The 72,089-nt window shown below is 40.5% G+C and overlaps 2 protein-coding genes and 1 long non-coding RNA gene across 3 annotated transcripts; 2 read left to right on the top strand and 1 right to left on the bottom strand.

Moving 5' to 3' along the window:
* Positions 1-45,258: 45,258 nt before the first annotated feature.
* SSTR1 (somatostatin receptor 1) lies at positions 45,259-49,282 on the top strand. The gene is made up of 2 exons (XM_063160342.1): positions 45,259-45,341; positions 45,717-49,282. Exon 2 carries the CDS (start codon positions 45,897-45,899, stop codon positions 47,097-47,099), a length of 1,203 nt encoding a protein of 400 aa, XP_063016412.1. The 5' UTR covers positions 45,259-45,341; positions 45,717-45,896; the 3' UTR covers positions 47,100-49,282.
* Positions 49,283-58,304: 9,022 nt separating this feature from the next.
* On the bottom strand, positions 58,305-59,718 carry CLEC14A (C-type lectin domain containing 14A). The gene is given in 3 exon segments (XM_063159388.1): positions 58,305-59,570; positions 59,573-59,673; positions 59,676-59,718. Coding segments are annotated over 3 exon segments (1,410 nt in total).
* Positions 59,719-66,381: 6,663 nt separating this feature from the next.
* LOC134419769 (uncharacterized) lies at positions 66,382-68,466 on the top strand. The gene is made up of 3 exons (XR_010028150.1): positions 66,382-66,702; positions 67,832-67,906; positions 68,055-68,466. It is a non-coding gene; the product is annotated as an uncharacterized LOC134419769 (long non-coding RNA).
* Positions 68,467-72,089: the final 3,623 nt, after the last annotated feature.

Raw genomic sequence — 72,089 nt, 5'->3', positions numbered from 1 at the left:
AAAAACTCACACACCTTTCCAGCACAGTAAATTAGTCACTGTTATTATACAAGTCCTTTCTTTAGGGCATTTTAACCCTCAGGCAATTTTACAGTGTTATCATTGAAGCTGAGTGTTTTTTCTTTCAGCTAAGACTAAGCTTGTGACAAAATTTAAACTTTGATATTTAGTAACCCTAATATCACGATCATTTACTATGTAAGTTGGAATACATTTTCTGGGCTAGAATTACAAAAATGGTGGAGATGTTCTCATCTTCCTTTTGTCTAGCAGAAAATGCAATTCATGATTCAGTGCAAGATCTAAACCTTACCTGTGGTTCCCCTTCAGGGAACAACAGCTGAGCCACAAGTGTTCTGGTGTTATTTCCAGATGAAATACATGGCTTCTCACTGTCGCTTGTTTGAGCTGTTTTATTTAGTAAATACAATTAAACATTCTCTATATTATTTGGCTGTTTTGCCTCCTTGTTGAGTGGCAGATCTTTCAGACTTTTGATCTATCTTAGAGACAAACTCAGTATTTGGTACCAATCAGAAAATATAGCAGTGATAGCAGCTGAGGCTGACTGGTTGCCACCACTTTCTGCCCAGTTGCTCAGCAGTTAGGTCTGTCATTTGGGCAGTAAGAATTGTGTCTGGATCTCCTCAGGCTGTGACCAGCTCAAAATTTCTCCTCTCTGGTTAACCTTGCTCAGCCTTGAATGATTGTTACCTGCAAACTATAGCGTTTCTTTCAACAGGTTTGTGAATGTTATGCATAATTTCATTTGCTTATGAAATATCTTTGGTCTGTTTTTATCGAAAAGCAAAATAAGGTTTTGAACAAACCTTTCCAGTATTTTTGGTTAATTTGATGAATTATAAAATCAGTTATGAGTATATTGTTTATTACTTTTTGGTGTAGTTCTGCACAGTGGTGATGGTCCTACCATTTACCATGGGACTAGTAGAACACTCCTCATTCCTTTACAGGTTAGATATATTTCTCTTTGCGGAATATATTTGAATTTCCAGGACCGGATACCACAGTAGAGTGAAGAAAAAGCCTATTAAATACCAAGGGATAAATCCAAGTCTTTTCACTGTCTCCATGAATTTGAGGAGGCTTTCAGAAAAGGAACTCACCCTCATGGATCTGTTTGATCCCCTCACCAGGATGTCTAAAGGCTGCGTGGAAATGGGCCATGGAAAAGCAAAGTGACAATTGCAGCAGAGCCACTGTTTTACCCACTCTGTGGCTTCCTTGGAGAAATGGAAAATGCAAGGCCATGCTGGAATAAAAGCATTGTCAGTTTGCACACCACTGTCTCTGAATCATGCCTGAGTTCCTGAAGTTGATCAGAGGGTTGGCACCAAGCAGCTAGAGTATTTGTTTTCCATCGATAAATTATCATCTTGCAACACCCTAGATTTTGCATTTATTTAACCAAGGACAAAACTGTTTAACTGTTCCACAGAATCATCAGAGGTTTGTTTGTGTTTTTGCCATGTTGTATGTGTCAAAATGTCATATTGTAGTGTAAAATGGTTGCCAGAGAGAAAGGGAAATAGTTTATAAGCACAGTGCTTCCCATTTTAACAGCCAAGCGTAACCTCAACTGAATATGCTAGAAAACAGGAGAAAGATGATCATAGTTTCAGAAGACTAAATCACCATTCATCATCAAAAGGCAGGAACAGTGTTTTAGACAACGAGTTTTTCTAATTTTGTGATACTATAGAGACTGTTTTGGGGGACTTATAAATAGGAAAGTAAATTAACTGCAATACACCTTTCACTGGCTGAGCTCTTACATGTATAAATTGAAACCTGAAATTTTCTTCACAAGGAGTTTGGCTAATGGTGCACTGTACGGATGTTCTCAAAAGGTAAGCAGGTGGCTGCCCACTTTTACTCTCAGCCAGGGAGTGGAAAATCCTTCTTGGCTTGTCTGCTCTTTAAAAAGATAAGCAGGTTTTTTTAATCTTTCACATAAAGTTGCTGTTTGAATGCCACACAGCCCAGGAAATCCACACCATGCAGGTCTCAAGAAAAGGTCTAAGACAAACCTTCTACCACCAATGAGCCAGGAAATTGCTTACAATCTAAGCCAGGCTCTCTGAGGCTTTTTTCGTTTATTCATTTTCCTGCTGTACTCCGGGGTCTTGTAAGGCACAGGTGGTGATTTTTCTTTGGCTCCTACAGGAATGCTTTCCTCAGGAAAGTGCAAAGCAAAAAAGGGAGCAATAGATTTGCTGCCTTCTCCTGCTTGATGTGTCTTGGCCTCTCTTCTCTTCTGGGGTCCTTTTCCCTCCCTTTCTCGTACGCAGACTGGGGTGAGGGGTGGCTGCCCATGTCATGGACCTCTCCTGTCCACCTCCCCCTGATACTTAGGTATCTGAGAGGGGAATGGAAGGGAAAAGGGCTGTAACAGAGGTCGGAAGGGGAATCAAGAGTGGGACAGCCAGATGTGATAAAATGATACATTAGCAAGATTAATCTGCCAAGGTTAGAGTAGGATGAGTATTTATGTGGCAGATACACTGAGACATTCTTCTCTCTTGTGTGTGACCCACATACTTCCTCCTACATTTTTGGGTCTTTTCAGTGTTGGGGTAGAATGTTCAGAAACCAAATTGCACCCACATCTCCAGCTGTAGCTCAAAGGGTGTGGTTCTGTTGCCCATCTCTTCACCTGGAATTCTGGTTCACAGAGTTCTCTCCCCTCTCCTACCTGTCTGCCAGCTGGAACATTTTTTTGCTCTCTTTTCCTATACTGCTTTTCACTACTGCATTATTTGGATCAATACAGCTATAAACTAGGCTAGGAGGATAAACCAAGATAAAAGAGATAAAACTCATGGTTTGTGCAAGCAATGGAAAAGACTTTGCTTCCTTTATGCTGTCCAAGTCCTGTGACAATGTAGCTGAAAAACTGTTACATTTCTTTTGAGATTTATTAAAGGTTTTTTCTCCCTTCCGTGTAACTGCTTCATTGGCTTGCTGTAATCCTTCAAAGACATTAAAAAGTTACTGACAACCAGTTCACAGATAACCAGAAAAGCTATTTTAAAATTATTTTTCTTTTGGAGTCTTGGCCTGCCATTGCATCAAGTGGCTGATGGGTAACATGTAAATGATATAGATAATTCTGAAATATAATGAGGGACTATATTTAACATTTTCAAGAGGTAGACGGTAAGAGATGGAGATCCTTGATTTATCAGTTTTGAATGTAATAGGGAATTCACTTGCTCCACCCATACTGCCATTTCACAAAGCTGAGGCAAAGATAAAGATTACCAGTCAAACCTGTAAAGAAATACATCAAAACCCAGAAAGTAGTGTTTTTTGAACATCATGAATTTTTAGTCAAGGAGCATAAGCTTCTCTAAATACAAAGTGCAGCAAACCTCAGCACATATGCCAGAGCCTTTTGAAATAACTAGCTAAAGTTGGATGTTGCTGTTCCAAGTTATGACTGCAACCTAGGCAAACATGTTTTTATTTTAATTATAGTCCATTGTATTTTAAAGATTCTTCTTTTTTACTACTGATTATACCCAGATGGTATTTGCACATTCTACAGTTTCCAATATTAACATTTATATCCTTATTCAGGTTTGGAATATAAACACCATAACTTTGGTTTCATACATTTCAGTGGCACGCTTTGAGAAAATACTTCCAGTATTATTATGAAAATAAATTATGAATCCAAACTCTTCACTGTTTACAAAGGGAAACCCTGCTTAAAGAACTTGATATTACACTATCTCCCAATGCAGGAACAACTTGGTCTTTCTCATCCTATTAACCATGTTCATATGTTTAACCTGATGAACACAAATTGGTCCATTGGGATTACTCTACCACTTGAAAATGTTTGCAGTGCAAGTACTTGTATTGAGGTTAATATATAATGTAAAGGAGAAAGAAAAATATGTGACTAAGCCACTGAACTAGAGACAGGCTTTCTTTCTGCTCTTTGATTAGGGTACTGAACTAATTTATGCTAGTTTTATTTTTGGAGCATTCAGCAAGGCTGTGTTACTGCAGCAGTAATTCTCATCTGTGCAGAGTACATGCTAACTAAGATTGTTCTGTGCAAGTAGAGCCTTGTACTCTTTATATACTTTGCATGTAGTGTAAGTAATGACCCAAAGACAGCACAGAGTCACAGTTTCTGAGTAGAAGCAACCTCGGCAGTGTTTTGAAGCATACAAAATCAATATTGTTGAAGTCCTCCAAGAATCTTGGAACAAAGTCCCACTACTCTGAATGATGATCATACTGATTATTTATCTTAAAGACTATTTTCTTAGCACCTCAGTTAAAAATACTCTCTGATGTAAGTATTTGCAACCTGAATAAAATCCAATTTCTTTATTCAACAGAACATATTCAACTGAACATAATTATGCATTTCATCCTTACCATTACCTGTCCAATAGAATTAATATTCTTTCAGAAGCTGGAAGAGATGGGCAGTCAGCATGATATAATCTTCAATGGTACTATGTTTTTTGATGCTAATGAAACTGTAGCCAAGCATTCAGCATATCCTAAAAGACCAGTTGAAGTCCATGAGTTCTTTATTAGCTATAGTGGGTTTGGGGTTTTTTTTGGTTTGGGTGGATTTTTTCTCTGCTTTTTATTACCACTGAACACATCTGGGCAGATTGCTGATGCACAGAAACCTGCATGGAGATGGAGGCTAGAGCAGCTGTTAAAGAAAGCTGTATTCCTCAGCACTCCAGAAGCTGTTCTTTGAGACACATGGGGACTTGGAGCCCAAAATGGACCATAAGACATGCAGTCTGAAGTGTTATCACATATTTAATTCATTCCCCTACAAACCACTTTATTGAGAACTCCTAATATCCTCCTTGATTCTTCAATCACTTCGAAGTCTCTTCTATTATGCCCACCTAACAACTTCTGCATAATTCCAGTATCAGCCACATCAATGTTTTGTTAGCACTAGTTAGCTGTCTTTCTCTCCTTTCTAGTCAAATAGAATCCATATTACCTGCCTATGGATATCTGCTATAAAAGCACAGATTTCTAGGCTAGTCCTCTCAGCCACTTTTACAGTCATTGAAACAAGATACAGAGCTGTTCAAGTGCTGCAGTTTTCTTTTAACATCTGAATCCGAATCACGGGAATTTTCATCCCTTCTGGACTTACACAAAATTGGAAATGTTCAACTATTCCCAGGTCAGCGAAAAACACATTATCTGAAGTCTAGGAAATGTGTGAAAGAAACACCAAGATGGTTTTACCATATGAATAGCACACTGCTCACAAAATGATTGCAGAATTGACTGCCAGACTTATAGGATAATATTTGGAGGCTAAATTGTCAAATTTTGCTTGGCTTGACTGAAAGCATTCCATCTCCAAGCACAGGTACTCTATACCTAATTGATTCACCATAAATTTTAAGTAAAAGATAGAAAATTCAGTGAAAACTATATTGGTGTCTCTTTTGTATTTAGTGCTCTGGGAGTTCATTATGGTTGAAAAAATACCCCAAATCTATGATTAAAAAACTTAAAGAAGTATCATCTTTTCAGGTCCAAAATGCTTACCATATTTACAGGAAATTATCTCAGGTACTTACAGAACAAAAGACAGCTAGCAAATTATAGCAACACCCTGGAATTAAGCTTCAGTCTTTAAAGTTCATTTTCAGGCAAGACGCAATTACAAGAAATGGTGCAATTTGAAATGTGTGTTTCAAAGCACTGGGTTGTAAAACCAGAAAACTGTCAGGCATTCACCTCTTTTGAGTCACAACAAGAATAGAAGAATAATTATCATTAAGAACTCTCACAGTTATTTGGATGCATTAAATGGTTCAGAATAACTGAGAATATTTCCTATTGCATGCTGAAACAGTGCAGTAGACTTTATCAAACCTTCTTTTCACACACAAGGGGTTAAACTTGGCGTAACCCCAGAGCTTCCTGCTGTGAATGGGTTTGCTGAGACATAATGCAGGAGCTATAGTGCTGCTCAAGTGCCAGCAGGTAGCCTAGGTAAGATGTTATGACTAAAGGTGCTTCACAAAGCTGAGGTGCCAATCAGCCTTTTAAAGACACTGTTAGCAGCTGGAGGGTTACTCTGAAAAAATACTCTAAAAAAAAATTGTTGCCCTGAGTACTGCCACAATTCACCTAGATTTGTTCACCTGTAGCCAAAGGCAGGAGAAAAATCAAACTTGCTTTATGTGTATTTTTCGCTTTAAGGCAGAAATTATGTGCACATTCTGTATCTAGAAAACTGCACAAGAGGAAAATCCATGTAGTCTGATGGCTTCAATATGGCTTTGGTATTTGTAGCAAGAATTCAAACAAAGTTTTAAATACTGCCAGTAGGATATATATTTTAATACACAGTATTTGACATTGCTGTATTCTCTGTGCTAAATTCAGTAAGGTCTACACTGTAAATAAGATAGAAATAAAATAAATTGCTGTGCCATTATTCCTGATTTTGTGTGGTTAGTGCTCTAAATATTAGAGAATGCCAGTCTTTCTTTTTCATCTGAAAATGAGTGGGGATTTTTGTTGTTTTGAATTTTTTAAATCTATTAAAAAACCTGATTAAGTAATGGTCCTGCAGTTCAGGAAGACTTCTCGTTATTCAGTTGTTCTGCTCATATTGTGATTAAATAATATACAGACAGATGTAATCTGTGCCATTTGATTATTTTTCAGAATAAAATAATAAAAAAACAGATAAATAAATAAATAAACCCACAAAAACCAGATCTTACTTGTTTCTCTCAATTTAATGTAAATGTGAAGAAATTTGAAGATTTTAATTAAAAGATGATGATACGTTTTCAGCTGCAATACTTGGTTTAATTTTACACTGTTTTTTTCTTTTACACTGTCGATTAATAGGCAGTCTATGATTAACTTGCAGCAGGACCTAGAGCAGGATATACAAAACCAGGGCAGTAAGGAAATTAAAGTTATGTGAACTGTAGAACCAAAATTTCTGCTCTCTGTAGTTATATCATTATTTTCCTTTGATATGAGGACTTCCAGCTATGTTGAATATTTATGCACCAGTGTTTCATGGCAAAACTATCAGAGGTGATGTGAGGTCATTTTACAGTATTGTTCTCAAGATCAACATTTGGAGTAGAGTACAGGACTGCACCAGCTGTCAGTGTGGTAATGTGCTGGGAGCAATCAAATTCCTCTGAAATCAGAATAACTGTCAGTGCTAATTAGCAGAGGTGTGAAATAATGATGTCTTTTTAATCAAGAGGTCTCTCTAGGAGCCAAGCTTATGCACATATTTTGTAGTATTTACATTGTGTTTAATTGGGACACCTCTAAGGCTTCTCACTGGATAACTGGGACAGTTGGAATTGGCTCTGGTGGCTGATTAACTCCCAGTTAGAGGTAATTATGAGAATAAGGCCCAAGTGTTCAAATGAGCACTGCAGCCCACTCTGCTGTGATGCACTCTGCCACACACCTCTCAGAACACACTGCATGCTCCTCAGCCAGCAGTGATGAACTGGAAGCTGAGGGAGCTCTCCTGCCCTGGCTGCAGCTGCCAGCACTTGTGATGTTTTAAGTGGAGTGGTAAAGTGGAAATATTTCACCTTCTTCACACATCTTACCCCTTCAGAAAGATATTTTGTTGTGTAATGTATTTATTTTTGCTCTCAGAGTCCTAATTGGTGCTCTGTTAGATGTTGGTCATGGCTGTCTACAGGAAGCTTTGGTGACCAAGGAAAACCAGGAGCAGAGCAGCCAGGCTGGCAGTTGGCAGTGGGAGATGGCAGGAGATACAAGCAGCTAACAGAAAATGTGAGTGTTTGTGAAATTAGAAACCTGCAACCCCGTGTGGGCATAGCAGCAGGTGGAGAGAGGGCAGTACAGCAAGATGTGCTCATGCTCAGCTGGGAGGTGGCCACAAAATGTACCTAGGGATTGTGACTGGGGGAGAAAATCAGAGCTGGTAAAGTGACCCAGGGCTGATTGTTTTAAAGACTGGGGCTATTCCATCATAAAAGACTGAAACAGGAAACTTGGGGAACACATGAAAGAGGTCTTAGTGAGAAGTGTGGACTACTCTTGGGAGACCCAGAAATTGGATTTGGGAGAGTTGCAGGGCTTTAAGGAAGTCTGAGGAGCTCTGTGTGAGTTGGGAGGCACTGAAGATGTTTGTGGCTGTGGAATAGCTTGGTAAGAAGGTAAGAGAGTGCAGAGATAAATCAGTGGGAAAAGAGAAATCCAAACATCAGGAGTTAGGAGTACCTGAAGAATCACCATAGGACACCCACCCACCAATTTATCTGTGAGCGAAGAGCTGCAACAAGTCCCTTTACTGCTTTAATTTAATAGGCACCTGAATTTCTATGAACATGTGGTTCATAGAAAGGGAGAAAGAAGGTTAAGGTAGACAAATGATGGAGAGTATAACTGTGCCATTCCAACTACAAAATAGTCACTTAGAAGAGTTTTTTAACAAGAGACTTTAAAGTGTTTCTAACTGGCTAAAATAATTCAGAGAAGTAGAGTTTGAGCAGCCAAACAATGCAGGGAAAACAACAATGAATGTGAATGATAGAAAGTGCCTCTATTTCAGTGGCAAAAGTATTCCTACACAGCTCACTGGCATGTCTAGTAGAAACGTAAAATGTTAGACAAAGTATGTGTGCCAAAACTGCAGGAGGAACTGAGAACTGTTCAATGTACTTACCTCAAAATAGAAAGTCTTTCTGGAGCCTGACATGAAGAAGTCCTGCTATACCACTGCACTGCTGTCTTCATAAAAAGCAACAGGAATGGTAACATTTTACCTCACAAAAAGGGACGAGAAGCAGATTTCCTGTGGGGTAAGGCTTTTTGTTTGTGTTATGTATGGAGTTAACATAAGAAATATCAACAAATTACCTTTGGCATCATCTGCTTATGGATGATATATTAAGCCTATGGTTTTCATTTATGTATATTAATTTCTATCTTTACAAAATACGTGTCTCAATTCCTCAAAGTTTTGGTTTATAGATGAATCAGTTCTCCATTTTAAACTAGCCCTTTTTTTTCCTTTTGGTTTCCTTTTTCTGTTTTTTCAAGGCTTCTCTGTGTTTTGCATATTTTGATTCTAATTAAGTGTTATTATTACCAAGAATTGTGTACTCCTTGACTTTGGAGAGTAGTGATAATGTTAGTTACTGTCAGTCTTGTAAGTCAGATTCCTCTATGTCATGAACTTAGCCATGATTCCTATTCTTTCTTAAATTTTGAAATATTTTATGTTGGAATAACACTGAATTCCTTGAGGCTTAATCTGTTTGTATATATCTTCATTCTTACAACCATGTAGAGTGTTGTGCAGAGAATATTTCTATACAATTTTTAAAGGATGTGCTCTCCTGACCCCCAGTCATCTCAGAAGAAGGGAGGTTAACTGCTGAGCTGCTGGCCTGACAGGAAGGTCAGGCTGAGACACAAACCCTCACTTGGGTATTGCAGATTTGGACTAAGCACATAACCAGTACAAATGAGCAGGAAAACAAGAACAAGTGCATGTCGTTGCTTTGCTTTGTTTTTTTTCCCTTGAAATTCAACTGTTGAAAAGCTTTTCTACTTGTCCCATAGTCTGTTGTTTATTGTCATTGTATGTGGTTTTATGTTCCATACCCTCTTTAATAGACAAGTGAGCAATAGATGATGCAGAAACTAAAGCAGTAAATACATGTCCTCTAAATTTCTGAGGCTTTAGCTTTATCAAGGTGTCCCAGACTGCAGCAGTAGCTCTAAATAAGAAAGACAGTGCAGGAGTGAGGTTGGGAAAGGTAAAAAGAAAAATGGAACCAAACCTCAGTTCAGTTTTTTTTATTCTGTTATTAAGCCACAATTGTTTGTAGTTAAAACATAACAGCAGAAAACTGTTAGTGGAACTGGCTACATAACCCAGCTTAGGTCTATTTCCAAAGGACAAGATGGAGTTCTGTTCACACCTGAATTGTTTCACAAAATAACTCCTGAGAGCTGCCCTGGAAAAGACATTCCATTCCAAACTTTGCTGCAGCCATGCAGTAGAGTCATACAACCCTTCCACACAGCAGGTCCATCATAATGTGCACAGCAGAAAAACCTCTCCTTCCACTCCTCCCTGCCTCAGTCTTGTTGAAACTGTGACCCCATCTCACTGCCCTGTACCAGGGATTCTATTGAATGCTGGTGTTGTATGACAGTGTTTCCAAAACAAATCAGTGGGGGCTGGATCCAGATCTCTCAGGTTTTCATGGCTTCTCTGCAAACTCTCTCTGCATGAGCCTCACAGCCTATGTACAAGGGACAAAGAGCATCTACTCCTAAAACACAAAGCTAATACTCAAACAACTTTCTCTCAATCGCTCCTTAAGGCTCAACAGCATGATGGCATGTTGTGCTTCACCTGTGCCAACCTGTTTTCCACAGAAAGGGAGCTGATATACTCTAGCTGGACATCAAGGGGATAGCCCTCTCCTCTCCTCTCCTCTCCTCTCCTCTCCTCTCCTCTCCTCTCCTCTCCTCTCCTCTCCTCTCCTCTCCTCTCCTCTCCTCTCCTCTCCTCTCCTCTCCTCTCCTCTCCTCTCCTCTCCTCTCCTCTCCTCTCCTCTCCTCTCCTCTCCTCTCCTCTCCTCTCCTCTCCTCTCCTCTCCTCTCCTCTCCTCTCCTCTCCTCTCCTCTCCTCTCCTCTCCTCTCCTCTCCTCTCCTCTCCTCTCCTCTCCTCTCCTCTCCTCTCCTCTCCTCTCCTCTCCTCTCCTCTCCTCTCCTCTCCTCTCCTCTCCTCTCCTCTCCTCTCCTCTCCTCCCCTCTCTCCTCTCTCCTCTCCTCTCTCCCAGATTTACCTTGGCTGTGCACTCTGTTTTTAAACAGGTCCCACTTCAGCCCATTGTTGATCTGCAAACAAATGTTTGTTGAGGTAAAAATAAGAAAAGTTCTTTTTACTGTATCATACATCTCCTTTTCTTTTTCAACCCTGTTTTTGGTCAAACTGAGCACTAAACAAAAACCTGTTTTGCATTCTTTGGCTGTGTTTTAGCCTGTGTATGTAGCATGGTGAAGCATAGCTGACCCAGATTTCCATAGGTATTTAGCCAACTTGGATTCTGTGATGGCACCACTGCCTTGCCTCTGGGCAGTAAACAAATCCAGGCACCCTAAGTTACACAGAGGTGTTAGACAGACCCATGTTTGCTTTCTGAAGACCACTACTTGGAGGAAATGGATTTCTTTAAAAGCATTTTTTAAGGTTTAATTTTCAAAGTATAACCTGTTGTCTTTTTGTATTTAATGTTTAATATTGCTAAGTAGAATTGTAGCCATTTTTACACTATTTGTTTACTAATGCCTATGAGATTAGTATCTCAACAGGAAAAATCAATAGCACTTCAGTATAGACGTGTAAAGACAATATAATGCCTCCCAGTCTTTTCACATCAAACCAAAACACCTCAAAAGTACACCTTTGCTTCTAATACAATGCTTTCCAGCCTTTTTAATAACCATATTTTCTGTGCTGGGAATGTTTTAGCAAACATTTTAGGATCAATTTAATAGATGAAAAAGTAATAACAACAATTTTTCTATGTCAAAACATTTTGAAAAATGTGAAGAACTAAGGAGCAAGTGCTGTTTTACATCAAACCAAGTCCAAATTTTAAACCCCCCTTTCTGTTGTATTGACATTTAAAATGGGCTAGAAATAGAACTGAGGGTGAAAACACTTCCATAATGCAAGCCCAGTCAAAGAGATATTGCGTTGTAATCTTGTGATGAAGGCAGTTTGGTCTGAGGGTTTGCTGATGTACTTGAACCATTTGGAAATGTTATTCTCTATTTTGAGCATTCTGAACATTTTTGAAAGCCTGGGCTGAAGTTAGTATTTCTCTCAAGTGATTGTTTAGAAGGCAAAACTTCCCTAAGTAGACAAAAATTACTCGTTAGGAACAATGAGTTTGCCTATATCAAATGAAAGCAATATTTGAAAATCTCCCCAAAACAAAACAATACTTAGTACAATGACCCTCTGCAGAGGCTTTAATGATCACTTGAACAATGGAATGTGATCTTTATTTCACTTGCACTATCCTTTCATCACTTTGCTGATAGAACTATGCTGTCTGAAAATTTTTCATGTTTCTGACAGTGATCACTATAATTTTATTTCCAGTGCCATGTGTCCTTTCTGCTGTGCCTTTTGGTATGACAATAGGACAGTGCTACCTGCCTTTGCTTGGATCTGAGTCAGTCTCTCATGCAGTCTCTCTGGCTGTGTGGAGCTCCATTATACACTTCCATAATCTGATTTTGCTTGTAAATTTGGATGCAGCAAAAACTTGTTGTTCACTTACAGTACTTGGAATTGTACACATCAATTATCTGAAGGGATTTATTGCTTGAATTGCCATCATCTTGAGCTATTCAGTAGGTCCAAGATACAGACAGATTTTTCTGAGAGAGATGAAAAACGCATGTCTGACATAAAAGCAACCCACTGCTAAATTGCACGTCTCTGCTTCAACACAAAGGAAAAGCTGAGCCCTTCAAAGAAAAAGCAGACAGAATTTGGAGTGCTGAGCACTTTATTTTCACTATCACTAGGCTCAAAGATCGTATAATAAGGGAAAGATTCTATCACCTCATTTTCTCTTTGCAATTCCTGGTATGTCATTTTCTTGTAGGTAATTTTTTCTTTCTGGGAATAATTAGAAAGAAAGTTAGGCTGGGTCTGTGAAAATGCATTTTCCTTTGCATTGAGAGACTCATTCAAAACTATGAAGAGCCAGAAAGCCTTTTGCTTTTAAAGTATGGGAGAAAAGGAAATAACACTGGGAGTCTGAGAGCTGCTCCTTCCTGCAAGCTCTTTCTTTGACTTTGCCATGTTGTGCAATCTGAGATCTTGGCTAGCACCTTCATTTCAATGCTCCCTCTAGATCCATACATGTCTGCATACAAAAAAATGCAAACAGTTTATTATTATTACCACACACAATTCAAATATTCAAGATGAGAATGAGCTCCCAGCTTAGCACCGCTTCTCCACACTCTTAAAAGATGGTCTGTGCTCAGGCACAAGATCATGAGTTGGCCTCAGTTCTAGTAATTATTGACCTGACCTAATGTTATTAAGTCAATGGGAACTTCTAATGAGTCTCAAAGGGCTTTGGGTCAGGATTTTTGTGCATAGTAAATCCAATGATGCATTAAGACACCCCTTAAATTTTGCTTTAAAACACTGACATTTGGAAAGGTCAGTACAAAAAAACCTTTGAACTCATGATTTAGAGTAAGCAGGGCTAAAATAAGAAATTATTATCTCACAAGGATCTTGCTGTGTGCTTTACCATATTCAAAGTAAGATATTTACCTTCTTCAAGGATGGTAAGTGGAGAAATAAAATATCTCATATTGCTTATGTTGTGCTATGAATGTTTCCAGAGTGTTATTTCAGTTGTTGAGTTTTCCAGGCACAATGCCTTAATAGGTTTTAACCTCAGTGATTGTTGGAAAAGAATGGTTCAGTCCTTCAGCTGGTACTTTTCTCTGGCACATTTAAGGAGTTAGTACAGCCAAGAAAATTAGAAAACAAAATAGCTCAACTAGGACACTTACTAGTCATTGCTCAATGAGAACAGCAGGCAAAGACAGAGCAGCTGTCACTACCTGTGCTAAGATTTTCTAAAATTTACAATTCACTACAGCACTTGCTGTTCAGTCAAGACCTCTCATTTTAAGTTTCAGCACTTAGTACACTAATGTATCATGATTAATTTTGTAAACTCCAGAAATAAGCTGATTTTGTTGTTGTTGTTGTTGTGATACTGGGACATGCAGTTACTGTGCCCTGAGCTAAACAGCATGTAAAAGCATGCTCAGCTGGATGAAAAAAATCAGTTTGTCTTAGGACACTAAAAAGCACAAGAAAAGTGATAAAATTCAGCCCCTGGAAGAATGAAAACTCCTGCAGCATTTGTACTGAATAAAGTTGGCTTTGTTATATAAATAAAAAAAATCAAAGGTGATAGACTCCACATTTGTGAACATCACTGTCCAAGACAAACCTGATAAAGTAAAACCCATGTTTGAGTTGATGTTACTGTACAAAGAACAGTAAAATGACAAGTTTTTTGCAACTTGCACATGGTGTGATTCTTGAGCTGTCCCATGCAGGGCTGAGAGTTGGGCTCATTGATACTTTTGTATCCCTTCCAATTCAGGATTATGTGATTTCATTTTATACTCATTAGTTATTCCTTCAATTCCATCTGTAACCAGAGTTTGCTGTTAGGGAGAACACTTAGTCTCACCTTCAGCCTCGTGGCTGATGGATGCAAGTGAAGGTATAATGAAGACATGAATGGAGACTTAAACCTTCTGGGTAGCCACTAAAATCATATTCAGTTAACTTTTAACTTTCTGTAACTTAGTGTCCAGGTTTCAGCTGGGATAAACTAATTTTCTTTTTAGTAGCTGGTACAGTGGTACAGTGCTGTGGTTTGGATTCAGTATGAGAATAATGTTGGTAACACACTGATTTTTTGGTTATTGCTAAGCAGCCTTTATTCTCTGTCAAGGATTTTTCAGTGGCTCAAGTTCTGCCAGTGATGAGCTGCACAAAAGGCTGGGAGGGAGCCTGGCTAGGACAGGTGTCCAAACTGGCCAAAATGATGTTCCATACCACAGAACGTCATGCTCAGAATATAAACTGGGGGCAGTTGGCCAGGAGCAGGATGGTGATTGTGGTTCAGGGACAGGCTGGTCATCAGTCAGCAGGTGGTGAACAGTTGCACTGTGCATCACTTGTTCTTTGGTTTTATCTCCCTCTCTCCCTCTCATTTTTATTACAATTATTGTTATGTTCATTTCAGCAATAAAACTGTCCTTATCTCAGTCCATGAACTCTATTTTCTTCTCCTTCCTGATTGTCCTCCCCATCTTTGGTGGGGGTGAGCAGGGTAAGGGGCGTGAGTGGGCAGCTGCAAGGTACTTAAGGTACTTATTTGGCATCTGAAATTGAACCATGACACTTAATTGCCTATATCACTGTAGAAAAGGTGACCTTCTAGAGCAATAAACTGGATGCATTCCTACTGGTAAGGTCTGCCTGGTAATAAGCCTGGCCTCTCAGTCAGGCTGAAGATTGCTGCGTTGCTGTGGGAACAGTGGATTGCCGCTGCTGGCTCGGGGAGGAGCGATTACCCAAAATGTGTGACAGGGCTGTAAACAGCTGAGATGTATATTTGTCATGGCGCTGCAAGAACCACTTCAAGGACTGATGATGCCAAATGCTGCAGATGTGGAAGAAAATTTCCTTTATCAGACGCAATCCAGTGACTTTTGACAAGTGGAAACAAGGGTGAGATACAAATAGTGTTCTGACACACCCTTACCAGTCACATTCCAAAACATTGCTGTGGTGAAGTAGAAACTACTATTAAGTTGGAGCAGACTTTCTAATAGTTAAGGTATAGAAGACGGAACATCCTGCCACCAAATGAGACTTGAAATCTTAAGCAACTGCACAATGGAAACAAATGTTTAAAATTATCAAGGACAAAGTTATTAAATAAATAGACGGTAAAACTTGCGGGATCTCTGAATTTAAATAGCTACTCAGAGCTGACCAAAAATGAAAAAACGCAAACACAGATGCAAGAAAACTGGTAAATATCGATTGTACCTCAGAGCACTAATTGCACCTGAATCTGGGTACAGCACTGCAGAGTTATTCACCTGTTCTAAAGTTTATTTTCTGCTGTTCCCTTTCATGTAAGCTCTGTTCATCCCTCATGTATCATCTGACAAAGGAGGTTTCTACTTAAGAAGGTGCTGCATCTTATGCTAAAAAATCTTGAATTGGTCCCTGTTGACCACTGGAAAATATGCCTGTCATCTACTGAGTACACTTCTACTCACTTTCACAAATACTTCTTCTTGGAACACCTAAGGTCACCATAACTGATGGTCCCTGGCATATCTCTTCCAAAGTTAGTACTGTCAGATGAGTTATTTAATTGGGTAAAAAAGTGTCTTTTTGGATCTCCACTGGCTTATGGCTCATGAAATGCCACCTTACTCACTGACCTATAAGAACCAAATTCAGAACTATAATTATTGACAGTGTAAAAATGCATTTTGGTAGAGCTGGTCCAGGGAAACTTGGCATCTAGTGAGAATTTTTATTATGGAGACAGCATCACTTGAAATGAGCATAGCTGAGAGAAGTGTTGGCCTTTACCTCTTAACCAGTGCAACAGTAAAATGAAATATTTACCATAAGGGCTAATTCAAGTAAAAAACATCGGCTTGCTGCATATTTGCCCTACTGCTATTGTAATTTTGTGGGTCCATCAAGTATACTGACAGTTGTGCAATACTGGAGGGAGATATTCATAACAATCGTTTTGTACCGCCATCAGATAAAACTCGGGTAAAGCTGCAGCTTCAGTGAATGCACGATGGATCACAGATGGCTTATGGAAGTGCCCAAAAACACATTCTGAGGGTTTGTCCTGTCAGATGATCACCCATCCTGCAAGGAAGCTGACATCCACCCAGGGCAGGTAGCTGGATGCTCGCATGTGTCACATCTCACCAAGAGGCGCCCACCACGTGTCACACACCTCACACAGCTGCTCTTCCCCATGGTGGTGATGCACTGGTGGGACTGCATGATCTGGGAGCAATTAAGTATCTGGTCAGATGAGATGTCTTCCAGTGCCAGAATAAATCCATATGTTGGGTTAATACAGGAAAGGCCCAAGTCAAAGGAGAGAATAGGCACATACCATCCTTCCATTTACATTACTGAACATATTTCATACAACCCGTAAGATCATATTCTTAGAGAGCCTAAACCTTTGAAGACCCTTCCCACTTCCAACTGCAGTTCATTTCTAATCTCTCTTCACTAACCAGTTCAGGCTAGTGTGGGTTGAGTTGGATTCATGAAGATTAATAGCAGAGAACCTTGCTTTTGACATACAGTTTTGATGTTAGAATCAGCCAGGCAAATGTAGTTCTTTGGTTCCTACTAAAGCTACCACAGCTGCCCAGCAAGACCTGGAAGCACAATTGAGACCATTATCTCGTGTTCTGTTGAACAAAAAAGCAATGCACTCCAGCCTAAACCATGTCTGTTCTGCTGTCTCAGAGCCAGCATTGTTACCCAAATATCTGCCTGTCCAGCTGGGCACAGAACCCAGTTCTAGAGTGTTGTGACTACTTTAGCTCAGTCATACAGAAATAGGGCACAGGTGACTTCACCATTTCTGCTTACATAAATCTGTGGGCATTTCTAGTGAGTTTATGCTCCAGCTGGTCTGTAAACTAAGTCACACAAGGCCAAGCAAATTGTCACAACGTCAGACTATATTTGATCCCACAGCATACAAGGGGATCAGACAGACTTTAATTTTAAGTCCTGGCACAGAGTCCAGTAAAACATTTAAATGGTTATAATGTATTAATTGTCTAATTCCTTTGAAAGGGAGCCTGTACAAAAAGGCAATTAAAGGCTAAAACAAACCCAAAAGTCAAAATTATGATGATGCTGAAATTAACACTCTAGTTCAGAAAAACATCTCAATGCTTTGAGGACTGTCACAGAGCCATTGTGAGGGGCCACGGAATCATGCTTGCATGTTCTTTCAACAGCCTACAAACATCAAGGGAGTGATGTATTTTCTCTAGCCAGAAAATACAGAAAAATTTTAACTTCATCCTTCTTGGTTTTGTCCTTCAGATAGAAATGATAAAGTAGACAGTATTCTGAAGTTACAACAAGCAGTGAGGCTGAAATTCATTCTGCTAAAAGAAAGATTTTTAAGGAAGCAGGACCTAATCTAGAAGAGTCACTTTATAAAAAGAGATTCTGAATAAAAATTATTAAACAAATATAATTTTCTACACACAAGCTTGTCATACCTGGAAACTTTATTGTGCAGGCAGGCTGAACAATCACACATGCATCTGTTTGCTTTGAGCTCAGATGTCTCTTTGCACATGTAAATGATCATAAAATATGTGTCCTAGGAGATACTATTGAACAGAGAAACTCTTTATATCAAAATGCCAAAAATGAAAACTGAAATTCTTGTTGCAGTAAAATCACTGATGTTTCCCCCACTGGCTTCTATCCTGTTAGAATTTAATTTTTAGATCTTCTTTTTCAAATCACAATATCAGAAAGGATGCTTAGAATATTCTCCTGGAAGAATCTGTACCATGCGACTCTTAACTGGGTTGCTAAGAATCAGCTCAATTTTTGCTTTTTTCAAATGGCTGATCAGAGCATTTGTACCTAAAGGAGAGACTGATGATTGTGGTCTGAAGAGAAATGGGATATTTTTTCACAGGCAACAAGCTCTGCACCATGTATTTTAAAAGACCAATGTGTACATTTCCCTGGAAAGTGACGTGCACAGCCTTGCACAAGGAACTAAAGAATAAAAATGCCTCTTTTCTTTATGTTTGTTATTCTGATTTCCACCTTCTAACAACGCATTTCATTCCTACTGTGTGAGCAAACCATCATTTACAGGTGACCTCTAACCAACTAAACATAATACACTACTGAATTTCAGATACCTGAAACCATTAAAGGTATACTCACAAGAGCTTATTTCTGAAGAATTTGTACCTATATCCACACAAGATTTTAGCAGTGATAATACATCGGCTTTTACATGGCTGGCTGCCTAGTACAATCTCTAGCCCTGTAGGAATGGGGCTCACTACACATCAGAGAACCTGAAGAGAGGGATCAGCAAATTCAGCGTCCTGGAGGGGTGACCACTGATAGGAAATACTGAAGACACAAATAAGCTTATCTTTTCACACCATTTTCAGTGATAGCAGTTCCTTAGGCAGTGAAAAGGCACTCTTTCTGACATTAACCAGCTATGTTAGGTATGTTTTACCTCTCCAGTTACTTATTATGGCTGGCAAGGTCCCTGTAGACTGCCTGGGAACAAAGGACACACTCATCTCCTTTGAGAAATCAGCTGGGTTCATTTAGATCATCTTCACTGTCTTCATAATTACATTCCTGGCTGCATGAAGCAAATATAGGAGTCTTCCCACAGCTGGTTCAGGTGGCACAGCTGTGAAGACAAGTTTATCCCCTGGAGAGGGAGTACTGGGGGGCTCCTACTTCCATTAGCAGAGCTATTGAAGGGGCTGTTGATTGTACAGTCATGCATCAAATATTATGTGCACTCAGGAAATTACCTACTGCTTCTGGTCACATTCTGTCTCAGAATTTGTTGCTTCACACTCCCCTTTTGATGTGGGTTTGGGATTCTCTATAGGCTGACCCAGCAGGGCTCTCTGCACCTGCAGTGTACAAGTGTCCCTACAGGTAAGAGGTGATGGATTGCCTGAAAATTAAGAGAGTCATAAAATCAGCAATTTTGGCATTCCCTTCAGATAAGCCTTCATAATTGGATTTGTCCCAAAAAGGATGGTTTGACAGTCTATGGAATCCTGAGTTAATGGGCAAGTCCTTGGTGTCTGTTGAACATTTTTGCACACAGCTTGAGAGGAAAACTCAGGTGTATCTTAAATTTTCCTGCAGGTTTTTAAAAAGTGGATGATCTTAATTATATTATTTTGTGATGCATGTTTTGATCAGAGTGAATTCTTTTATAAAACACTTTTCATTAGGAATTTAAGGAGGATATGTTTTTGACATAAAGTGCAAGCTGTTGTTTATCAAAAATACTCAGAAAGATGTTTGTGTGGGATAGAATTAAATGCTCTTTGTCTCTCAGCCTACTATTTCAGGTCTCTATTTCCTTCAAAAGCAGGTGGGAGATGAAAGAATTTTTTCTTCATTTTGAAAAGCAAAAGAACAAAGTTATAATGTACCATTTACCTAAATGTTATGACTAATGGTATTTATAAATTTATGTTGTGCCAATGTCACAATTTTTTATCATGAAGATAATTGTTCTGAGACAGTCTTTCAGTCCTGAATAATTTTATATTTGGCTGACTCGTTTTGTCTTGCAATTAAATGTGTGTATGTTTTGATCTTTAAAGATGAATACTGGATATTATGCCAAGAAGTAATTGAATTGTTTTGCATGCATTATTTTTTGCAGTTCAGACATGTTTAGCTAAACAGACAGTCTTGTTCTCTAATGGACATAATTTTATTTGGTTTTTAATGATTCTGCTACCTCCTTGATAGTGTGAAATGTCTCCTTTCAGGAGGTTAAGCACTGAGATAAAAATATATTCTTGTTCTTCAGAAATAATCACCTATTGGATTGAGAAACATGTAGCTGAACTTCATTTTGAAGGTTGTTTTAAACACTTTTAATCACTTGTAACTGCTTCTACTTAAAGCTTCAGCCAGTGTCTGTCAATGCACTCCCAGCCAGGTCACCTGTTGCAGTAACTTGGCGCTGCTGTATCAGACCAATAAATCTGCTCTTTTTCCCCAGCCTCTCACCTGCATCATATCTTGTCTGTTTGTCAGACTGAATTTTTGCTGCAGCTCAGGCATTATTTCAATTGAAGTCAACTGCTTAACATTCAAGTTTTATGTTCTAACCATCCTTCATCTGGATCAATTATCTAAGCTTTCAGGTGTATTGTGTATCTGTAGCACCTCTTGATCACTTCCTCTATTTGATGCATGTTGTAACATCCCACAGTGCAGCTGAGTCCAAATCATGACTCATGTGTCCATATCTTGTACAAAAGCAATCATGTTAGAGTGATCTTTTTCACATTCTTTCTCATTTGTTTCCCAATCCTTTCTTTCCTTTACACTTAGCCACTCATTAATGGGCACAAATGTATAAATCCACACATGGTATTTATGATTTCATGGGGAAATCTTGCTAGACCTTGTTGGTTTCTGAAAGAGCCTGACCACGAGCTAACACCAAGTCAGAACCTCAGAAAGGTAAGCAAATGGTTTAGACCCTCCAGATACCTTCCACATAGAAAAAAGAAGTGGAGTTCAGGGTTTCTAAGGAAATTGGGAAGAAATCTAAAATATTTAGGCACCTCAAATGAAAGGAAGCCTGCTGAAGGTCCACTGCAAACTTAAATCCTACAGTTCCCAAAGGATTTTCTTTTACTTTTTTTTTTTTTTTTTCACTGCAAGTGAAAAAACCATATTTACCTGCTGCAAGTGTTAAATATGGTTATAACTGCATCATCTTCCATTTATGGTTATAAATGGAACAATTTGTGCACTGTTGCACGAGACTTACCTGAAATGTCTTTCTTCCCTGTTACTGCAGAGGGAGCATGGAAGAAGATGTTACTGAGCTTGAATGTTTTTTCTTTTGCTTCAACTTCTGCCTGGCCATCCAGGAATACAGAAATCACTGGACTACATGCTTAACTAACTCTTACACCCTTCGTCAGTTCTTCCATTTAGCTCCACCTTTTACAGGTTCCAGTGCATGGGCACCCATCTGGGCCATGGAAAGATGAATATCTTGCTGTCCATTAATACCCAAACCACTGAGGCTGTTTTAGCCCAAGCATGTTTCCAGTCTGTCTGTAACATTATGAAATGAATTTCATTTAAAGACAAAGTCAATCATTACTGTTTGAGAAATATTGCTTTATGTTGTCAACTGGATCTCACCAATGTTATAAAATGGAGTAAATAAATAAATGGAACCAAGAAACCAAGGAAAAGCTTAATTTATAAACTCTGCATTTACAGTATTCCTTTGCATTTACAGAGATCCCCCTGGAACATGAAGAACTTTTCACAGCCTTTGAAAATCATCAATTAATGCATGGCACATCAGTATGAGAGGAAGAAAAGGCCAGAATGCCTGTGGCCATTGTGGGTACAGAATGTTATGCGGCTGTTTTTCATCATTAATATAGAATTCCGACAGGTGAAAGAAAATGGTTGAAAACCAAGGCATTTCCTCAGAAGTGTGCATGTCCACATGCACACACACACACACACACACACTGCTCTTTTATCTTTTCTGGTTTGCTATGGGTTTTGTGCTGCTCCAAACTTCTGAGGAAGTACTTCTAAGGCAGTTGCATTCTTTTGTTCTTTCTCTTTCATTACTGATGTCAGCAGTTTTTAAATCCCACATTATCAAAATGATATTAGAGATTAGGTCTGGTATAATTAAATGCTGGATAACAAGTTTGCTCATTCTCATTTCACTTGAAAAGGCTGCTTTTGAGAACTATTCACTGTAACAGAGAGAGAAAAAACAAACTGCAGGGAAAAAAAGACCAGATACATCCTCTTTCTTCAGAGATGGACAGAGTAATCATCCACTTTGAAGTAATGTAGGTGAAAAAAGCCAAAACTGCTTAAATATGCATATCAGTTTTGATTAGTTAATAACTTCTTTCTTTGGACAATATATTTTATCCTAAATATACATCACGTCTGTGCTATAAGTTTGAGGGCAACAAAACACTAATGAAGTATGGATCTTGAAAGAGGCAGCCGTCTTTTGAATTTGCTGATGAAATATTTTAGAAAATACCAGGGAAAAGTCTTGGCAATTTTCCCTGTTACTTTGTACTTGCACATTTGGAAACCAACTAGAATCCAAGATCTCCCAGTGTCCCACACCCATGAGAGCTTTCAATTCAGTGTCTCATACCCTGAAAATGTTAGTAAAGGCTCACAAGGACTAGTGATTTTTTCCAAGATATACTTGTTTTAAATGCTCTGACTTTTCTTTTGGGACTTTTACTTTGGAATAGCTTTGTCTGTACTATAAATAAGGTGGAATCTACTCCAGTTACCTGAATAACTTTGGTGAAAGATCTTACTGAATTTAGAGACTGTGAGTTTTCTCAGAGCATTTCATATTTATCTGGAGTAGAAAAAAAAAGGAAATAAGAACAACTCTAGGTTGTGTTATCTTCTGAGAAGAAACAGACATGATTGTGAAGAATTTAGAGTACTTCAGATTCATATTCATGGCAATATGTAGGCACAGATGAGATAACAGTCCCATTTTCAGGGCCTTCAGAATACCATGAAAACTACTTTTTGGATGCTCTGGAATAGTTTGTGCTTTTTCTTGCTTTGAAGGGCTCCTTGTTAGATTTTTATAAAGTTGAGCTAACTCAGACAGCCACACTAAAACTATGATTTTCTGTGATTGAGATTGCCTAAGTGTTTCTTTCAACTGAAACCCTAACAAACTGTTTGTGGTTGAAAGTTCTAAAGCAATTGAAAATGTGGCCTAAAAAGAAAGCCATTGTTTTATGTAGGAGCAGCAGACTCCATTTGATCAGCCAAAACCTCAAAATGGCAAAGCAAGAAAAGTTTTAGGATGTATATCTACCACTCTGTTCCACTGGGCCAGTTCATGTGGATTTTTCACTTTTTCCCCTTTTTTAGGATTGTCTGTAGTAAACAGAAGCCTTGGGTACAGGTTGTTTGAGGTCTGGGTGGTGAAACAGAACTGTGGAAGAAAACACACTCTGCAAGCCATTAAGATTGGCTCAGGAAAATGGATAATATAAGAATGGCACCACTGCTTTTTGTTTTCCTTGACCTCAGGGATTACATAACTTCTCAGGCTGTATCTGGGAATATGCAGCAATAAATGACAAAGAGCCACATCAGACTCTTGTTAGTTCTGCTAGTGTGTCCATGAACCCTTTGGAAGCCTTTGAACAAGTTACAGAGATTTCCCCTCTTTGCTCTCCATTATAAATAGGTGGAAGCATGAGAAGCTCTGCAGTGCTGGTTCTGTCCCAGGCCTGTGTGAACGATGGGCAAAAGATGTACAGCACGGGCAGATTGGAGAGGGGGGAGATAATTTATCTTCATTGCTGGCACGGGAGGAGGGGTGATCAGCTTGTAGAGGCTGAGTACAGCATTTGGGCGAGTTGCTGCCTTAGCTCCATGGAGGGGCTGAGACATCTGACCCTCCATCCCATGGAGCCCAACATTGCTCCTTTCCATGCAAAGCAGAGAGGGAACATGGAGAGAAGATTCCTATGTCCTGCGCACATGCATGTCCTGTCAGAGGCCACCTTGGGGGCTGCTCCCTGTTTGTAGTGTCTAAACCACCATCACTTCTCAAAATGAGCTTCAGCTTCCTCACTTAACAATTTTGAGCAATGTTTATAAAATGCACATTCTTGCATTTAATATTCATTAGTTTCACTTAATTTCTCTAGATAAAATCCCACATGATAAATCATATAATCTCTGCTCAAGGATTCAAATTATTTCTGCAATAATTTGTGCTTGCTGATACGTGAATTTGGGGGCGTTGGATCTGCTGGCTCCTTTAGAGAAAAGGATTCAGCATGGGAGTCTGGGATGCAATCTGTGCTGGGGCTCTTGCTAAGTTTCTTAATTCCTGTATAGTGGGCTCTAAAACTCAAATTAAGTGTTAATTTAATGCAAGCTGAATTTCTTAAAGGGTTTGCAACGCTAATTTAGCATTTTATAAGCTGTATTTTTGTTACATTTTATAAGCTGTATTTTTGTCCTGCAAAATCACTGATATTTTTGTGGAGGAAGGGAGATATCTGCTCTACGTTTATGTTTAATATAGAGAATGCATCCTCCTCAGGCCAAGATATTTCGGTCTGTTTTTTAAACTTCAACCTTGTGACAAATCTAGGTTTGGCTAGCAGAACAGTAATGTATAACCTCTGAATTTGTCAAGTTGAGAAACTGAGATTAACTCACAAGAGAAAATACTCATTTGGTAACCTCATTCTCCTCTCCAGGGTGTCATGTAGCAAACAGAGGTGACCTACTAGCCCAATGGAACCACAGGAAAGGCGTGGGTTGAAATCTCAAGGAAATACTCTTTTGACATAAATATTTCCTCATGAATGACAACAACAGAGAAAGCAACAACAACAAAGGTCTTAGTTACCAAAAATAGAAAGACAAAGGTACAGGTTTTTCCAGGATGAGGTTTAAAGTCCTGGACCGTTTCCCTTTCTGTAGCCCTCAGCTGCCAACATGAGAATTTGTACATGCAATTCCAAGGAATGCTGACAAACAGACTATGTGTGGCTGGACTGATTGCAGTCAAGGTGTTTTGGATAACCAATTTTAACCTTCCATCAAACTGCTTAGCAGGAAATGTGAAGCTAAACACCAAATCTAATCTTGTTTTGCAGATATACCTTTCTTTCACATTCCTAGGAAATCAGAGAGTCTGGTTTTTGATTGGTATTAACTACTAATAACTGCTGGCTGGAGATTAAATGCAATTAATTTGCACCAGTTTAAGAATTTCCTCATGATAACCAGCAAAACACAGAATTCTCCACGTATCCAAGTAACTGCCACACACATTCTAGGAATTAGGAGTTTCAGGAAAGTCTTTTCCCTGCCTGAAATTCCAGATAGGTCCACTTACAAGCAGCTGTATCTTCATCACTGACACCGACAGCAGCTTTCTGGAAACTGTGCTAGTGTGCTTTACTGTTTACCAGCTGTCTTAGAAACCCCCTGAATGAGACACAAATCAAAATGAAGTTTTTATTTTTGCAACCTCAAGCGAGAAAAAGGATCCAGCATGTTTAGAAAAAAAGTAAACCAAGATAATAACAAAACCACAGCCCTTGAATAGCTTTTATCTGCATTTTTATTCAGTTCAATATATTTTTCCTTCTATGCATTGTCATTCTGCACTCATAAGTCTTTTTTTTTTTTAATTAAAGCTTTTGTGGTCTCTTGTGGACAAAATTTTGCTTTCCATTTAAAAAGCACAGCAACATAATCTTAAGTATTTCAGGCTTTTAATTAGATGAAGCTGAAACATACAATGTATATAAGAAAAATACCAATAAATACATTTTATTTTAAAATTTTACGCAAAGGGTTATTAATTTCAATTGTGAATGGATGAATTATATATACCTGATCATTGATGGAATTTACTATTAAAGCCTTCACATAGAGTTGTACAATTCCTAATTTTCCTACAATTAAGTTTTCACAAAATATTTTTCAGTTGTAATTCTTTTTATTCATTTTACCCTGCATTTGAGAGCTGTGATGCTGTGGTTTAACTGTGGTATTCCAGCACTAGGACACCTTTAAAAAGAGCAAATTTCCCAAATTTTTGATTGTCAAAAAAATGAATCAAGGTTAAAACTTTCATTGTGACAATTTGAAAGTGAAATCAGCATGTGAAACTTAGAGGAAGAAAGCCAGGGATAGGGCAGATGTTATAAGCAAAACCAGGAATAGAATATAATGTGTGGAATTGGGTGTCTCCTGGATTTAACAGAACGTTAATGTCAGAGCCTTGAGAGCATTGGTGACCCTGATGATGTTGACCAGACTTTCCTGGCACTCCCACCCACATCTTCTGCCCATGGGCCTTGAAACCCATTTTACCTCAGACTGAGCCCCCAGTCCCTGCGCAAGCTACACTGCAGAGATGTCTGTCCCCGGTCCCATTTCACTCTGGAGCCCTTGGACCTGTAGTGCAGTCATGTGTCCAGTCCTGTCTGCTGCCCTGTCTCCTGCTGGAACCCTCTGGATGGGGCTGTGGGTGCACCCTGTTCCCAGCACCTGCTGCTGCCTTGCTGTGCCCAGGTGCTGCAGGACTGTGTCCTGGTCAGTGGCAGCACTGTCTGGGCTGGGATCCCTCAGCTCCTGCCTCACTCTTCCTTAGGATCCCATCCTTGCTGCTCCATGACAATCCAAGACAGGAAATTTATTTTTGCCTTCCTAAATTGCCGTGTGATCTCTACATAATGTGCAGAAAAGGATAAAAAGAGGAGTGGAAGTACTTCAAGGATGCCCAATACTCAAGGGAAAGGCAATCCACTCACTGCTTGGAGACTTGGAGCCTGCAAGTGATAGTACTGTGTCTGATGAAAGAGAGGCAGATGAAAGAGTCAGGATAATCCTCTCAACTGCTAAGAGACCTTTATCATTTAACATGAGTGCTCCAAACAGCAGGAAATTCTTTATTCTTGGTTAATGTTTAAAGGCTTCAAAGTAAGATACTGTTATGGCTGTGAATAAAAAGGACAAATTTTGTTCACAAACTTAGCTCCAGCTTTTCTCTCTTATTTTCTATTCAACTCTTTTCTTTTCTCTAAATACTGACAAAATTGTTGCTTTGAGAGACAATGACAGCAGCTGAAAACAGTTTGGTTGACTCCATGAACTCAGGTCATAGCACAAGCACCTTGCCTTGTGTGGGTTGTAACCCCCCTGTTTGCCACTTTATCGCTGGAAAGGTGGGAACACTCCAGCCTGCACAGCTGTTTTGAATTCCCAATTCCCACTTCCAGAAAACCCTGATATTAGTAAAAATATAGCTTATCTGGGAACCAAATGCATAAGTTTCCAAAAAATTTGCCACAGACACAAGTGTCTGTGAGTGGTCTATTTTAGAAATAATTTCTTTGTTTAGTTGGGGTATTTCCCTGAGAGAACAGAAATAGCTATACTGATTTTTGGATGCTGTCACTCAGGAAGATACTTTAGATTTCTTATAATGTTCCCCACTCCTGGGAGCAGCCCCAGATCTGGTTCTCTACAGAGAAAGCAGGAATCTGAGACTTGATGTGACATCCTGGGAGCAAATAAGTTCAGAAACTCCCTGGAATCAGCTTGCATGTCAGCAATGATTTAAGGAGGTAAGGATTATTTATGAAGCAGCATTTCCTTAAAGAAAAAAACAAGCCCCAAAAATACTGACCCTCTCACTGCACTGTGTTTTCCTTGGTACTGGCACAATAACTGCTAATTACTAAGATGTTAATGAGGAGTTAATTATTTATACAAAGTGGGATGGCTTCAGCAAGAGATACTCTGGTGTCAGAATACAAGGTAGGACTCAGTCTGTATTTTAAGATGAAGTTTGGAAGGTTTTAAAATGTGTCTCTTGCTTTCCTGTGACATACTTAAATCCCTGTGAAACAGGATATTCTGGGGAGAATCCAGTTTTTGTTTTTTTTTTTTAAATGAGCTTATCTCCTTCCAAGAAATCTATTTAGTAGGTGGTGCTTGAGCAGCAGCAGACATATCCCACAGGCTTGGAGTCAATGTGTACCTTCATTCCAGAGACACAACTTGCTGATATTACTCTTGAGCATCCCTGGCTGGCAATGCCAGAGTTTCTTCCTCAGCTCCCTGGTTTCTGGAAATCCTCTTCTTTGATTACACGTGTTTCATTCTCTGTTGTCCAAGGCACATGAGCACCTATTCTGAATTCCCCTAAACACCATGACTGCAGCTCTATTGGTGTCAAGCATCTCCCTGTGTTATTCTGAGAAACTAAGCCCAGGTAACTTAGTGGAACAGTCTAGGATCAGACCTGCAAAGGAACACTGAAAATCCCCAGAGGAGTCAGGTTACTCAGCTGAGTCTGGGAGAGTAGTAACTACACCATTAGACAGCCTCCTCTCTCAGGTACACTGCACAAAGGGATAATGTGAAATAGGTAGTTGTAGATTAATGAGATTCATCTGGAACATCAAACAGAGGATTTTCCCTTGAGGATTGTGATTAGAACTTGCATACTTTCAGTGCAGCAAATCTGTACCACTTTATTCTCTTAGTATCGTCAAAGTCTAATTTTGGCAATATTGGGCTGTGGTAGCTAATTACATAAAAAGTAGAACAATATATCTATCTGTACAGCTCCTTTTCCCAGAAAAAAAAACCCCAACAAAATAACAAAAGCCTTTCTCATCCCATTCCATTTGGTTGTCCTTTTATATAATCTTATTACTATTATTTGCACATTTCTCACAAATATAATGAATGCCACCTTCACAGTAAGCTGCTACTGCCATTGTTCACACTACTTCTTGATATTTGAGAAAAAATCCACTATTAAGATAATAAAATAACAACACAGATATAGGATTTAACATCATTGGATGATATTTCAAGCTTCAGAACATTTTATGTTTCTTCAGTCATCTACTTTCCCAGGATGATTTAGTTCATTTTTGCTCTTGTATTCCAATAGCAACTGTAGCAGAAAAGCCTATTACCATCTGGACAGGCTAAAATGCTGCAGCTACCCTCTTAAGGTGCAAATTTACATACATGGATTGATGGTGACATCTTTGTCACAGGACGTAGAGACGCCTGCTAGGATCAAGCTTGCAGGATTCCTGTAAGCTGATTCAAAAAGCAGTGGTCTGCCAGAAAAGATAGATGAAAAACATTATACCAATCTATAAATTGTCCATTGACTCCTTATTGGAGCCTGGTTTTAATTCAGTGCACTGTTCCTTATCTCTAAAGCCTTAATATTTAGTTGACTCTAAGAACATCTATTTTCTGCCTGCTTACACGAAGCTGCAGCTGATGATTTTTTTAGACATCTCTGTTCTAGACTGAAAGATGAAGGAGGCAGTGGCACAATGTATTATTTCTTTCCATTTCCCAAGTTTATAATTTTTCCCTTTTAGACTGCAATGTATGAATTCAGATTTCCCCATCACAGAACATGATCTGCAAAATCCTCCTCCATATGCAGTTATGACAGTTTTTCATTACTTTCCTATCAAAGGAAACCCCATGTTGGCATTGGTAAATGTATTATTAGCTCTTTTCATGAAGAATTCTGCCAGATATGATGCTAAGACATGTTTTAAAAATATCTCTAATAAAAAAGAAGAAGATATGAAACAGAAGCATTTTAATGTGTTTTAGCTGAATTCACAATAAAGCCTAATGTGCCCATGTCTGATATATTTATGCCATCCAGCAGCTTTTTATTTCATAGAAAAGTTACCAACTGGATGCAGCAAAAGGACAACTGTACCTCAAGTTTTTTTTGGCAGAAAATGCACCTTGAATACTTTACAAGTACCATGCCCTTCTTCTGCAAGCAATGACAGATACTAATGCAGTTGTGTCATTTCTAGATTTCAGCCTCAGTCCTGAAATTATTACATATGTGATTAAATTTGTTAGCACTTACAATCACAGTTAAAACAGTGGACTTATTAAAATAAATTACATGCTTAAATGGTTGCAACAGCAAAGTCTTAAATAGCAAGAAGCTGCTTATTATATCTATTTCTTCAGGTTTTTTGTCATAAGGTGTCTTCAGATAATGTTTATATGAATAAATCTTTGTTCAGCATGGTTGTTGCTGCATACAAATACAAAGGTATTCTAAAAATATAAACTGCAGCAACTAAAGAAGTCGAGAATCTGTATGGACTCTAAGATGGATCAGGAAATGCATTGGGATACCAGCTCCCATTTGTGTTTTACACCCATCTACCTTATGACTTGAACCACATGGATATGCAGAAGAGAGAAGGCTTTGTGTCAGAAATGAAGCAAACTCGCCCCCACCACAGATTCTTTTCTATAGATTGTGATGAAATGCACTGAGATTACAGCAGTGATTAACCATTTTCTTTCAAGCATGTTAAAAATGAGTGAACAATCTGAGATGGAACTTGCCCTATCCACAACAGCTGGTATCCTGCACAGTATGTCTTATTAAAAGATGATGGTTCATATGAATCTACGCTCAAGATAGAGGATTTCCACTTGTTGTGCAAGAATTTTGGTCTATATGGCCGTGTTTTAGAGCAGGTTAGTCTCTGTGAAGAAACTCAGTCTAACAGGACACACTAGCTTTTTCTCTCACAATACAGAGATGATGTCTGTGTCCTTGCTGGGAGATCTCAGGAGGCTGCTGACTTATGGAACCCTGCCAGCCTTGACACTAGGCTGGGCAATAGACTGAAGAGATGGGAGAGTTCTGTAATTTTGCATGGAAAAGGTTCCACGTCTCTGGAGAATTTTAATGACTATTTTTATAATACCCACAGATTTTTGATTCTCCTACGTAGTTACAGAACAATTCCAGGAACTCAATTCATAAGTCTGGTCTTGCTGGTATATTTTCTCCTTCTAGATTTTGTTTCAGATTTTGAACCCTTCCCTTTGTCAAATCATTAAATTTAGACAACCAAAACCCTGCTCAGTTGGTGCCCAGCTGTGAAGAAACCTAAAATTTATGGAGAGGTGAGTTTTATTATTAAATGTCTTCACTGTATCTCATGAAGCTGAGCACGCTCTCTCTGTGCTTCCTTTAACTGGTGACATCTGGTGCTAGTCAGGTTTAATTGTAACTGCTTTGGAAAGCTGGAATCTTTCTTATTTCATTTAGCCTAAATTAATCTTCCTTAACAAGCACTCAAAACAGCCCTTTTCCCTCTAAGTATGGTGGCCACAGAGCCATTGTTATGACTTATTATTGGGAATCCTTTTTCTGCCTAGCAAAATTGAGACAAAGGAATGCCTCATCAAGTTTTTACTGTTCTGCTGCCTTGCATTTATAAAGCTCCTATGAATGGCTACAAGCAAATGTCCTTCCTGTAGGTCACCCAATTAAGAGCTAGTGCACAGAACCATAAAGTTTTATTAATACAATCCTTTGGCTTAAACTATTTTAATCTAAAAGCTTTTTTAAATTGCTAGTAATATTTTTGAGTATAATTGCAGTTAATTTACAATAATTAAAGAATTTATGGGTCTGAGTCTTATATTCCTGTGTATATTTAGCTCACCAATATTTCAATTTATAAACACCAAAATACCTTTAAAAATCCAGTGTTCATTCACAATTTCTCCAGCCTCTTGAGAATTTGTAATGCTCTTTGCCCCTCTGCTTTCTGTCATTTTGGATTGTAAATTTTTGAGGCTGAGAGTTTTGCTTCATTGTGTCTCTATGCAGGATCACAGGACAATGTTTTTCCTCAGGCTCACTGGATGTTATTACAGTACAGTCTTTACAAAAATAAGTAATGTAAGACCCCAAACAGGGGATGTAATGAACGGCTGCTCACCTTCCTCTGTCTGGATCATGTGTTACCATGGCAGGTGGAAGGGAAGGAGGCTCACCCACTTCTCCCCTCCCTTTTCATCTCTGTTATGTGGGAGCTCAGCACAGGAAGGGAGAGTTGATGCTGTTAGAGATGGCAAAGATGTATTCATAGATTCATAGAGATTACACCTCATAGTGATCATGCAGTCAAAACCCCTGCTGAACAAATAAGTTCTCTATATTCAAACCACAAAGCATAATTGATCTGAAGTCTTTATTTGCTCAGAAGAGGTAATTGTTGTATGTTACGGGCAGAGAACAGGAGATCATAAAGCACTGCCAGTCCTGGAGCTTACAATATTTTTGTGACAGGGAGGTATTGATGTGATCAAAGAAGGTGAACAACACCTTAAGCATGTAATGCAGAGAAAAAAGAGAATTTTGCTTTTTCCGGCCACTTCTGTGAAAATACTTTATCAATTAATCGGGTATTACTAGAACACAAAACCAAAGCTGATAATCTCAGGTCTTGGGAAAGCTGTGCTGTTCTACTCCATGCTCTCTGTCTTTCTACAGATGGCACAATGTTTTACATAAACATGGAGGAACAAATTGTGGAATGCATGTAGACTGTAATGTAGGAAAAATTTTCTTATTTCTGATCTTTGCCTACAGGGATTTGGTAAGAGGTAAGCTTTTCAGGCCATTTAAAAATATGTTTAACTTCTTATTTAATTGGCAAGTCATAGAGATCATTTGAATGATCATGCAGTGCTCAACTACCCCAGCTGCCCTCATATTGATAACAGCATTTTTAGAATATTGTCAATCTTTGTCAGCAGTGAAACATGCTGTGTTTCATAATTATTATTTATAATTAAGGAATTGGTAAAAGAGTTATAAGGGCATGCTGACAGCAGTTAACTTAGTAGCAAACCTGAAATTGGCCATAATTGCTGTAATAAATCAATTTGACCAGTATTATTGCTACAGTAAAACTAATAGTCTGTAAGAGCAGTATGTGATTAAAAACAGCTCCCTCTCAGATCTTAGTGACTAGAAATTTAGAATGTGAAAATAAATTCCTAATGTAGAATATAAAACTAATAGAGCTGCTGATAAAAACTGAGGTTAAATCTTTCCCAAATTTTTAAATTTGGGAAATCAAATGGAACAGGTGAGATGAATAACAGGAAAGCTTGGTCAAATTTTGAGTTTGACAAGAAAACACAAACCAGCATGCATGCTACCATCCAAAGCTGGCAGCCTGAATGCCTAAAGCAGTCTCAGTGTCATTAAGCTCCCTGCCCTGACAGTGCTGTGGGAGTTGTGTTTTTACATCAGTGAGGGAAGAACAAGGGAGACTGCTGGAATGATACCACAATGAAACAATAAGCCTCACCCTTTCAGCTGTTCTACCCAGAGCACTGGATTAAAACTAACATTAGGATCAATCAGCACACTGGCCAAACTGTATCTTCAAATTTCTGTTTGTTCCAAACAAATTTTTTAAGCACAATATCTGCATTTAGTGCCAGCCATGGAACTCTGAAGTGTCTCTAGGACTTTTGGCCAATTTTGTCATGAGAATACCCACATCACTCTTGCCTGCAAGGAACCATATTCAAAAGCAAAGGATGGCTCTTCTCGAGCCATACTTGTCATGTTCCTTGCATGTAACCGGCCTTGAAATTGTGAAAGTACACATGACTAATTTCTCTTGCAGACTGTGTTCTGTTTCATATGGCCCAAGCAGCATTGGATTCTTTCCTGTAGTGTAAATATTTTCAAATTCCAAATGTATCAGAAGATGAGTGATGAACCAGTGGCAGATCCGTGAGAGCTTACTCTACACATTTCACAGGCCTATTTTTTCCCTACCCCTTAGAAGTGTACCTCAGGGTACACTTCAAAGTATTATCAATTTATAAAGAGAAGAAGGGAAACTTTTTGGTGTATATTTATTGGCCTCTAAAAACCAGTAAATCTTCCTGCATCCATGCACAAGACCAGTGGATCTGGAAGTTCACCAAAGTAAGAGCTGAAAATGTTAAGTAAAAATTCAAATTGTTTTTTAAAAGTTAAAAGTTTAAAAATATCATTTCCTATCTCTATCTTAAATGCTTTAAAAGTACTGACACGTTGGTTTGTAGTGTATGTTGCATATTCATTTAAAATAAACTAACCCATAGTAAAAATTAAATTATTTTGAGTAAGCCTTTCCAACAAATACAGGAGGAAACTGGTTTTTACGTGTATGTGAAATCAAACTGCACTCAGGAGGATTATTTACTGCCTTTCTTATGAGAAAGAAAATAAATTCATGCAGACTATAAAATCATAAGAGCAAAATCAATGCTAAAATTAGGGACTTAATATATAAGAAATATGCATAGAACAAAAATTACAGTGAAGCAAGAAACCACTGCTCCAGCTGATTCATTACCAACTTCATTAAACTGCTAAAAGGAGAAAGAAGGTCAATGGTTGCTGTTGCAAAACCCATCTCACTCTTACTTTATTCATAATTTTTTGAATAAGAACTCTTCACATTATCAGGTGTTACAGGAGCACGTACCCTTCTCTCTCACCAGCCCATCTGTGTGCATCTTAAATTCAGACACTGAGAGCTTACCATCAATTCCAGCTCAGAATAGATGTCCACAAATTACAAACTGCAGGACTAATACCACACAAGTGCAAGGAATGTATTGAGTTTAATTAAAAATGTATAGAGGATGAAATAATCTTTCATTCTTGAGAGAGTATAGCAAGTAATGTTGTTGAAGCTACCTCCACTTTGTTTTCTTGGAGCGGCCACACATGGAAAGGATGAAAACTTGCAGTCCACAGGGAAGCTTGTTTGAATTACAACTGCTGAAACATGGTGAAAAGGAAATTTGGACCCTGGTAGAGGACAGCCTGGGTGTATTTACTGGATATCTGCATAGTTGCAGAAAGAAACAGCATTTCTTTACAATGACTTTTAATTAAACAGACCTGAAACAAAATGGAATGTGTGTTTCAGTAACTCTCCAGCCCTGTAATCTTAGCAGAGTATACAAAAATTAGGACCAAACTGGGAAATTCAGATAGGCCTTTGAAGTTAAAGATGTCTGATGATAATTTTATCCATTAGGATGTCAGGTACTGGTGTCACTCATTATTCAGCAGAAATCTGATTCATTAATCAATACATAGCTCGCTTTGATGATATCAAAGGTGAATATTCCTCCACAGAGCTATATGGCTTAAAATATCGACATTGTAACTTTAAGACTTGTCTTTTATTTCTAAAAATGCTATCCAAATTACAAATGTTTCAGGCAAAATTTTTTGGCAAATGGAGTGTTATCAGCTTATGAGAAGTTAAAAGACGAGGCAGGCTTCTCTAACAGTCTCCTTCATCTCTTTTATATCTCTTTTATGGAAGGGACTTTATTTAAAGATGATAAGACAGCAGGTTTAAAATTATCTCATAATATAAATGTTAGGAGTCTCCAAAGTTTTTTTAATTTTTCTCTCCACATCAGAAAATTAGTCTGGTGCTGCTTTGACGGAAGTCAGTAGAATTGTCCCTATTAAATTGCACTCTAAACCTGCCATGGGATTTGCTAATGCATGAAAAGTCAATGCCAATACTATTGATATGCAAAGGGCTTTTATGATGCATGGTCAATAATGAACATTTTCCTATCTTTTTTTTCTGCAAGACCTAATTTCAGAATCAGAGGAATATTCAATACCAAACACCTATTTAAAAAGGGAAAATTCTGCAACCAAGCTAAACATTGAAAATCTGTTTCAGACCAGCTTCTGTGGCATTAGATGATACCTAAAGTGCATGAAGATTGCAGCATCAGGGCTGATATGAGTAAGGGCCAACAATGACAGAAGGAAACAGATAAAGGCCATTCAGAAGAAATGCCTTCAGAAAATTCCCCCTTCCTGTTCTTCTGTAGTTGTTATAAAATAAAATCCTAACTTTCTGATCAATTCAAATTCGTAAGTGTGAAAATAATTCTGCCTATCCCACAGCATGATAGAGGTCATGGGACCACAGCTACCGAGAACTAAAAACTCCAAACTTTGCTGTCCATCAGGACACCAGGGTACTGCCCACTGTTCCTTTAAAGTGTTCCAGAAATAAATGCTGAGATAGAAATGAGAAGGAACTGCAGTGGAAGTTGGTTTTTTCACCACTTCTAATGCTATACTGTAGCTCAGACTTTTCTCCACACATTCTCCCATATTTACAGATGGCTGTTCTAGTCTGGGGAAGCTAGAAAAGCTGCAATGTGGTATACTATATCTATATTCTCTCTAGTCTAACTAGAAAAACCCCATCTTTATAGTCATGGGTTTATTACCTGAAAATCATGTGCTAGCACAATGTGCTATGTTTATTACCATCAGTAGAGGGAATGTAGAGTTCTTTGTTCATTCTCCACAGTCTGCCTCAGATAAAATATTGGCTTTGGGTAATTCAGAGAAAAATTTACCACAACTGGATCAGCATTTTATTTTGATAACCTTAAAATAATAAATATCTTTTAGTCATTATAGGTTTTATAAGGGAAAGAAGTAGTCACATCTAGGTTTATTCCCCTTCTCTTGCAAGGGAGTCTTTGTGGGAATCCTGAAAAGCCACAAAACATTTATTTTATCTGGGTATGACTGGTATGCCTGTTTGTAGTTTAAAAACAGACCTGTCTCCCACTTCTCATCTCCTGTGTACAGCTGCTGGTGTCTGAGCTGTAGGGTAAAATTTAGGAGCCTTGGCCATTCCTAGAGAACACATAAAGACTTCTGCTCCCTGTGGTTTCCCCTGGAGCTTAGAGGCTGGCAGCCAGATTTCCCAGCAGCTAAAGGCAGGACCTGCTGGCTACTGAAATGCATTCTGACAAACCAGGCATGGCCACAGCCCCCAGGGCTCAGTGCACAGCCCCTGCAGTAGTGATTGCCATTATTCATTCAGACAGCAGAATATTCGATTACATAGGCTACTCCTAAGGTGGCTTGCACACTGCAGAGCTCTTAATTTTCTGTTATTCATGTGTTTGATCTCAGAAGCACCAGTGGAAAAGTCATCTTTTGGGGGGAATGAGGGCTCAGCATCTGTGGACAAGCAGGTTTCACAGGATGAGAAGTATGTTAAATACATGCTTTGACTTATTACCCACCAAACCCAACAGCAAAAACCCCACAGACTGTTTGGCATGAAAAATGGAGTGATACACACTACTTGGGAAGAGATGCACAGCATGACAGCAAAGCAGGAAAAGAGAAAAAATGAAAGTTCTTTTTGAATGGTGGTCTAAAAATTTTGTTTCTTAGCACACACTATTTGAAAGATTGAGGGGAGCAGAGAGTGTCTCACATCCCCTGTATAGATGCTAACAAACTTCCTGCTCAAAATAGTGTTCTGTATATACAAAATCCAGGGCTTGCCTTTAATATTCAGTGGAGCACGACATACCATACCAAGCCCCTTTGGACATGTCTAAATCAGTGGTTCAATTTGGATCACTTTTAAAGTGTATCTCCTGATATCTCTGTTCAGTTCTCTTTTATTCACACTGTACAGTGGTGCCTGGGTGCAAAAACTGAGTATGTGCTCCAGGAACTCCTCTCATGTACTGCCACCACAAACAGGCACTAAATCAGGGCACTGTATTTGTGCTAGCCCAGGCTCTATCCCACTACCAAAGGATTAGTTCTGAATGGAGCCAAAAAGTTTGTGAGTCATTACTAATATAGGAAGGTAAACATGGATGCTATCTATAACATTTTTCTACTTTTCACACCCTCTTTCTAATCCAAGAGCTCAAGACTGAACATCTAACAAATGCATGTGCTTTAAAACTGCCTACTTTTCTGTATTTCACTGGCATATTATCCCACTCAGCTTGCACTCTAAGGTGATGTAAGGTACATTATTGATTATGACACAGAGATGAAACAGCCATTCACCATCCCTTCCTGTTTTGTGACCTTGACCTACTCATCTTCTTCTTAGATAGTTTTGGAAATTGCAAAACACATTTCCTGTCTGAAAATTACAGCAACTGGATAAATAAGAAATGAAGTGAAAACAATTTGTGATTTTTGTGTCAAAAGAAGATTATATGCATAGATAGAAAATGAAAAACAAATACTTTGAGTTTTAAATTGAGGTGAAAATAAAATTATGGAAAAACAGGGACACTTACATGTGTGTAACTGCTTGAGAAAATGACTAATAGTACCTTTACTCAAGACATAGAAATGTCTTCATTCCTTTTGAGCCCTGTCCATATTATGAGACAGCAATGTGAATATACGTGTAAAATACCATTATACACTTTATTGTTTCACACTGTCATAGTTTAACCTCAGTCAGAAACTAAGTATCACAGAGCAGCTCACTGACTCCCCATCCCTCCAGTGGGGAGAAGTAAAAAAAGAAGTTAACCTTGTTGCGTTGAGATAAAACCAGTTCAATAATTAGAACAAAATGTAATATAATACTAATAATAGCAATAATGATAATGATTGTGACGATAATTGTAATGAACAGGAGATGGAAAGAACAAGAGATTCACAATGTAATTGCTCACCACCCACTAACTAATGTCCAGCCCGTCCCCAAGCAGATTTCAGCAGCTCCTTGATTACTCCCTCCAGTTATAACCTGAGCATGGCATTCTATGGTATGGAGTGTCCCTTTGGCCGGTTTGGTCACCTGTCCTGGCCAGGCTCCCTCCCAGCTTTTAGTGCAGCTCCTGACTGGCAGAGCATGAGACACTGGAAAGTCCTTGACTCAGGGTGAGCAACACTTTAGCAAAGGCTAAAACATCAGAGTGCTATCATTATTCTCCTACTGAACCCAGAACACAGCAGTGTACCCTTCTGGAGTAGCATTGGTGGCTGCTTAAAGCACAGGACATGAGAATACCAGATAACAAATTAAAAAAAAAAAAGAAATATCTCAAATATTTTCAGTGATAGTTAGGTGTATAAAATAATGTTCCCCAAATGCTAAATCATTTCCAGAGGTATACAAGCAATAGAGATAACCAAAGTTAACTATAGGATCAGGCTTTTCTTTAGTTAGTCTTGTGCAGCTGGACTTAAGCTTCAAGCAGCACAAACTAAATCAGTGCTGTCACTGTGTGACACTACTGCTACTTCAGTTGTTAGTAGTAATATTTCCCTTTAACTGTGTGTTATTTCTATTATAAAAATAGCTTCCCATTACTCTCAAGTGAAAAGAAACATCAGAATGTGATAAAAATCAAATTTTAACAAGATTTGTGAGTTTAATAATTGCTTGCTGTATAAATATGTTTCAGAAGGCTGAGAAGCTATTCAACAGGCAGATCTGTATAATTTATTCATATCACCTTTAAATGAAAACTCACACACTGAGGACTCCTTCCACAACCTATATGAAATAAGTAATAAAATTTAACTGGGTGCCATATAGCATCAATGGTTATCCTACAAATTTACTTTGCTCTCTTCAATCACAGAAATATTTATAGATTTGTTTAAAGTTATTTGCTTACAAACATCACCCCCCTTCTCTCCAGCCCACCCCATTCATAATTGATCACTCCTTATTTTCCTCTTACATTTAGTGCAATATTTATACTGCCAAAATAAATACTTAGCACTGGAAAACAGTATCCAACAGCACACATTAAATGTAGCAATTACTGTAAAGACTCTGGTGAGGACTAATAACAGAGCCTTTCCAAAATCAGGCTGGATGAAGCAGCAGAGAGCACTATCTGCCGTCAGGGAACATCTCACCAAAAGCCAAGAAGCAGAAAACCTAACGGCTTTTTCTTCAGCTTTTGCCCTGATCCAGGCACATTTTAGCTAGGCAGGATGGAAATCTGCTAAATACAATTTGTCCTTGGCTATGTTTCCAGCCCAGACTTACTCAGTAGCTTTTGGGTTGCACCTGCTGCTGCTGACATTTGTCACTGAGCAACTTTTTGACAGGAGACAAGAGATGAAACCTGAGAACCAACCACTTACACATTTACACAAACGTGGTTAACTACCAGTAGACAGAATCATTCAGATTTGAAAAAGTGTGTCTGAGATCAGATTTGTGTACTGTATCATATCTTGTTTGCTGGGGCAGCCACCTTGCTCTTGAGAGGCAGGGTGCTGTCAGCAGGTGTGTACAGCCGTCAGCCTGCATGAAAAAATATTAATGACACAAAGCAGTTTGATGTATGGTTTCTAGATAATTGATTTAAATAATGGTACTTTGTGCCGGTTATTAACTCCTACAGTAGAAAACATGATGAAGTGGGAAGAATTGCAATGTAACACAGCTTTTGTCAGCCATGGGATTTGAACTTTTTGAGCAGCCGGGTCTGAGATAAATGCAACTGGATCAAGAGACAGATTCATTTGTGTGTTCTCTAACAGCTTGACTCTTTCTCTTATGAATCTTGCTTAACACATCTGTTCTAACAGAATAATCGTTAATTTCTCAATTAATAGTAAGGTATAAATGATAAAACTTTTCTTTAAGAAAATGCTTTCTAACATATTACTATAATGAGCCACTTCCGTCTGTCTATTTTCACCTCATTTTCAATCTAAAGTTTAGGCACTCGGCTAAAAGTAAAATTATAACCAGAATCATGACATCTAAGATAAAATATCTGTATTAAAAGGGGAGCTTTTAAAAATATGTTGACATTCTAACGAAAAGTTAAAATCTCTGCTGACTCAAAGCACATCCAATGATACCACTCAAAAATTAAGAACAGAATTTACATCTGAGTGGTTCAAGCAGCACATAATTTTCCATCTTAATCAAAAGGTAATGAAAAATGTATGCCTTCCAAAGATATGCTATTGAAATGGGTACTGAATGGTTTTTAACAAAACTATAGCAACATGTAATTCAATTGATTACCCAAATTATATTATATTTTATTATTTTGTAGAAATATATGGTGGTAAGAGTGTTCACCCATTAATTTCTCACCAAGATTTAAGAAACACTTGATTTGAGTGGTGCACAGGATGTCTACAGTTTGAATAGGTGACACTTTACTGAATTAGTCAGTGGGACCTCATTGGTATGACTCAGCCCACAAAATCTCTTTTGAATTTACTTCAGGTTCATGGTGTCAAATTAGAGCAGTCTCATGCATTACCATATCACTTCTGTGCTCAAAAGAAAGCTACTGAAGAAAATTCATATACCGTCTCAGGTTTAAATATTTAATGAATTACCATAGGCCTCATTTTAAGTGTCATGACTGTTTCCTTTTTCTTGCCACAATACTCTAGACAGAGTGACACAGGTGCAATGCATCTTAACAGAGAGAAAAGGTATCATCTGCCTTGGGAGCTGTTTGTAGGCATTTTTGAGTTGGTGATTTTCAGTGTCAGCCTTACACAGCCATCAGGAGAAAGGTTTGCCAGCTACTCTAATTATCACTGGCACTCTCACCTCAAATAGCTCAGATGGAGCTGAAGGGATTGAGCTCTGATTATCACTGGGAAGGGCTTCATCATGTGGAGCTCTGGGCTTTCTTCACCTAGGTCTAACCCTGCACTGTGCTTGGAATGGACCTTGACCTGACAGCCCAGTCATTTCCTGTAGGAGAATGTGGATGGAGAAAAAATGGCAGCCTTCTCCTCACCTTTTACCAGTCCCTCCTAAAGTTCAGCTCCCTTGGAGCTCTTGGCTTTGTCTCCTTTCTAGCCCCAGTCCAAGGAGGGGCTTGACAAGTAGTCAAGATTTACCCTATCCTGAGTCCCCATCCTACAGCAAAGAGGAGAAAATTGTAAGAGGATAGCATCTGTGGAGTCTTCCCCTACCTTATTCAGGTTTTAAACCCTTTTCAACCCCTTTCAGCTGGAGCTCTTGGCTTTGGCTCTCTCCTGACCCTAACATAAGCGTAGGCATGGGATGAACTGTATCCTGAGATGTCCACCCAAGAGTTCTGGTGTGAGCTCTTTGCACAGACTAGCCCACCACTGATCCTCCCTCTTGAACCCCAACTGCACCCGGAGCTATGGGCTTCTTGTTTCAATCCTCATTCTAACCCCAGGCACAGCCTAAGCCTTAGTCCTAGACTTCCCAGCATGGCCCAGAAGTTTATTTGAGAGATAACTCCTTTTTTCTGCCTTCCATGAGAGGCAGGCATTGCAACAAAAAAGGGCAATTGGAAAGGCTCTGTGTATGTCTTTGGCCAACCCGCAGACTGTGTTGAGAAGGTCAAGCTGCCCTTCCCCAGTTTGTGACAGGTGGATTATAAACACAAGTTTAGACCTCTGGTCTATTCATTACAGTAAAGTCCTTAGGCAAAAGGAAGAATTCCAAAAGAACAAAATTTCTAAGCACATTCCCAAATTAGAATTGGTTTATGTCAGAATTTCTGATTTAAAGAAATCTTTGAATGTCAAAACTATGCCAGTGTTGGTATTTAAAATGGCAGTATATCATTACTGAGATAATAAAATGCATTATTTCTGATCAAACATTTCTACTTTATCAAATAGGTGAGGTTAAAAATCTTGAGCAACATTGAACATCTGTAAAGATCAGTAGCTATAAATTCTCAGTAAATTAATACCTATAATATTTGTTAGAGGAACTGATCTAAGAGACTAAGCAGGCACTCAAACAATTCCTTTTTGGAAGGTGATATCATTCTCTATTGTGAAATTTTCTGTATCCAAAGGAAACTTCAGTGAATGGAGATATCTAACCTTCTGAGTGTATGCTATAGCACAGGGTACATTATTATAATTATGCCTATGATGGCATTCCTTTTTACTGGGCACTTATGTCAAGTAGGTATCTGTGTGATGCCTAAAGGGGCTACTACGGTTGCAGGAATCACAATTTATAAGTGATTTATTTTGAATAAATGCAGTAAGAAAGAACACCATGCTCACATCTACTTCAATGGAAGAGTTTTTACCAACCCTTTTGGGTGCAGGGCATGGACCAATCCAAGCATGGCAAAGTAATGTGAAATGGGCAATAGCATGAATGTCTTAATGCCAATTTATAACAATATGAAAGAAGGAAATCCTTTGGTTTGTGCTCCATAAGTAAATGACCCTCAAAACAAATGTTTATGTAAACAAAAATTGGATTGTATTTGAACTGTAGGTTTTCCAAGAGACTGAAGTGCTGAAACCAACCAGATGTTCTTGTTGATGGTTTTGCAGCTATTGACTTCTGCTCCCTCTCATATCAGTGACTGAAGGCTGATTCATATTCTCTAGTATACAAACTCTAAAGAAGATAATTCTTCAGCTAAATTTATGTAATTGCAGAAATTTGAGCAGTATCAGATAGCACATTGCAAGAAAGGATTTTCCATGGTGTTAAATATAATTTTTTTTCTCTATATGCTGGAAGCCCTGATGCTAACACATCAGAATATAAAACCTCTAAAACCCAAGTGTAAGCATGAATTTTAATTTGTGTGACATCCCCAAGTGCTCAAACATCTAGCTAAACCCTCATATACAGGAACAGTTATAGGAATGGTAAGATCATTTGCAAAAACTGTGCAATAAATGCATTTCTATATTAGAATATAAATACAAAAAGTCCTCAAAAGTCACAAAGTGTATCATCCAAATAGAACTTGTGCAATTACTAAAAACTGAATAAGGTTATTTATATAATGTGTAGGGGTGTATATATACATCTTTATGTTTTCACAATCTGCTCTTCAAACACGGAAGGAAAAGAAACAGCTTGGTAAGGATCATGCAAAAGTATGCATGTGCTAAATGTAATACCCTTGACAAGGTGTCAAAGAGCACATGCCCATCACATGGGAGTGCCTAGGTGTGTATGACTGGAGGTGATGACTGATATGGGGAAAGTCATTCAGTCAGAGATGTTACATGCATGTGTTTAAATAGATGCTGGTGTTGATGAGAGGTATAAGGATATATATGGTTCTAGAGAGAATAAATTCCTGACGATGGGTTGTAATCAATTGATGGTAATGCTGCATGTATCTGCATATTAAAGTGGTGGGTAGTGATAATATGCATAATTGTGATGGTGGGCAGACGGTGATAACAAGATGTGTGAACAGTAGGAGGTGATGGGTATGTGTGCACGGTAAAATGAGTAGGTTGCAAGGATGCATATGTGATGCTGAGTATAGCAGTGCTGTGGGGAGCATATAGCAGCATATGCACCGTGGTGATTTTTGTGTGATGTGGACCTGCTGTTCTTGACAAAAGTAGGTGGTGCTCTTGGGCAGCAGTTTAGCAGATGACCTGTGAAGAGACAGGTCATCACCCATACAGGTGTGCTTTGCTCATAGAGATGGGGGCTACAGCAAACAGAATAAATAAGCATTCACTGAGTATTTTGTGGGTATGCCTGTGCTGAGGGAATGTTGATGCAGTGAGCAAGTGTGAGGGTCTATGTGAACTAGTGAGTAACCATGTCTGGTTAATACAGAATGGTCGGCTGGTATATAGAGAATGGTCATGGTGGTATATGAAAATGGATTTAGTTTTATGTACACGCATGTAAGGACAGATGGTATGCTCAGAAAAATAACATGTAGAGAGAAGAGACATATTGCCCAGCAGGAGAGGTGTATGGGAAGGTCATGCTCCTTTTTTTTTAAGATAAATTTGCTTGCCAGAGAAGAAATGCAGCTTTAGGCCTACCTGAAGATATCCATGTGTGTCTAGAACTGGTGGTGAGGATGAGGTGTTTAAGATTTCAGTGTCTGCCGAGAGATGACAAGAGGAAGGAACTACAGGTGTATGTGTGTTCATCTAGAATCAGGGGGTATATTAAAAACAGCACAGTATAGGTCAATGTATAGAAGTGGTCGGTGGGTACAGCTGGAAGAAGTTATGTAGTGCATATATGCAGCATATGAATGGAGATGGTACCAATGGTTTGTATCACTGTACAGGCTCAGGAGGGTTTATAGCCTCCCCTGGTGTGGATACAGTCCTATCAGGGATATGCATATGTTTTAAGTATATATTAAGTATATATTTGTATATTTTACATAAATATACTATATATTTTAAGTATATTTTAAGAGAAGGGGTTGTAACACTGGCGAGGCAGCATGTGGTGGTTGAGCTTGAAGTGATCCTATGATTGGAAGCAGGTGTGTGGGGACAGAGGCGTGGACAACAGGAGATGGTCTTGGCACCACTGTGGTGTAAATAGTCATGTGGAGCTGCAGCGTGCAAATTGCTCACTCACTCTTGGATGTGATGGACAGAGGCAAAACACGTGCCGGAGTGTTACAATATGATGGGGGGGTATCTTTCGGGACAGAGTGTGTGGAGAGGGGCAGGGCTGCTCGTGAGTGATATCTGGAGTTGTTGGTGGTGGGACAGGACGAGGTCGGGGGCGTGGAGCTGCGTGGCGGTGGGAGGCACGGACAGCGCTGTGTGCCCAGGATTGAATGTCCTGTGCTTTGTCGCTCGGTGCCGTGCCTGGTGCCAGCGCTGTGAGATGGGCAATGCACTCGGTGCAGTGACAGGAGAGGGTTACAGCAGCTGCGTAGACATGAGGCATGCTTGCCTAGGTAACGCTGCTCACCCATGCAAGACCCAGGCTTTTTTCTTAAAGGACAAAGCGTAGTCCCTTTGCCACTGCTGCCCCTGGTCTGGACCGAGGTGCCGGGGAGGGCGAGCTGCGGAGAATGGAGGGAGAGGACGGTGGACGGGGAGGGGATCAGTGGAAGTGGGGGAAACAATACTGGGTGGGGAGAGAAGTGCGGGATAGGGGGCACTGAGTAGCGTGGGGCAGTGGGAACAGGGAACAGGCTGCCCTGGAGCTGCCGGATTTGCGAACAGCCGGAGGGCGGGATGGGAGGCGGGCAAGGGGAGAGAGGGGTGGGAAGGGACAGCCACTTACGTCTCCTCCTGTATTTTTTTTCTTTCCCTCCTTCTTTCCTTAGCTGGTGACGCGCCGCTGCTATTAATCATTCACCAGCCGGGGAGCAGCAGTTGCAGCCGCCTCTCTCCCGATGCCCGCGTCCCGCAGCCGCCGCGCCGGCATCCCTGACGGGATGGTGCCCAGCGCAGCCGGCGGCGGACGCCTGCTGCTCTGAGCCGGGGCGTGGGGGTCCGGGCAGAGGATGCTCCCCAATGGCACCTGCCCCAGGCTTCCGGGCGGTGCAGGCAGCGACAGCGGCCACAGCGACAGCGGCGGCAGCGACAGTGGTGGCGGCGGAGCCGGTGGCGCCTCGGAGGAGGCGGCGGTGGAGGGCATGGACTCGGGCGGCAGGAATTCCTCTGGCGCTCCGAACAGCACCCTGAGTGAGTCTCAGGGCAGCGCCATCCTCATCTCATTCATCTACTCCGTGGTGTGTCTGGTGGGGCTGTGCGGGAACTCCATGGTCATCTACGTGATCCTGCGTTATGCCAAGATGAAGACTGCCACCAACATCTACATCCTCAACTTGGCCATCGCGGATGAGCTGCTGATGCTTAGCGTCCCCTTTCTGGTCACCTCCACCCTGCTGCACCACTGGCCCTTTGGCTCCCTGCTCTGCCGCCTGGTGCTCAGCGTGGATGCCATCAACATGTTCACCAGCATCTACTGCCTGACGGTGCTCAGTGTGGACCGCTACATCGCCGTGGTGCACCCCATCAAGGCGGCCAGGTACCGCCGGCCCACGGTGGCTAAGATGGTCAACCTGGGTGTCTGGGTGCTTTCCATCCTCATCATCCTGCCCATCATCATCTTCTCCAACACAGCAGCCAACAGCGATGGAACAGTGGCTTGCAACATGCTCATGCCAGAGCCCACCCAGAGATGGCTGGTGGTCTTTGTGGTCTACACTTTTCTGATGGGCTTCTTGCTGCCTGTGGTGGCCATCTGCCTCTGCTACATCCTCATCATCGCTAAGATGCGCATGGTGGCCCTGAAGGCCGGCTGGCAGCAACGCAAACGCTCAGAGCGCAAGATCACCCTCATGGTCATGATGGTGGTGATGGTCTTTGTCATCTGCTGGATGCCCTTCTACATTGTGCAGCTGGTCAATGTCTTTGTAGAGCAGGATGATGCCACCATCAGCCAGCTCTCTGTCATCTTGGGCTATGCCAACAGCTGTGCCAACCCTATCCTCTATGGTTTTCTCTCAGACAATTTCAAGCGGTCCTTCCAGAGGCTGCTCTGCCTCAGCTGGATGGACAACGCTGCAGAGGAACCCATCGACTACTATGCCACTGCCCTCAAGAGCAGGGCATACAGCGTGGAGGACTTTCCCCCAGACAACTTGGAGTCAGGGAGCATGTACAGGAATGGCACTTGCACCTCCAGGATTACCACCCTCTGAGGAAGCATTCCTGTCCCCCAGCTCCCTTACTGCCCCCCAGCTGGAGGGTGAGCGAAGCCAGGGCTGTGGCATGGGGAGGCTGGGAGGGAGGGGATTTTGGTCCTGCCCACTCCCACCAGTGTTTAGTGCAAGAAAGAGCGAAGAAAATCCCACATCCTTGATTTGCTACCCCCCTGCACCCTGGTTGCCCCCCCTTGAAAGCCAGTGCATTCTCTGATGCTGTGACATCCACTGAGGGAATTTTGGCTCTCGTGGGTTTGGTAGCTTAGGGTCTGGGGGCCTGGCTCTGCCACTCTTCTCTGTGTATGACAAGTGGCTGTAAAGGTCCTGCAGTGACTTCTCTCCCTCCATCTTTTGTACAGTTTGCCCTTCCCCTTGGCTGGTGGAACACCCCAGGCCACTGAGTCGAGCCTGCTTCAGTCAAGCCCCAGCATTCAGGCTCAGACTCCCCCCAGCTGAAAATGACCCCACTCAACATCTGTCAGTACACACCTCCCCTTCAGAGATTAGAAATGCTGGAAAAATTCCCCCCAACACATACCGTGCCCTCACCCAGGAAGGAGTGAGTAGCCTCTCTCTGTGCCTACCTTTCCCTCCCCTGGAATAAAATAGAAAGCAGGTAGCAAAAAGTCCCTGAGAAAGAAGCAGCATAGTCACAGAGATTTTTTTTTTTGCTTTGCAGACAGCTTCCAACTCAGTGGGACTTTGGCTCTATGTGCTACTTGGCCAAAGCAGAGTAGAAAAGGTCTTAGGAAAAAATCTGATTATTGCTGTGCTTTGGAGCTGTGCAGCAGGTTGCTCATGATGGGAGGTAGCAGTCCCGTGACACACAGGGAGCAGAGAGCTGGGACTCACTGAGATGGGAGCTGGGGGGACTGCTGAGTTGGGAAATGTTTGAATCTGTCCACACACAATAAAAAGCGTGCTGATAATAAAGTTTAAAGGGAGCATAGACTGTGAATCTGCTATCTTGAGCCTGCTCCATCAGCCGTGAAACAGCAATGAAGGGAGCTGAGACAGTTTTTGAATTACCTGGATGATGGCAAAGTCACTTTAGCCTATATGGAAAAAGGGGGAGTCATTTAAAAATCTCCACCAGTCTCTGAAATAAATACTTGACAGAAAAAGTAGCTGTTCAGTAATAGCTATTACCCTAGCTCCAGTTTCTTCTGTTGCACTAAAAAAACCCAACAAAATGGGTTTCATATGTTGCCAATGTAATATACCGACCCAGAGCTTCTTAATGTTTCATTTCTGAGAATTGTTTTTAATGTGTGCCAGATGTCTTCTTGTTTGATTTTTATTTGATTCTAGTCACTGTGTTGTGAACGTGTTTTTCTGAAGCAATTTATACTGTGTACTTATGTCTGTGGTGGCTACTTGCAAGGTTGCGTTTAAAATGGGTGATGCTCAAGAAGGCTTCTTTCCAGATAAAAATGTTGTCTTTTTTCCTAACTCTTTCATTTTCATTGTCTCCCCCACAGAAATTCTCTCTTGAATTTTCTCTCTTCTCCTCTTATGACAAAACAAATTTCATATAGACAGATGAAGCTTTCTTTGATAAATGACAGCTGATTAAATGAAACCTTCTCTCCCTACTGCCTTTTATCCCACACAGAAATGTTGGTACAGACTGTGTTGAAATAAGCAGCTATGTTTTTTGCTTTCTACCACCTATGCTAACAGTGTCACACAGTGGCAAGTCTCCCAGTAGCTGTAACAAATCACTTCTCTAGCACAATACTGTGGTTGTATCAATTATAACTACTGGCAATATGAAGCAAGAGACTGGAAAAATCTCTAGTAGCAGCATACCCATAGCATTGTACTCGTAGCTGCAGTGCTTAAGTACAGTGTAAAGTGTAAGGTTGACAATTAAGGCATCTAGTATTTGTGGTGGTGGATTGACTACAGATTTTTTGTTAAATTATACCCTTTAAATTTTCTCAGCAGCAAAAAGCAGGATGCTACTTTGTACATTTCTTTCACCGAAACTTAGGTACTGTTAAATGAATGTATAAATTTAGTATTTCAAAGTTGTCTGATTCAAAGTCCATCAAAATGAGAGAAAAAAAGTCTTAATTCCCTTCAATGGACTGTGAGTCAGCTCCTTTTAGTCTAAAAATTGCTAATGTGGAAACTGTTACATCCTTATTAAAATATTTCATGAAAAGCTTTAACAATTGTTCAGTTTCTTTTCTTTTACTTCCTAGTGGGCACGATTTTTAAAGAAAACTTGCAAATAATAAATTTTGTCATGTTTTACATGTACATATGGGGAAATGAGGATGAAATCACTTTATAAGCTCAATTAAATTTTCACAGAAATCAAATGTCTGCCAAAACAGTAAAATGCCCCATGACATCCATGATGCTATTTCCAGGGCTTCACTTGAATTCTCACTCACAGTATGTTCAAGATGGCATCAATCTCATAATCTTATGTGGTCCTTTTCCCCCAGGCATATCCTTATGTATGATCAGATTAGTCAGCCAAACAGAGAGTCAGTCTACTTTTTACTGTTGAATTTGTTTCACATCAAACACGATGAAGCAAGAGTGAAAAAGCATAGAGATTCATATTGCATGCTCAGCTTTAATGAAAAGTTGAACTGGGTTTTGTTCTTTCATTTTTTTTTCTCTTTGCCTTGCAAACGTTGCAATGGAAGCCTGCACACCTTCCAGCATATGCACTTCAGTTTCAGTTCTCCCAGGCACATCGCAGAGGTTGGGTTGGGCCTTCAGTAGATGGCAGGCTTGCCTTCAGATGGATGGGCTGATTCACTCCCAGCCAGCGCTGCCCCTATGATTCCTGGCTCTGTGTGGTTTCAGCTGGAAACAAAATTTGTTTATTCCAAACTAACGGTTGTTCCTGCTATTTTTCACTCTGGGAGAGGTGATCAACAGCAGTAAATCATTCAATTTAGCTTAGAAATAAAGTTAGTTAGTTCATTCTGTGTTACTATTCTGAATAGTAGAATATAACCACTGGAAAGATTAAAAGTTGTTCTCATGAAATAATATGTACCAGAAAATAAACAGAACTCTTTTTAAAGCTTTCCAAATGGCAAATAAGAGTATTCAGATTTCATATGGAAATTATTTTAACTAATGCTTAATTCACTGAAAAAATAGTACAGTGGTTTATTTCTTGGTGACATTTTGACCGTTTTATACAGCTGCAAGTAGGTGAATTGTAATGTGTAACCAGTAGTAATTTTTTTGATATTTCCCCATGAGTTTTGGTTTCTATTTTAAAAATACTGCATCCACTTTGTCATGGAAATTGGCCTTGTGGCCACTGAAACACAGGCAACATTTGCACTTTGTTTAGCCTGAGACCTATACCCAGCAGTGGGACATCACCAAGCAGTACCCAGTCAATGGACTGGACTGTTTCCTGTGGCATGTACTCCAGAGAACAGCCTTCACATGGAACTCGCACCAGGTGGGCAGCACACATCAGCTGCAGCATTTTCCCACTCAAAGAAAGGTGCACAGGAAATCACTCTCTCACCAGGCTTCCCAGTGCAGTAGCAAAGACAACACGTCTCAGAATCCTGAGGCTGGCTGCTGCCTGCAGTTAGGGGAATTGAACAAGACTGGTCACAGAGGCCCTTTATATCTGGACAGTGGATGAAAAACGTGATGGCTGCACGCAGATATTCTGCCTCTTCAGATGGTCCCTACAGCAGAGAATATTACACAGAGTATGATTTCTTGGCATTCGACTCTTAAAGAACCCATTTGATATCTTCACAGAGAATGAGAATCAGTTTTCTGAATGTGATGAAAGAATTTCTGAAATGCCAGCTTTCCAGTGAATCAGAATTTTAAAACAGCCTTTCTGGTTGTTTCTGAAAATCTAAAAATCTGAATTTCTAATGTATATGGCATTCCCTATTAACACTGACTATTTGCTGTATTTTAACTTGTTACCAAAATCAGCATCCTAATTCTAAATATGAAACTAAGTCTTACTGAAATAAGAGAACCCAGTGATGTCATATATTCATGTTATATAAGGTTTGACTTTACTCTGCCATATTTCTAGAACAGTGACAATTTAATGTCTTATAATCCTGATTAAAAAAAGATCCAAGAAAAATAATTTCAAAAAAACAGAACAAATTAGCCAAGAAAGAAATATCAATCCAGCATTCTAAACTCTGTGATATTAGTCCCTAGGAATCTTACTTGACACCAGCGCTCTACAGACAAGAATGTGAATTATGAATCTCTGGAGGAGAATAAAATATTTCTACTGAATTGTGTATTTAGCACTTCCATCCTCTTCAATGTAGCCCTTATTTGGCTGATAACTTCAGACTAAGCCACAGGAAGAAAGAATGGTTTACCAATTAGATTTCTCTTTAAGAAAAATGCTTTTAGATATTACTTTTTGTGGAGAGAAATGGCCAAGAAAAATAGGTGGACCTGAGAGTATTTAGAAGTATATCATTAGACAGCTACAAACCAAGCAAAATTTTGACAAGACAGATGCTTTTCAACAAAAGCTAAGTATGCCCACTCCCTTCCAACTTTTTTTCTCCAAAAGCCTAAAATCTGGATTTGGCAGAGCAATAAGCAGCTATGAAGCAGAAATAGCAAGGTGTTGTATCTTGCCTGAGGTGTATAGGTTTTTGTATCCAGTCTGGAATACATTTGTCTTTATATGATTGTCGTGTCTATGATGGTTAGGGTCACCTTGGAAACTATATAAATATATAGAAAATTCCTTCTACTCTGCATTACCACCCCCCACCTCCCCCCCCCCACAAAAATGCCTTTTCTATAAAGGCTCTTACACTGTGTAATATGTCTAAGGGCTACTCTGTGGGTTCTGGAGCTTCCTAACTAGAAAGGCTCAAATAAATGTGCCCAAATTCACAGCATAGGGAAATTGTAGGACAGATAACAATTACCAGATTTCTGACTTGGGATCTGAATTGTGTTGTATTTATGACTTGGAACAGGATTGTATGGTCTCCACTTACCTTGTTGGTGACAGTGCTGTTGTCAGTGCACGTGTGGGCCCTGCCAGCCCAGGGAAAGATGCTGGAGGGTGCTGGACTGCACTGCACTTCCTAAAGCTGAGCAATGCCAGGTGACACCAGTGCTGCTGCCACGGGCTGAGTGTGGCACAAGCTCAACTCAGGCACACAGCACTTGCTGTGCTCAGATTCACAATGGAAAGCCCAAGGGATTGCTGCTCAGCTGGAGTGGTCCAAAACGTGGCAAAGCTGGATATCTGGGGGAGAACAGATATAAAAGAAGGCCAAACTGGTGGGTACTTGATACTGAGAAGACTGAGAGAGAAGGAATCTGATATGGAGAAAAATCAGGTATGTGATGGCTGGGAGAGGCCATTTTGTTAAGAACAGAAGAAAGTAAGTAGACTCCAGTACAGGCATTGCAGGAATTTGGCTCTTTCACATAATTAACTTCCACTGTTTAGAGTACAGCAAATTCATTAACTCCCAACTCAGCAAAAAAAAAATGAAGTAGTGCTTTTTATGTCAGGTGCTGTTTTTCAATCTGACTGTTATTTTTGAAGGTTAGAAAGTATCTAGGTATTTTTTCTAAGAACTAAATGACAATTTTGATACTTTATGGAATTACTAAAAACTCAGGAAAACAAGGCAGAAACAGATAGATAATAGATTTTTCTGAATGTTAATTTATTTTGGATTTTTAGATGCCTTGAATTTCACAATTTTTTCCCTTTGTCATTAAAATAGAGAAAAAGATCTAATAATTTTTTGCTTAATACAAACCAAGAAGAATCTCATATTGACAAGACAGAAATTGAATACAGAAGAATTTTCACTCTCTTTCACTGTCACGAAGTAAAATTTACTGAATTTCTTACTTGAGCAGAATCTTCAAAGTTGCTCAGGTTCCAATGACTGGGAAAAAATCCTTTCCCTTAGAGAAAGATATACTCCTAAAAATGAAAAGAAATATAACACATTCCTCTGCACAGACATTACAGACTTTGATCACTTATAATCCCACTCAAGCTATCTGTAATTATGATCTTATGTTATGTTCCAGAGAACAGAGTAAGTCATTCTTATCAGCCAAAAACACAAGGCCAGCTGGTTACATTCCAAAAAACAAAACCATGCTTTTCTGACAGGTTATAACCCATGTGCTGTTCCTGCCTTAATGACTGAAAATATTTATTTGTTTGCAAATCACCACATTTTGAGTAACACCTGAAAACATATGCAGCAAGAAGATGGTTAGGACAGATACACCCTGGTAAAGATGGATGCTTGCCTGTCTTTCTCATCTTCCCTCAGCTCATCCTCTCTATGAACTTGCAGTCTTCTTTCTCTTATATTACCCCTAAAATACGTAAGAGTGGTTGTTTCCCCATTTTTCTGACTTAGAATGCAAAAAGACTGGCAGGTGGAAGGAGGGGAAGGACATAACAAATGCAGGACCACTGCCACATCTCTGCATTGCCCAGCTCCACCGCTGCTTCCACTCTACCTGGAGTACCGTGTTCTCCTCTGGAGCTCCCAAGAGAAGGATGTGGATATGCTGGAGTCCAGAGGAGGCCACCCAGATTATCAGAGGGTCAGAACACCTCTCCTACAAAGACAGGCTGAAAGAGTTTGGGTTGTTCAGCCTGGAAAATAGAAGGTTTCCAGTACCTACAAACAACCTCGCAATACCTACAAGAAAGTTGAAGACAAACATTTTCCTAGGGCTTGCAGTGACAGGCCAAAGGGGAGGGGCTTCAAACAAAGAGGGTAGGCATGGATTAGGTATGAGGAAAAAATTCTTTGCTGTGAGAGTGGCGAGACACTGGACCAGTTTGCTCAGCAAAGTTGTGAATGCCTCATCCCTTGAAGTGTTCAAGGCCAGGATGGAGCTCTGAGCAACCTGGTCTAGTAGAAGGTGTCCCTGCACACAGCAGGGTGGTGGAACAAGATGGTCTTTAAGGTCCATTCCCATCCCAAACCATTCCATGATTCTGTGATTCTACTCAGCAATACAGAAAAGGGAAAAGATTTGCTTGCTAACAGATGATTCCTTTTACACATCCACTTCCAAGTCTTCGAGTCCCAGACTACAAGCCCAGAGGAGAAAGACAAGGCTGCATACTGGGCAGAAGAACTGGGGGAAGAAGAAAAGATATTAACTTTAATGTTTTGAAGCCCTGGGAATGTGGTTACTGTTGCTGCTGCCCTGCTGTGCTTGCCTTTTAAGTCAATTATATATCTTTACTGAAATATAGGAATTGCCACACTACAGCCTTGCTAAGTGTCCACATACTGAAGAAATAAACAATAATATTTCTAGAAGGAACTACGTTGCATCTACCAATGGATTGACGTCCACGTAACAATGAGAAAAGAAAATTGGGATTCAAAACACAAAAAAAATTAAGTGATAGGGAGTTTCCAGGGGAAGCACAGAATCCATTATATTTTTAATATTCTTTAAGCTATAGGATACACTTAAACAAGGAGAAGTGTTGTCAGAAGTACTCAAATTTTTCCAATGTCCACTTATAGATTTCATTTCAATCCCACAGAACACAAAATTAAGCCTTTAGCAGCATAAATAATATTTTTTTTAAAATGTGGAAATTAAAGTTTTATTTCTGATTATTTGATGAAACAAACCATTAAAAATTCATCACTTGCTCATGAGTAAAATGTGCAGCTGACAAATGATATGCCTACCAGTCAAACTGTATTTGTAGGAATTAAGGAAATCTGAAATTGGCAACATGGGACACTTTTTGGATAACTGTGATAGACAAGAGATCTGGACATTCCTATTCTTTGCAGGAATCACCATTTTCAAATGTATACTAACGGTTTCTTGCTATCAATATTTCATTACAAATGTAAGCATTGTAAGACTCACAGATACAAAGTTTATATGTGATTTATATGGCTTTAATGTGGGATGAAATAATATTTTTTCCTATGCTGGAAAAACAGTTGGAATATAATGTGCTTATATAATGTTTATTCTATGGCATGTGTACAACATGAGAGAAAAGATTTTTCTCTATCTTTGCCATGTTTTGGAAAAATGCTTGCATTTGATTGTGAGTTTTTTATGGGGTGTTACATAATATTTTTTATAAAAATTGCATCCATTTTCATAATCAGACACTTTTATTATCTCAGTACTTGTTATGATTATCTGTACTCATTATGTTCTTACTTATTCTCCTTCTATGGATGTAAACAGCAAACCCTGCTCTGAATCTGCCTAGCAGACCAGTGAATCATGATTGTGATATCAACCAGTGGTTGCGTGACAGGTATGTGTTGGTTTCTTATTCACTAAAGACACAATTTGATCAAGAGTGGAAAGCAAAAATGATCAGTCCTTTCTCCCAAAACCTCTTCTTTTTGGTCTGAACCATTAGAGAAAGAGAAATTCATGCATTTCAAAGATTCTCAGGTTCCAAACAAATCCAAATGCTATTTGATTTGTATTCTACTGACTGCAAAAATAAGGTTAAAAACCCCAGACATACTGAACAAGATCTCTAACGTAAAAGCAATAATAAAATTATGACAATTTAACCACGCCTTGCAGAGGCAGAAAGCACCATGAGCTTGCTTTTAAAAAAGTGACTTGCACAGCTGGAGACATAAGTAAGCTGATTTTTCTGATTTAATTTTAAATGTGTATTTTACAGGCATTTAAATATAAGTAGTCTCCATATGCCTTCTTTACAGTCAATGCAGAGAAAGGTTACTTCCAGGATGTAATTCATAGGTCCTGTTTTCAGCATCTAGTCTAAAATGAGATTAATTGCCAGCACATTTTTCTCTCGATAGGCAGTACGGGTGTCTAGGTGAGTAAAAAAGTCTAGATCAATTATTGGAGATATCTACACACGGTAAGATGGATCCCATCCTCATATGCAAAACAGCCTGGTTTCACATGAGTCAAATTATAAGCTGGGGAGAACACAGTAGAACCCTTGTGTAGTCCTCTAGACAAATGTCTAATGATCCTGAATTGTGTGAGAAACAGAACTCCCAAATCAAAACATAATTTCACAGGAAGAGGGAAATGGGAATTATGAGACAGGTGAATGGCTTGCAAGGGCATGAACTTGTATATTTTAACTAAATAGTCTGAGTCACATACTGAGAGATGCCAAAATAAGTAGGCAGGTGCTTAACTCAGCACTTAATTGTGTGCTTGGTAAGACTCCAGAAACAGAGAATGAGAGAGTTTCTAGAGCTTCAAAAAACACACCTGGACAGTCCCATCAGACTGTCAGAAGAGTTCAGCTATCTGATACAAGAGAAAGATAAAACATACAGAAAATATAATTTAGAGAGGCTCTCATTCATCTTAGCTGCTATTTGCTTATACAGCCCCAATAGAAGAAGAGAGCTCCACACACATCATCCCATAAAAGAAATTACTTACACTGACAGCAACAGAGGTGTTATTAAGAAATAAAGCACTAATGGCTGAGTCATTTTCCAAATCTTTGCACATCTGAATGTAGAATCAAGCCTCCTGCCCAAGCTCAAAAATGCCTGCCTTCTGAAATATAAATGTCAGATACACAGATTTAAAAAGTATGCAGATTATGAGTCACCTTGTAATGAGTGGCATTCTCACCTAGATGGATTTAATTCCTGTCATGATACAAGAGAATTTATGGCTACAGTCAGTCTGAAGGCTCACAAATACCAGTGACCTCTTTACCAAAAGCAAAAGACTGTTTCCCAGATGGCAAATGCCTATCATCATTAGAGAGAGAGAGAAATAAAAAACTTCTACTTATGTAATTATTTATCCATAGCAGATGATTACACCATATTTATCATCAAGTCTTTGCTTGCAAGAAAAATAGGTAATAATAACACACATTATTTTTAAACAGAGTTCTTCAAACTCAACAGGAAAGTGTCAAAATTAAAGTAGTAGTAAGAATGTCAGCTCTCAAGAGAGGAAAACAAACAAACAAGCCAAGTGTATTTAAAGAGACATCTCAGAGATTAAAGTTCTCTTAAGGGAAGAAAATATTTCCCTATTCTCCCTGCACCCCAAAAGGCTTGGATGAGACCACTTAGATATGTATAACTGCACTCAGAAAACCTTGAATCAATATTTAATATTACAACTTTAATTGAAAACCAACACCATAATAACAATAAGTGAGCATCAGCACTCTGAACTGCACAGAAAGCAAGTTCTGCAGCCAGGTTGAAAGCTCCCCTACAGGAATTCCCAAGGGAAATCACAGAGGAAGTGTTTACCTCATTTAGAAAAGGGCACGAGCAGTGAATCTTTCCTTATTCTCCAGGGACCCCATGGAAAACAATATATCTGACTAAAGAGAATGAGATTTGTATGATGTATTTGGACTCACGTTAATTCCTCTCACAGTGTGGTGTGTCAGCACCCTGTCTGATTCTAAGGGAGCCACATATTGCACACAGAAAGCAAGTTTTGTAACTACCCAACAGGAGAAAAACTGCAACTGAAAAAATTATTGTCTGCTACAATAAAAATGAGTATGAAGTAACAAACAGGGCAGTGATTTACATCATCCTTTATTTTTTTCATCAGCTGAAGTATAAAACTGACTCCCCATTAACCTCTCGCTTCCTCAGCAGTTTAATGACTTTCTAAGTATAGAAATGCTCTTTCATCTTTTAAGAATGTCAGTATGAAAGCACATGGGTTGCAGTTTCACCAAAAATTATGGCAGTTCACCTCTCCAAAAGTTCCAGCAATTAGATTGAAAGCGAGAGCCTCCAAGTACCACTCATGCAAGGAGTGAATTCTAAATTACAAGATGCAAGTGCTCAAAGTGGCCCACTTTATGCTTGCTCCAAGTAAGGCACCAGACGAACAGCTTCTGAGAGGATAAAAATGCACAATTGTTGCAGCTGCAATCGCTCTGTCGGCCAGGCTGATCTATTTATATTTTAGTGAAATCAGCACCGAAATAACTGTTTTTCAGACCGACAAAAACTCCGGCTGTCCAAAGACTTCAATCCCCTCAAAAGAGCACCGCTGTGCGCTCCTGCGTTTGGTAATGTCCAAGCCCTGCCCAGCGAAGTCCCGCGGCGCCTCTCCCTCGGCTCCCGCGGCAGCAGGGCTGGGGCAGGGGGACGTGGGCAGCCGAGCGCTGGCCCGGGTGGCAGCTGCCGCTCGGGCAGCCCCGAGGGACGCGGCCTCGGCGGTCCGGGGCTATTCACCGCCCGCTGCGCCGCTGGGCTCCGCGGAGCCTGCCTCTGCCTTGCTGCCGGCCTCCGGCGGCTCCTTGTCCCCGCGGCCCTCGGACTTCTTGTTAAAGCAGATCTTGAACACCCCCAGGACGGTCATGACCAGGATGACCAGCACCACCACAGCGACCGTCACCAGGATGAAAACGTAGTTGGAAGAAGAGGAGGAGGAGGAGGAGGAAGGCGGCGGAGCAGCCGTCTTCTCTCCGCCGGCGGCGGCCGTGGCGGGCGGCTCCGTGGAACCACCGGGTGTCGGGATAGAAGGACGCTGCCCTTCCGCCCTGGCACCCGACGGTTCGGCGGGGCCACCTGTAGCGGTGGGGGCCGGCCCCGTGCCCGGGCAGGGAGTTCCGTCCGGGCCGCCCGGGATGCAGGCACAGGCGAAGCCGCCGGCGGCATCGCGGCACCCGGCGGCCTCGGCGCACCGCCCGCTGTCGGGGGTCGTGCGGCCGAAGAGGCAGGGGCAGAGGGGCTTCTCTGCCGCCTTCCAGGCGAAGCCGCCCGGCTCGGGCTGGCAGGTGAGCCGCACCTCCCCGCCGGGACACGCCACTGTCAGCACGGTGCCCGGCGGGCTGAAACCGGGGCCGCCGCTGTGCTCCTTGAAGGGGAGCCGATAGCCGAGCTCAAGGGCGCCCGCGGGACGGAGGTCGGGGCAGGCGCCCTCGTACTGGTACTTGCAGAGGTAGCCCGGGCTTTTCAGCCGGCAGACCTGCTCCTTCCAGCCCCATCTGCGGTCGTCCTCAGGGTCAGGAGCCAGGTGCAGCCCAGCGCAGCGGGCGGTGAGGCAGGACGGCAGGGGCTCCTGCCACCACTGGCCGAGCGCAGCCGGCACCTCCTGCGGGGCCGTTCCACCCTCGACGCCCTCCCAGGAGAAGCCGCGGAGCGGCTGCTCGTTGTGGGTGCAGGCGGACGCGCTCCTTTTCAGCCCGACCCAGAACACTGCGGGCGCGGGCACCGCCGCGTCTGCCAGCAGCTCCAGCAGCAGGTCCAGCTCCTGCTTGCCGGTGACCCAGGCGAGGCTGCCCCGCAGCTGGTCGCAGGCGCCGCGGGCCTCGGCGTACGAGACGTTGGCGAGGTGGGCGCTGAAGCAGGTGCCGGCGGCCAGGCAGCGCACGGCGGCCCGCGGGGAGGGCGGGCTCCGGCCCAGGGCGCAGGCCGCAGCCAGGAGCAGGCACCAGGGCCCGGCCCGCCTCATGCCGGCGGCGGGACGCGGCGGGCTGAGGGGCGCGGGCTGCCCCTGCGGCTGTGGTGGCGTTCGGCCCCGGCTTGGGCTGGCCTCTGCTGCCCGCGCCGTCCCTCTCCAGCGCCGACCCCGCTGCCATGGCCCTCCCCGGACCTGCCGGAGGAAACGTGTCGGGAGCCGTGGCTGACCTCGGCATCCTCCGTTTGTTGGAGGGCCCAGGACAAGCAGCTCCCGGCGCCGCCAGGAAGCGCTCGCCCCGCCCGGCGGGCGGGTGTCCAGCTGCCGGGTAGGACTCTGCCTTCTCCGCTGTCGGAGGGGCAGGCGGGTGGCGAAGTCCCGAGCCGCAGCTGCCGAACTGAGGTCACCCGGCCCTGTTTTCAGGCCCCTGTCCCCGAGATGCCCGGCCCATCTTGCTAGCTTACCGGAGAAAAGCGGTCCAGCTTCAGTTATCTCTTCCTTGAAGGATGGAGGTTTCTTGGTAGTGAGGCTGTGCCATCAACTCCGTAGCTCCGGATGCAGGGGGTGATTTAAGAGTCACAAAATATGATTTTGGTTTCTCAGTAATTGCCGTCCATTTGGGTGCCAGTAGACTTGGTTTTGTGGAAAAGAGTTTTTCATAACAAAACAAGAGCTTGTTGGTTTAATTCTAGATGAATTTGTATTTTTGGTTAGTTAAAGTGTTGAGATGCTAACAGCTACCTAAGTCAAAGTTTACGGTGTTGTTGCAGCTGTGTATTCAGAGCTCTGCTGTTTACTGGAATTGTACCTCTTGCATTCATTCTTCTCCATGGTGCACCAGGGCAGAGCATTGAGCTATTTGCCTGTGTGGATCAGCACATGGAGATTCTTACTGCCTGCCTGCATTTTAGGCTGGAAAGATGCAATTCATTTTGCATCAGGAAACTTTATCATCTGCTATTTAAATCCCTAGTTTTTCACCAGACCTGGCTTTAAATGTGCCCAAACGAAATGAATTGTTCCTTGAGCCCCCTGTTTTTCTTGATGATGTACAAAAGCTGTGCTTCTGCACTACCTGTTAGTATCTTGAGCCATTCTCCCCAAATCGGGTTGATAGGTTTGGGAGACAAGAGAGTTTGCTACAGCTTTACAATTATTTTACTAATTTTACTATTTGCCTAATATTCCACTGCAATCCTACAGCTTCACTTTGTTTTCTCTTTCAAAATTGAGTTCATTTATTAGAGCCAAACAGAAGCTAAACTTATAAACAAAAGGAATGATGTAGAAGCCCCAAAATTTTCATATTATTCTTCAAACCTAGGACAAACCTGAGGGGGAGAATGCAGCTAAGTCTTGCATCTTTTCTCAGCTGTCAGCCAAGAGCGTGATTTGAGCCATCTGGGCTGGCCTCTGCCAGGTAATTGATGGCTATTAGTGCCTCATTTCACACAGGCCATGACTTTAATTTACTAGGCTATATATGAACCAGCAAATGGGCAAACCAGTTTAGAAACAATAGGTTAGCTACCAGTGCCCTGGGCAGTCCAGTCTCATCAGAGGAACTTGTACTGCACAGAAAGATGAAAACACTGTGTTGCCAAAGCTGGAGAGTTTTGCCAGCTGAAAATAGAGGCGGTGGCTGTACACCTACTTGACTTGCCTGTAATTTGCTCTCCTCTCCTATTCCTGCCCCTGGATGTCCTGCAAAATATTTTAAAAATAGCAGGTCTGATGGATCTCCAGAAAACAGCTCTTCTTCTGTTTTTTTATTGTTCTTTGTAGTTCTTACATTTAGGTAAATCAGAAATCAGTCTTCATGGGGCTTTTTCTGGAGAAGTCCTCTTTTGAAAGAGAGGACTAGCTACTCCCACACACATGTGAGGCAACTAAACTTCAACATATAAAGAAGGCTTTTTTACACAAACATGAATGTTACAACTGATGGGTGTATAAGCTGTAATGTAGCTGTTGCTTTCAATAGTTAAAGCCTTATTTAGACATAGTCATCCCTTAGTCTTTTTCCTGTAAGATCATAGCCCCTGAAAACACAGTGGTTTGCTTTAGTTGTATTTTAATAGGTGCCATTAAGTTTTATTTTTATTTCATTATGTAACTGTATCTATCTTATAATAATACTTACAGTTTTACTAAGGAGCTGTTTGAGAAGTGCTGACTTAATAAAATTACTTTCTTCTTTTTGGGTGGATTCCTTTTGTATTTTTATAAGGTAAATTACAACTATTCTTTTTGCAACTAACCAGGAAATATGTCATCTGTATATCAGCACACACTTGGCTACTGCTAGGGCCTAAGGGGCTGTAATTTCATTAGAAGGAGTCTTGTTGAGGGATACAGCATCCAGGTCTTGCTAAGAGCCATATTTTACTTCTCAGAGGTAGATGGATGGCACAGTATGGATGCCTTGCTTTCAAGGGGACATGTGAAATGATCGTGTCACACTAAAATGTGTAGAACATAAGGACAGTAAATTTCTCTTCCCCAAAGGGGATACAGGAAAATGTCTGGAAATAGATCTGTCTACCTATTATGCAACAAAACCTGGAGACAGTATCTAATACCAGAAGCAACTATCTTTTCTGCTAGTGTAAAGGAGGGCTGCTGATGTGCACCTCCATTTATCACCTGGTCTGTTGCATGATACAAATTTGTTTGGGGCTGGAAACCATGGACAGGGAGCAAGAAATGAAGATCAGTGTCCAGGGAGCACTGCCTGTTTGCACAGCTTCAGCCTTTTAGCTTGCTGCAGCCTTGCAGAGTCTATGCCATTTGTCTGTGGTCAGGTTGTACAGTCCCTATGAGCTCTCTCCTTCCCTCTGATCCCAACTGGTATCTCTACTGGATCCAGACACCCTTCTGCTGAATTTGTTGTGGGTAAAGTCAAAACTTACTTCCCATCTTTCCATGTTCTGCTAAGATATAGGTTATAATTTAAATAACCTAATGTAAACAGGTATTTTGAACAAGTGAAAATTGCTGTCACTTGGCAATGTGCCTCAAAAATTATGTGTTAAATCCTCCTTTGGTCACTAAGTTCTCCATGAAACAATATCTATATCATATAAAAATATATATAATATATTGTGGTATAATATGTAAAAAAATATATATATATGGTTTATCAAATAAGGCAGCCCTACATTTCACATGTAACTTGTGTTTAGGCAAAGTATTTTCTCACTAAACAGTTATATTATTCTTTAAGAAAATACTTTAATTTTAAAAATAAGACCGTCCTGATGTCAATGACAACCGTGTTATTTCAACAGTGTGACAAGATTTCTCGTTAATTTCTCTGCATTCAGGCAAACAACTTGCAACAAGGAGTAAAAATGCCAGGTGGAATCCAGCATCTTTTTGTTACTTTTCCAGAGAACAGGATAGGAAATTAAAAAAAGAATTTCTGCCTTATTGTAACAAATTGCACGATCGTAAGAATTTAATTATTCATCTCTCAAAAGGACTTTGTAGATTACAAGGTTCACTTACAGAGTTTGGAAAAGACAACCCAGCAGGGGTCATGCAAGTTCCTGTCTACTGTAATAATAATTTCCAGTGACATTATCACATAGCTATGGGACTTAATAACAAGGAATGATATCTAACTGCTGGTATGAACACAGTGGTATATCTGTTACGTTTATGACATAGACATAAAATATAACTAATCCTGACCTCCTAAGGGGACATTTATTAGATGAGTTGCATTGATGTGGCTGTAGCATTACTCCATATGCATATGTATGTTCCCCTTAAAGCCTGATCAGTTTATATGTTCATGTTTCCATTGCTAAGTATGCAAGAAAAAAATGTATTCTGTTACTACTTCCACTCATCTTTAATGAGTTAAGGAAGGTTCCATTCTGTAATTAGCTAGGCGAAATGAACTCCAGAACTCTTAAATTAAACACACTAAATATTTTCCAAAAATACTGTAGAGTATAAATATTTTTTATTCTCACTCTAGCTTACTCCCTTCCTTTTGTTGACTGGATAATTCATACTAGTTCCATCCCAGCCTTCAAATTCTTCACATTTCCTTTATTATGTAGCATGGTCAGGCCCCACATGAGCTTTGTGCTGTGTATATGTTGGTGTAAGGGGGTCCTCAAGAAATGGAGGTGGGTATGGCCATATGGTCTATTTTGCTGTAAAAAATGGCAGAAATAGTAAAAGCTCAAATGATTATGAAGAGAGAAAGAGGAGAGGAGAGGAGAGGAGAGGAGAGGAGAGGAGAGGAGAGGAGAGGAGAGGAGAGGAGAGGAGAGGAGAGGAGAGGAGAGGAGAGGAGAGGAGAGGAGAGGAGAGGAGAGGAGAGGAGAGGAGAGGAGAGGAGAGGAGAGGAGAGGAGAGGAGAGGAGAGGAGAGGAGAGGAGAGGAGAGGAGAGGAGAGGAGAGGAGAGGAGAGGAGAGGAGAGGAGAGAGGGAAATCAGCACAGGGTAAGTTAAAGGAAGAGAGAGCTGCAGCACAGAAAAAAAAAAAAACCACTAGGCAGGAAAATAAGGAGTATACACAAAAAGAAGTGAATAGAGAAGAAATCAAAGGAAAAGAGAGAAGTGAGGTCATTCACCAGTGTTGAAGTACCAGAGTGGTAGAGGGAGCCGAGGGGCCGTGTCTGTGCTGCCACTGCCCGATGTGGCAGCACTGCCGTGTGAGCTGGTGCTGGTGCCCACAGCTGTGTTTGCGCAGCTGGGCAGCCCCCACAGCAGCCTGATGCCACGTGGTGCAAGGCTGTGGGCCAAGAGCAAAGGACAGTCACATCCAAAGAGGCAGTTACCACATAAATTGAGCATGTGGGTGTTCAAGCATATCCTTTTAGCCAGCTGCAGGAGATGCACTGTGTCCTGAGGGATGTTGGTGGCCTTGAAGCTATTTTGTGGCTTGAAGGCCACCCTTAGAAAGCATTATTGTGGTAAGTTCAACACCACCTTCATGCAATTTGCTTCCTGGTCCACAGGGGTACTATCAGTAGCCAATGCAAACCATAGGTTTTGGAGGCCTGGGAAAATGCTGAGTTCTGATGTCCCCTCATCCTAGGAGAAAAGCAAACAGAAGAGGAGAATTAGAGTCTAATTCAGATTTACCCCAGTCCTATTACATGTTTCTAGTATTTTATCAGATTATGACCTAAATAAAAGCATTTTTTGAAATCAGTGAATTTTCATTTGAAGTGAGAAACACCTACATTTTTAGTAACTACCTATAGTATTGTAATTCCACAAAAAACTTCTAGGACTGGCAGGCTTTTTGGGATGAGACAAAATTTCCTAGGGAAATAAAGTAAAATAGAAGGAAATCTATTGGTAAAGAGCTGATTTCACTTCCTGGCCTTTTGCCCAGACTGACCATTTCAGAGAGTCTCGTACTATTTGCTTGAAAATGGGTAAGGGATACAGACTAGTAAGAATAAAAGCAAGAAGGAGCAGCTGTGAGATGGAGAGGCAGCAGATGCTTGTCTACACAAGCAGCTAATTCAAAATGAAAAAAATAAAAGGAAGGAAGAAAATTCTGAGCCTAGTGAAATAATTGTTGTCATGGAGATTATGGGAGGTAAACATACCTTTTATGGAAATATTTATTGCCATTCTTTTTGTGAGACTAGACAGACTAAAAAGGCTTTAGTTCACTTTATTGATGCATTTCCCTCCTTTCCCTTTTTATATAATGACAATTCTTAAAACATTTCCTTCTCAAGAAAGTCTGTTTTAAATATTCCTCATTGTTTGCTTGCAAGACATAGAAGCAGAGTATCTGCTGAAGGGGGAGAAGAGAATCTTGCTGAATGGCACATGGCTTTTTTCCTTTCCTGTTTATCATAGTAAAAAGGCCAACAGTGCTCTCCTTTGCACTTGTGTGTTAAATGTTCAGCAGTACTTACTCTTGCTATCCTAAATGATTCTATCAGTTGGTACCTAGGAGCCTGAAATTTCACAGGAAATAAAGACAAGGGAGTGCTTTATATGCTCGGGAAGAAGTCCCTTTTGAATGCAGATAGGCTCAAGAAAAAAAAGATCAGTGTCTGACTTTGGACTTCCCACACACCAGTATGTGGAATATTCAGGACTGGGGTGTTACTCTGTGTCTAATTAAAATAGGAAAACTAAATCCATATCTTTATTTTCCAGAAATGGTTCATGGTCTAAGTACTGGATGTGCCTTACCTGCACTTCTTTCATGTGAAGGTTAAAATCCTAGCAACTCTGCCAGTTTTTTCTCAATTTAAATGAAACAAATATCTCTGTTATGACATATAAAGATGTTGTTTTTCAAAGATTGAGGTTTATCAACACTAAAGACATCAAGAAAAAGTAATTTCAGAATACAGTCAAGTATTCTCTAAGCAATTACGCATTCACAAGGTAGACCTGATCACATTTTCATCCATGAGCAGGTTCTGTTACTTTAATATAGTTTAAAATTTTTTTTAATATAGTTGTGTGCCAGGCCAGGTTTGATTGATTTATTATTTCTGTTCAATTATATCAGACAGCAGCAGCGAAGATACAGTCCTTGTACTGCTGATATGCATATCTCAGGGCTGCAGAAAACACATGAACATCCTGTGTCTCCTGCAGATCTGTGCAGACTGAGTCCCACCTGAGCCTGTCATTAATCTGTTCTGTGGTGGGTGTGTATGTGACAGGAAAAGTGCTCCTCTGCAAATTGTGTACCTGGTGGGTATGTTATGCCCATTCTGCCCATATCTGGACACTTGTAGTTGTTCTTCCTCTATTATTCTGGGAACACTTGAGAAAGATATGCATCTATTCAAACGATAAAATAAAGCCCTAACTACTGTTTGGCTAAAGACAAAAAAACAACCCTAGTGTCCATATAATCATATTTAAAACAAGCCATGAATAATAGGATGTGAAAACAAAAAGTGGCCTCATTTCCTGGCGTCATTCAGAGTGATGCCAGCCAGAGGCTGCCCTTGAAGATCGCCAGGGTTCAGGGACTGCCCGTGAAGGAAGGGACTGTCATCACTGCTCTGCTGGTTTCAGATTTCAGCCATCATAACTTTGTCTACTTGTATGTGGTATGAAAACAGAGTGACAGTAATTTGTGCTTGGTGCTCATCAGGCACACTGTAATTGGGGGGAGAGCTTAGGGTCTGCTGGAATCTAATTTAATCGATGAGCTCCACCAGCAGGCCAAGTTCCCTGGGAGACTGGTTTACATTCAGCTGTATTTCCCCAGGTAAGGCATGAATGAGTGGTGAATGTTGCTTGTTGTTGCTTTAGCTGCCCATTACTCAGGACAATAGGCAGCCTGCGATCCAGCTGCACTCCTTGGCACTTGGGATCAAAGGGCCTTGGTTTCATATTAGTTGAATAGAAAAGGTCAATAAGAGGTGAGAGACAATTGAATGTGGATAAATAATACAGGAATGAGAGCTGCAAGTGTTTGACTCATCTCTGCTGATGTGATATTGATCTGAACTAGAAATGTCAAACCCTTCTCCGCCCAGAGGTTTAGAAATGCTTCTGATGTGTGTCAGTAAGAGATAAGAATCAGACCAAGAATATATTAGCAGATGCCACAGGGAATAAAGCATAAACAACCCAAGAACAATATTTCCTTTGTGTCAGGTACAAATAAGATGTTCTTACTTGGCAGAGCACGTTCTGCTTATGTCTGATCCCTCAGGGCAGTCTGGGCATGCCAAAGACACTTCTCCTGGGAGGAGAGGTCAGGTACAAGGAGACTGGATAAGGATGAGGTGACGGGTTCATGGGAATGCACCTGTGCCCTCACATGGCAGGGTGAGGGAAAGGATTGAAGTCAATGGATTTGCTCTACATTGAATTTCCATCCCATGTATTTTCTGACTTCATATTTTACCCTGAGAGCAACCAACTGGATTCATAAAGGATTTTAGGCATCATGCTACCACTGCCAATTAAAGAATCTTCAAAGCCTCTGCTATGCCATGATTTAACCCTCTAGAGGCACCTCCCCAACACACTGATTTTCCTTCCTGTAAATTACTTTACATTTTTCCCATTAGACACATGTGTGCAGCTTGACTTTACATTTGACAAGAATTGTCCCTTCTGTATTATGCTTATTCTTTGATCTCAGATGAATAAAATCAGCTTAATTCGCCTGATGCATAAAGCCTTGCACAAAATGCAGTCAGATCGCAAAAGGACAGGGAAAGGAAATCCTGTAGCCTGGAGGTTAAGGCATTTTTCATGACAAAGCAGAGTTACTTCTGCTGCAGTGATTATTTCTGTATTTTATATCTACTGAAAAAAAAAGAACCCAACTGTCAGGAGAGACAGATGCAGAAACCCAACTAAGATTGACTGATCTTCTCCTCAAGCACAGGGTTTTGCTTCACATCCCTGCTCCACAGTCTGTCAGAAGAAGGATTTGAACATACATCTCTGACATTCAAGTAAGCATATTAATCACTGAGCTGTCTGACTTTTTTCCTTTTTCTTATTTAGAGAGACTGACTGAATACCAGTTTTCTGATGTATTGGAAAGCAACCAGTGGGGATTTGGACTAAACAAACCTCTTTTCCTTCCTTCTTCCCTGACAGGAAGGGCGTCAGTATGTCTCCATCTTCAAACAAGCTGGGAACATGGGACATTTGACAGAGATTGTTCCTTTGAAGTCAATACTAAATTGAGGCCTGTCTGCAATATTGAATTTGTATTCCAAAGGAAAGAGCTCTTACAGAAATATCTAGAGAAACAGTGCCTTTGCTGAAATGTTCTGTGTTAGTCTCTTGCTATATCAGGACCAGGGTGGTAATGTTGCTGCTATAAAACCAGTGAGAAGCATCTACTTTTAAATGTGTTGGTTTTTGTCTTACTCATGCTTTGCACCAGGGTACAAAAAGAGAGATTTTTATTCTTCAGCATTTAAATATTAAAGGAAAAAAAATTTGAAATTACTTACATTGGTAATTCCCAAAGATTTTCCATGCCAGCATAAAAAAACTTAGGAAAATTAATGTACTTAATCTTAGCTAAAATCTCAACACTATATTTTAACAAAGATTCCCAAGTAATTGTGTCTTCAAGTCACTGCTCACAACAGCTAACATTTCCAGGGAAACAGGAATGGAGCTGGGCTGATGTTTTTGATTTAGCCAGACTCCTTTGGTGGGAGAGAAGCAAAGGAGAAAGAAGATGAGATAAACCTTCAGATTCTGAGTCCTCTTGCTAGACTGGTTGTACTAGTCACTACAGAGAGAATTTATCCTGTCCTTCTGAACCTGTGAAGGTTAGCTTACTGTTTAATTATAATTGTTCATGTGACATACAGAGGGTTTTTTCTCCCTTTTTTTTCTTTTTGTTTTTAATGTGAAGAGACTATGCCATAAACACAAGTCTTTAACAGCCACTAGATTTTCAGTTTCTCTCAGGAAAAAAAATTAATTAACAGGATTAAGGAAGCTTAAAATAATTTAAATTGCTTCTTTCTAGGTCAAGCAAATATTATATGAAACATCCTTCCTTGAATAGTAGGCTTTATGTAGACCTTTAGACTTGTATAGTTACAGATATTAATATGTGAATCTATGCAATGACAGTTCAGATGTGTGCTTGAATGCATTCATTGCTGATATGCTGGATTTATGGCAACTGGACCAGAGGTCTGTGAAACTTTGCTTGTCTCATTCCCAACTGGATTGAAATGCTTCTGCTGTTCAGTAGCCTTGTATGCTTGTCACCATTAATGTTCCCTCTAATTTATTTCTCTGTGTGTGACAAATGACCTCCTGAATACCAATGTGAAACTTGTAGCCCTAATTCACACAATGCTGGAAATGGGACAGCAAAATAAATGAGTGTGTGATCCTCTTTCTTTTTTTGATATTCTGGAGCTCACTCTTCTCATGGTGTAAGTTTCTGCAGATTTATGGTTTCTTCATCATGTTAGAAAATAAAAATAAGCTATTTTGCAGTGCATTGTGTGCAGACCCTCAAATTACACAGTGTCCAAGGAAACACAGCTGCATCACTGATAGACACTTCTTGTGCAAAAACCTCAGACTGAAAACACATCCTCCCAGCCAAGCCTTCACTTTGAGTTCTGTCATTCCAGTAATAGGTAAAGAGAGAGAAAGAGAGAGAGAGGAGAGGCATTCAGAGTATTGAGAATTGTCTTTTACATGACCAGTAGTGCACTGCCTGCCTGGGAGGTAATCCCCCAAGAGAAGCAGTTTGCCACTCTAGATTTATCTCTGTGCTCCAGAGCTCTGGGCAAAAGATATGAAGGAGGCTGATGGAAGTGGATTTCAGAGCTGTGAGCATTTGGAAGATGTGTCACATCTCAGCATACCCTGTCCCAGTCCCTGTGTTTGCAAGCAAAGCTTTTGCAGATGGACTTACAGGAATCCTGAAGTTGTGTTGATCTGAGGTGTTGCCAACCTCCATGCACAGCCTCACTTCTGCTCACTGCCGGCGACAGTAAACTCAGGGGCTGCCACAAATTCAGGGGTGCTGGTAATACCCCTGTCACGTCCAGATGTCCTGGTCATTGCAGTGGTCACTAGTAAACCTGTTTGTGGCTGCAGCTGGGCCTGGCACAGAGTGCTCATTTTCATGGCTCCTCTGTTAGGCACAGCTCGGAGGGTGGAAGCCCCTTGCTGTGTCAGGGGGCTACAAGCAGTGTATAATACATCTCAAATATGAAGCATACAAGCACAAAATTTAAACTTTCCATGAGCAAAACTTTATTGCTTCAGTGACGACATTAAGTGAATTCAAAGAGTGAGCAGGCTTGGGTGGAATGGCTTCATTCTGAAGCCTGAATGGAGAAAAACAACAATTTTGGAGCCAAGTCCTGATCTTTCACTGTAGTGCCATGTTTTCTAAAGTGACTTATTTGACCCCAGTTTGCATTCCAGGGTGATGTTTCTAGAATATTTTGATGACCCACCCTTAAGGTGAAGGAACTTCTCTCGGCCTTGAAAGTTATTCTTGATGTGCATAAGCTTGAATTCACAGGGTCTCCATGCATGTAGACTATGCCACTTAAAACAACAGCCCTCTGTGTCTGAAAAGCAGGGTAAGGGGCTGAGTGAGAAGGGATTCTGGAAAAACAATACTTGAACACTGAACTGAAGTCATCTACCTAAGTGTGTGGCCTTAAGAACACCTGTGTAAATATGCATACATGGAAAAGAAAATCCTTACCCCCACTAAAACCAGTGGGAATTTTAACACTAGATTCAGAAAGGCTCGATTTCCATCTAGGGCTTATTGGAAAGTATAATTAATGGTTTCTGGAAAAGACATTGAAATGGTAACGTCAAAATTTCCTTAAAAAAAAGAAAGAAAGAAGCATTTTTATTTTAGAAGAATGCATTTGAAAAAAAAAACTCTTAAATTGACATTTTCTTGTGACTACCTACATCAGGAATGAAAAGTGGCTATTATCCAGTGACATAGAAGTAGGTTACTGAAATTTGGAGCTTTGTTCCAGCTTGCCTGACACTAAGTCTGGCGTCTGTTCTTTAGATAAAAGATTTTATATGGCTGTATAGAGTAACAGGCAGCTTTCTAATTATCTTCAGATTATGAGCATATAGAGATTATAAGCATTAAAAAACCTTATCTATATATTCTGGGTCTCCCTAGACTGCTACACCACATTGATGATATGAACCTAAGCCTCTTCTGCCTCATTGTCCTAATGTCATAATTCTTAAATTGGATAGTCTCAGGATGTCCCGCCTATGTCTAGGCAGGAAATGGAGCCTAATTCTCATTCTTGCAGTTATTTTCCTAATGATGGCTGGATGAGTGTGGAGAACTATGCACTGCAGTAACCCGTGATAAGTTCAGATGAAAAAAGCATGCAGTTATCTTTCCAGAGCTATCTGCTTGGCAGATACCTTCAAAAAGCAACTATAAAGAGAGGAGACAGACAAGTGTTGCATTTATTGTCTTCATTTTATGTGTATCAGCCCTTGGCAGGACTAAATGACAGTGAAATCAACAGTCATAAACAGAGCAAGAACAAAGGTTCATGGTATAAGCTGTTTCTTTTGTTCTTTGTTTGCAATACTTGTGAATACAAAGTTAAAACACTAAGCAGCTGTTATCTCCTGTTTGTGGCTTAGAGCAAAAGCCTAGCAAACCCCAGAATTTGACATAGTTCCACATCAAAATCATGATCCAAGCCTGTCCTGATCCTAACAAAACTCACTCCTTCCTCAAAATACTGATGCAAATAGAGCAAATTTTCCTTCTGTGTTTTTCTGTTGACTTTATAGGTCATAGATGTTTAGGTGTACTGATAGCACCATAAACATCTCCTCTTTCCTTTGCACAGTCTGAAACCCTTAGCAGAATCCTCATGGGCAAATAATAATACACCCCTTGAGGAATACATTCTATTGCAACCATACTGCCCAGTTGTCATTCTATTTGTCTTTTCAGTTGAAACAACAGAATTGCTGTATAGCTTTTTCATAGTCTTGAAAAAGGACTATGAATAATTCACAAACCAGTTGAAACCAAAGGCAGCTGTACTGATGGTCTGTGAGGGTTCAGAGAGAAACCATACCTTGCTTGCTGTGCTTGGAAAGCAAACCAAAGTGTCATTTAGGGTGAAATCA

This window comes from Melospiza melodia, chromosome 6 (assembly GCF_035770615.1).
Source record: "Melospiza melodia melodia isolate bMelMel2 chromosome 6, bMelMel2.pri, whole genome shotgun sequence".
Taxonomy (NCBI): domain Eukaryota; kingdom Metazoa; phylum Chordata; class Aves; order Passeriformes; family Passerellidae; genus Melospiza; species Melospiza melodia.
This window is presented reverse-complemented; position numbering and strand designations above follow the sequence as displayed.

Bases quoted from the DNA above. Each gene is read 5' to 3' on its own strand.
- SSTR1 (XM_063160342.1), top strand. From the start codon at position 45,897: ATGCTCCCCAATGGCACCTGCCCCAGGCTTCCGGGCGGTGCAGGCAGC.